Source organism: Heterodontus francisci, chromosome 9 (genome assembly GCF_036365525.1).
Source record: "Heterodontus francisci isolate sHetFra1 chromosome 9, sHetFra1.hap1, whole genome shotgun sequence".
NCBI classification, from domain to species: Eukaryota; Metazoa; Chordata; class Chondrichthyes; order Heterodontiformes; family Heterodontidae; genus Heterodontus; species Heterodontus francisci.
This window is the reverse complement of record NC_090379.1, coordinates 121,739,641-121,811,729: the sequence shown is the minus strand read 5'-3', so window position 1 is coordinate 121,811,729 and position 72,089 is coordinate 121,739,641. Positions and strand designations below refer to the sequence as shown.

The window sequence follows — 72,089 nt, the reverse complement described above, 5'->3', positions numbered from 1 at the left end:
ATCTCCTCTGCACCCTCTCCAGTGCAATCACATCCTTCCTATAGTGCAGTGACCAGAACTGTACACAGTACTCAGGGCGGCACAGTGGTGCAGTGGTTAGCACCGCAGCCTCACAGCTCCAGCGACCCGGGTTCGATTCCGGGTACTGCCTGTGTAGAGTTTGCAAGTTCTCCCTGTGTCTGCGTGGATTTCCTCCGGGTGCTCCGGTTACCTCCCACATGCCAAAGACTTGCAGGTTGATAGGTAAATTGGCCATTAGCAATTGCCCCTAGTATAGGTAGGTGGTAGGGAAATATGGAATTAGTGTAGGATTAGTATAAATGGGTGGTTGATGGTTGGCACAGACTCGGTGGGTCGAAGGGCCTGTTTCAGTGCTGTATCTCTAAAACTAAAAACAAAAAAACTAAAACTACTCCAGCTGTGGCCTAACTAGCACTTTATACAGCTCCACCAGAACCTCCCTGCTCCTATATTCTATGACAAAACAAAAACAAGAAATGCTGGAGTCACTCAGCAGGTCTGGCAGCATCTGTGGAAAGAGAAGCAGAGTTAACGTTTCGGGTCAGTGACCCTTCTTCGGAACTGACAAATATTAGAAAAGTCACAGATTATAAACAAGTGAGGTGGGGGTGGGGCAAGAGATAACAAAGGAGACGGTGCAGATTGGACCAGGCCACATAGCTGACCAAAAGGTCACGGAGCAAAGGCAAACAATATGTTAATGGTGTGTTGAAAGACAAAGCATTAGTAAAGATTAGGTGTGAATACACTGAATATTGAACAGCAGCAAGTGCCAACCTGAAAAAAACAGTGGGTAAGCAAACTGAACAAACTAAGATGAAATGAAATAAATGCAAAAAAGATTGTAAAAAATGTAAAAAGGAATGTAAAAAAAAAGGAAGAAAAAATAACTAAAAATGAAAGTAAAATGAAGGGCTGTCATGCTCTGAAATTATTGAACTCAATGTTCAGTCCGGCAGGCTGTAGTGTGCCTAATCGGTAGATGAGATGCTGTTCCTCGAGCTTGCGTTGATGTTCACTGGAACACTGCAGCAATCCCAGGACAGAGATGTGAGCATGAGAGCAGGGGGGAGTGTTGAAATGGCAAGCAACCGGAAGCTAAGGGTCCTGCTTGCGGACTGAGCGGAGATGTTCCGCAAAGCGGTCACCCAGTCTGCGCTTGGTCTCCCCAATGTAGAGGAGACCACACTGTGAGCAGCGAATACAGTATACTACATTGAAAGAAGTACAAGTAAATCGCTGCTTCACCTGAAAGGAGTGTTTGGGGCCTGGGATAGTGAGGAGAGAGGAGGTAAATGGGCAGGTATTACACCTCCTGCGATTGCAGGGGAAGGTGCCCTGGGACGGGGACGAGGTGGTGAGGGTAACGGAGGAGTGGACCAGGGTGTCGCAGAGGGAACGATCCCTTCGGAATGCTGACAGGGGAAGGGAGGGGAAGATGCGACTGGTAGTGGCATCACGCTGGAGGTGGCGAAAATGGCGGAGGATGATCCTTTGGATATGGAGGCTGGTGGGATGGAAAGTGAGGACAAGGGGAACCCTGTCACGGTTCTGGGAGGGAGGGGAAGGGATGAGGGTAGAGGTGCGGGGAATGGGTCGGACACGGTTGAGGGCCCTGTCAACCACATTGGGGGGAAATCCTCGGTTGAGGAAAAAGGAGGTCATATCAGAAGCACCGTCATGGAAGGTAGCATCATCAGAGCAGATGCGTCGGAGACGGAGAAACTGGGAGAATGGAATGGAGTCCTTACAGGAGGTAGGGTGTGAAGAAGTGTAGTCGAGGTAGCTGTGGGAGTCGGTGGGCTTATAATGGATATTGGTAGACAACCTATCCCCAGAGATGGAGACAGAGAAGTCGAGGAATGGAAGGGAAGTGTCAGAGATGGACCATGTAAAGGTGAGAGAAGGGTGGAAATTGGAAGCAAAGTTGATAAAGTTTTCTAGTTCGGGGCGGGAGCAGGAAACGGCACCGATACAGTCATCAATGTACCAGAAAAAGAGTTGGGGGTGGGGGCCTGGGTAGGACTGGAACAAAGAATGCTCGACATATCCCACAAAAAGACAGGCATAACTAGGACCCATGCGGGTACCCATAGCGACACCTTTTACTTGAAGGAACTGCATGGAGTTGAAGGAGAAGTTGTTCAATGTGAGAACAAGTTCAGCCAGGCGGAGGAGGGTGGTGGTGGATGGGGACTGGTTGGGCCTCCGTTCCAGGAGGAAGCGGAGAGCCCTCAAACCATCCTGGTGGGGGATGGAGGTGTAGAGCGATTGGACGTCCATAGTGAAGAGGAGGCGGTTGGGACCAGGAAACTGGAAATTGTCAAAATGACGTAGGGCGTCAGAAGAGTCACGGATGTAGGTGGGAAGAGACTGGACCAGCGGAGAAAAGATAGAGTCCAGATAGGAAGAAATAAGTTCAGTGGGGCAGGAGCAGGCTGACACAATGGGTCTGCCGGGACAGTCCCGTTTGTGGATTTTGGGAAGGAGGTAGAAGCGGGCTGTCCGGGGATGTGGGACTATGAGGTTGGAAGCCGTAGAGGGAAGATCTCCAGAGGAGATGAGGTCAGTGACAGTCCTATATTCTATGCCTTGGCTAATAAAGGCAAGTATCCCATATGCCTTCCTAACCACCTTATCTACCTGTGCTGCTGCCTTCAGTGATCTATGGACAAGTACACCAAGGTCCCTCTGTACTTCCTAGGGTCCTACCATCCATTGTATATTCCCTTGCCTTGTTAGTCCTCCCAAAATGCATCACCTCATACTTCTCAGGATTAAATTCCATTTGCCACTGCTCCGCCCATCTGACCAGCCCATCTATATCGTCCTGTAATCTAAGGCTTTCCTCCTCAATATTTATGACACCACCAATTTTCGTGTCATCTGTGAACTTACTGATCATGGTCTGTATTCACATCTAAATCATTAATATACACTACAAACAGCAAGGGTCCCAGCACTGATCCCTGCAGTACACCAATGGTCACTTGCAAAAACAACCCTCGACCATCACCCTCTGCCTCCTGCCACTAAGCCAATTTTGGATCCAATTTGCCAAATTGCCCTGGATCCCATGGCTCTTACTTTCTTAACCAATCTCCCATGCAGGACCTTAACAAAGCCTTACTGAAGTCCAGGTAGACTATTTCAACTGCCTTACCTTCAACTACACATCTTGTCACCTCCTCAAAAAATTCAATCAAGTTAGTTAGACACGATCTCCCCCTGACAAAGCCATGCTGACTATCTCTGATTAATCCCTGCCTCTCCAAGTGGAGATTAATCCTGTCCCTCAGAATTTGTTCCAATATTTTCCCTACCACTGATGTTAGACTCACTGGCCTGTAATTACCTTGTTTATCCCCACTACCCTTCTTGAATAATGGTACCACATTCACTGTCCTCCAGTCCTCTGGCACTTCTCCTGTGGCCAGAGAGGATTTGAAAATTTGTGTCAGAGCCCCTGCTATCTCCTCCCTTGCCTCACACAACAGCCTGGGATAAATCGCGTCTGGGCCTGGGAATTTATCCACTTTTAAGCCTGCTAAAACCGCTAATACCTCCTCCCTTTCAATGCTAATTTTGTTCAAGTATATCACAATCCCTCTCCCTGATCTCTACACCTACATCGTCCTTCTCCATAGTGAACACAGATGAAAAGTAATCATTTAAAACCTCACCTATGTCCTCCAGCTCCACACACACATTGCTACTTTGGCCCCTAATGGGCCCTACTCTTTCCCTGGCTATCCTCTTGCCCTTAATATACTTACTAAATGCTTTGGGATTTTCCATTATCTTGCCCGCCAGTGTTTTTCATGTCCCCTCTTCGCTCTCCTAATTACTTTTTTAAGTACTCCCTACACTTTCTATACTCCTCTCAGGCCTCCGCTGTTTTCAGCACTTTGAATCTGCCATAAGCATTTTTTTCCCTGATCCAATCCTTTATATTCCTTGACATCCAGGGTTCCCTGGACTTGTTAGTCCTACCCTTCACCTTTACGGGAACATATTGGCTCTGAACTCTCACTATTTCCTCTTTAAATGACTCCCACTGGTCTGATGTACACTTTCCTACAAGTAACTGCTCCCAGTTCACTTTGGCCAGATCCTGTTTTATCATATTGAAATCGGCCTTCCCCCAATTCAGTACCTTTATTTCTGGTCCATCTTTCTCCTTTTCCATAACTACCTTAAATCTTACAGAGTTATGGTCACTATCCCCGAAATGGTCTCCCACTGACACTTCTACCCCTTGTCTGGCTACATTCCCTAGGATTAGGTCCAATACCGTCCCTTCTCTTGTAGGACTTTCTACGTGCTGGCTCAAAAGCTCTTTAAGAATTCCGCCCCTTTAAGCCTTTTGCACTAAGACTATCCCAGTTGCGATTGGAGAAGTTGAAATCCCCTACTATTATTACCCTATTATTTTTACACCTCTCTGAGATTTGCCTACATATCTTCTCCTCTATCTCTCCCTGACTGTTTGGAGGTCTGTAGTACACTCCCAACAAAGTGATTGCCCCCTTTTTCTTTTTACATTCTACCCATATGGCCTCATTTAAGGAATCTTCTGAGATATCATCCCTCCTTACTGCAGTAATTGACTCCTTGATCAACAGTGCAATACCACCTCCTCTTTTACACCGTCCCGTCATGCCTGAAGATACTATACCCTGAGCTGCCAGTCCTGCCCCTCCCTCAACCATGTCTCTGTGATAGCAATAATATCATATTCCCATGTGTTAATCAATGCCCTCAATTCATCTGCCTTACACGTAAGACTCCTTGTGTTAAAATAGATGCAATCCAGCCTTGAATTGTTCACTTGTGTCTTACCAGGTCTATATTTGCTCTGCCTTCTAGACTGGCTCAGTTTCTCTTCTATATTTGACTGTGCATCACCCCCTACTGTACCTCCACTCTCCCATCCCCCTGCCAAATTAGTTTAAACCCCACCCCCGCAACAGCACTAGCAAAGCTCCCAGCAAGGATGTTGGTCCTGTTCCGGTTCAGGTGCAACCCGTCCAACTTGTACAGGTCCCACGTTCGTCGGAAACAAACCTAGAGATCCAGGAAACTAAAGCCCTTCCTCCTGCACCATCTCTTCAGCCACGCATTCATCTGCTCTATCCTCCTATTTCTAAACTCACTAAACACGTGGCATCGGGAGTAATCCAGAGATTGCAACCTTTGAGGTCTTGCTTTTTAATCTGCTACCCAGCTCCCTAAATTCTTGTTGCAGGACCTCATCCCTCTTTCTACCTATGTCTTTGGTACCAATGCGTACCATGACCTTTGACTGTTCACCCTCCCCCTTCAGAATGTCCTGCAGCCGCTCCATGACATCCTTGACACTCGCACCAGGGAGGCAACATACAATCCTGGAGTCACGTTTGCAGCCACAGAAATTCCTATCTGTACCCCTTACAATAGAATCCTCTATCACTATAGCCCTGCCAATCTTCTTTCTCCCCTCTTGTGCAGCTGAGCCACCCATGGTGTCATGAACTTGGCTCTTGCTGCTTTCCCCTGAGCCATCTCCCCTAACAATATCCAAAGCGGTATATCTGTGAGAGAGGGGGATGGCCACAGGGGACTCCTGCACTACCTGCCTTCCTCTACTCTGCCTGGTGGTCACCCATTCCCTTTCTGCCTTTGCAGCATTTGCCTGCAGTGCGACCACCTCGCTAAATGTGCTATCCACAACGATCGCAGCATCGCAGATGCTCCACAGTGAAACCACTCGCAGCTCCAGCTCCATAATGCAGGTAGCCAGTAGCTGCAGATGGATACACTTCCTGCACACATGGTCGTCTGGGACACTGGAAGCGTTCTTGGTTTCCCACATAGCACAGGAGGATCATATCACACGTGCGAGCTCTCCTGCCATGACTTACCTTTAGATTGCTTAGATACTCCCTTTAATTAAAAAATACTAATTATGTTTGGGGCGGCACAGTGGCGCAGTGGTTAGCACCGCAGCCTAACAGCTCCAGCGACGCGGGTTCAATTCTGGGTACTGCCTGTGTGGAGTTTGCAAGTTCTCCCTGTGTCTGCGTGGGTTTTCTCCGGGTGCTCCGGTTTACTCCCACATGCCAAAGACTTGCAGGTTGATCGGTAAATTGGCCATTATAAACTGCCCCTAGTATAGGTAGGTGGTAGGGGAATATAGGGACAGGTGAGGATGTGGTAGGAATATGGAATTATTGTAGGATTAGTATAAAAATGGGTGCTGGATGGTCGGCACAGACTCGATGGGCCGAAGGGCCTGTTTCAGTGCTGTATCTTTAAATATATAAAAAATATGTTCGGGGCCTTGTTCTACTCCCAAATACTACTCACTACAATTTAAAGTCTTTAATAAATTACGCTAATTTAAAAATAAACACACTTTAGTAGTAGTACTAACCTTTTCACCTGTAAGGTAGGTTTCGAGAGTTTTTTTCAAAAAATAACTTTCCCCTTATTTTTTTAAGCTATTTACAGGCACTAACAGCTGTTACTTACCCAGCCAATCACCTTGCAGCTTTCCTGTGATGTCACTGTTGACTTTTTTCCCAAAATTCCGGGCGCCTGGACTGCTCTCACACAGGTCCGCTCCTCTCCAGGAAGGTAAGTGTCTGGTCCATGATCCTCGGACTCTATTTATCCACTCCACTCTCGGCATTCTCCCCTCAGGTCCATTCCACTCCAGGAAGGTAAGTGTCTCGGCCACGATCCTTGGGCTCTATTTATCCACTCCTCTCTCGGCATTCTCCCCTCAGGTCCACTCCTCTCCAGGAAGGTAAGTGTCTAGGTCGCTATCCTCGGACTCTATTTATCCACTCCTCTCTCGGCATTCTCCCCTCAGGTCCACCCCTCTCCAGGAAGGTAAGTGTCTAGGCCGCTATCCTTGGATTCTATTTATCCACTCCTCTCTCGGCATTCTCCCCTCAGGTCCATTCCTCTCCAGGAAGTTAAGTGTCTAGGCCACGATCCTCGGGCTCTGTTTATCCACTCCTCTCTCGGCATTCTCCCCTCAGGTCCGCTCATCTCCAGGAAGGAATGTGTCTAGGCCACGATCCTCGGGCTCTATTTATCCACACGTCTCTCGGCATTCTCCCCTCAGGTCCGCTCCTCTCCAGGAAGGTAAGTGTCTAGAGCTCGAATCTCGGGCTCTATTTATCCACTCCTCTCTCGGCATTCTCCCCTCAGGTCCGCTCCTCTCCAGGAAGGTAAGTGGCTAGGCCTCAATCCTTGGACTCTATTTATCCGCTCCTCTCTCGGCATTCTCCCCTCAGGTCCATTCCACTCCAGGAAGGTGTGTCTAGGCCTCGATCCTCGGACTCTATTTATCCACTCCTCTCTCGGCATTCTCCCCTCAGGTCCATTCCACTCCAGGAAGGTAAGTATCTAGGCCGTGATCCTTGGACTCTATTTATCCACTCCTCTCTCGGCATTCTCCCCTCAGGTCCATTCCACTCCAGGAAGGTAAGTATCTAGGCCGTGATCCTTGGACTCTATTTATCCGCTCCTCTCTCGGCATTCTCCCCTCAGGTCCATTCCACTCCAGGAAGGTCAGTGTCTAGGCCGTGATCCTTGGACTCTATTTATCCACTCCTCTCTCGGCATTCTCCCCTCAGGTCCATTCCACTCCAGGAAGGTCAGTGTCTAGGCCGTGATCCTTGGACTCTATTTATCCACTCCTCTCTCGGCATTCTCCCCTCAGGTCCACTCCTCTCCAAGAAGGTAAGTGTCTAGGCCACGATCCTCGGACTCTATTTATCCACTCCTCTCTCAGCATTCTCCCCTCAGGTCCATTCCTCTCCAGGAAGGTAAGCATCTCGGCCACGATCCTCGGACTCTATTTATCCACTCCTCTCTCGGCATTCTCCCCTCAGGTCCATTCCTCTCCTGGAAGGTAAGCATCTCGGCCACGATCCTCGGACTCTATTTATCCACTCCTCTCTCGGCATTCTCCCCTCAGGTCCACTCAACTCCAAGAAGGTAAGTGTCTAGGCCACGATCCTCGGACTCTATTTATCCACTCCTCTCTCAGCATTCTCCCCTCAGGTCCATTCCTCTCCAGGAAGGTAAGTGTCTAGGCCACTATCCTCAGGCTCTATTTATCCACTCCTCTCTCAGCATTCTCCCCTCAGGTCCATTCCTCTCCAGGAAGGTAAGTGTCTAGGCCTCGATCCTCGGACTCTATTTATCTACTCCTCTCTCAGCATTCTCCCCTCACGTCCATTCCTCTACAGGAAGGTAAGTGTCTAGGCCACGATCCTCGGGCTCTATTTATCCGCTCCTCTCTCAGCATTCTCCCCTCAGGTCCATTCCTCTACAGGAAGGTAAGTGTCTAGGCCACGATCCTCAGGCTCTATTTATCCGCTCCTCTCTCGGCATTCTCCCTTCAGGTCCATTCCTCTACAGGAAGGTAAGTGTCTAGGCCACTATCCTCAGGCTCTATTTATCCACTCCTCTCTCAGCATTCTCCCCTCAGGTCCACTCCTCTCCAGGAAGGTAAGTGTCTAGGCCGCTATCCTCGGACTCTATTTATCCACTCCTCTCTCGGCATTCTCCCCTCAGGTCCACTCCACTCCAGGAAGGTAAGTGTCTAGGCCGCGATCCTCGGGCTCTATTTATCCACTCCTCTCTCGGCATTCTCCCCTCAGGTACATTCCACTCCAGGAAGGTAAGTATCTAGGCCGTGATCCTCGGGCTCTATTTATCCACTCCTCTCTCGGCATTCTCCCCTCAGGTCCACTCCACGCCAGGAAGGTAGGTGTCTAGGCCTCAATCCTTGGACTCTATTTATCCGCTCCTCTTTTGGCATTCTCCCCTCAGGTCCACTCCACTCCAGGAAGGTAAGTGTCTCGGCCGTGATCCTCAGGCTCTATTTATCCACTCGTCTCTCGGCATTCTCCCCTCAGGTCCACTCCTCCCCAGGAAGGTAAGTGTCTAGGCCTCAATCCTTGGACTCTATTTATCCACTCCTCTCTCGACATTCTCCCCTCAGGTCCACTCCACTCCAGGAAGGTAAGTGTCTGGGCTGCGATCCTCAGACTCTATTAATCCACTCCTCTCTCGGCATTCTCCCCTCAGGTCCGCTTCTCTCCAGGAAGGTAAGAGTCTAGGCCGCGAACCTCGGACTATTTATCTTCTCCTCTCCCGGAAGGTAAATGTCTAGGCTGTGATCCTCGGCCTCTATTTCACTGCTCCTCTCACGGTGTTCTTCCCTCAGGTCCGCTCCTCTGCGCTGCGCTCCCGGAAGGTCAGTCAGATTTTAGTCCCTCAAGTTTCTCCAATAATTTTCCTCGACTGATGTCAATATCCTTAATTTCTTCTCTCTTTTTAGCCCCTAGGTTCCTACCTATTAAGGTATGGAACTTGTGTCTTCTACTGTGAAGACAGACACATAATATTTGTTCAATGCCTCTGCCAGTTCCTCCTTCCCCATGGTGATTTCTCCTGTCTCTGCCTCTAAGGGACCAATAACTTTAGCTACTCTCTTCCTTTTTATGTACTTTTAAAAGCTCTTTACAATCTGTTTTTATATTGCTGGCTAGTTTACTGGCATATTTGTTTTCCTTTTTATCAACTTTCTGGTGGCCCTTTGCTGGTTTCTAAAACACTCCCAATCCTCAGACTTGCTACTATTTTTTGCAACATTGTAAGCCTCTTTTTTTAGTCTAGTCCTCTCGTTAACTTCCTGAGTGAGCGACGGATAAACAGGTTAGGCAGATCAACACTATCTGGACGTGTTTTTGTTTTTGAACGGAATGAACTTTTGTTGAACCCTTTGAATTGTTTCTTTAAATGCTCCCCACTGTTCATTTACCGCCATACCTTCCAGTCTATTTACCCAATTAATATTACCATTGAAGTAATGTCATCTTTGATCACTAAGGCTAGTCTTTCTCCTCTGCCATTCTCCCTGTCTTTCCTGTGAACCTTATATAATTCTGGTCCTGATTGTCTTGCAGCTTGCCTCAGTAATTGTTACTATGGCATAACCCCAAGATGAATTTGCATCTGCAATTTATTCAATGGTTTGCTTGTGCATTTATTTAAAGAACATTTATTTGGGCCACATATCCTAACCTGTCCTTCAGCTTGAACGTTTTACCCATTTGTTTCCTATTTTTAGTTTAGTTTAGTTTAGAGATACAGCACTGAAACAGGCCCTTCGGCCCACCGAGTCTGTGCCGACCATCAACCACCTATTTATACTAATCCTACACTAATCCCATATTCCTACCACATCCCCACCTGTCCCTATATTTCCCTACCACCTACCTATACTAGGGGCAATTTATAATGGCCAATTAACCAAGCAACCTGCAAGTCTTTTGGCTTGTGGGAGGAAACCGGAGCACCCGGAGGAAACCCACGCAGACACAGGGAGAACTTGCAAACTCCACACAGGCAGTACCCAGAATTGAACCCGGGTTGCTGGAGCTGTGAGGCTGCGGTGCTAACCACTGCGCCACTGTGCCTCCTGTCTTAATTACTTTACGTCTTTCAGTTTTTCCTTCACCTGTAGTACCTGGAGCACAATTTCTGACTGTTACCCTACTCATTTGCCTTTTAATCTTTCTGAACTATACTACCTTCTCCACCTGAGCAACCATTTACTGGTTTAAATTCCTTGCGAATGACCTATTTATCCTTTCCACTGGGATTCTGGTCCCAGCATAATTTAGGAGGGGGCCTGTTCCAATGGTACAGTTCTTTTCTGTCCCAGTACAATACTAGTGTCCTTTGAAAAGAAAACATTCTTTCCCACACCACTCCTTCAGCCAAGTGTTGATCTGCCTAACCTGTTTATCCCAATGTCAATTTGTACGTGGCTGATCTATAATCCAGAGATTATAACCCTTGAGGTCTTGTTTTTCAATTGAAAAACTAGCTCCTAGGACTCTACAAACAGGCCCTCTTGATACTCTTCCATCTGTGCTGGTCCCAAACTGGATCACAACGACTGGATCCTCCCCTCCCTTTCCAGCATCCTTTCAAGTCAGTTCAAGATAACCATCACCCTGACACCAGGAAGACAACAAAGCCTGTGGGACCCTCGATCCTGCTAACAAAGGATGTTATCTGTCCCTCTAATTATTTAATCCCCTATAACTATCTTTCAACTCCTCCTCCTCCATTCTTTGGAGAGCGCACTGGTCCAAGGTCCCCAGTCTGGGTGTCTCTCCGACACTTTTTATCGTTATTCTCACAGCTAACCAGTGCATTATAATTGTGAAATAGGATCAGTTTCTGCAGATCCTCGCTGTCTATTTCATCCAGTTTCCCCTTAACATGTACACTATCAGTCACACCAGCCCCATTCTGAACCTGAACCGCTCTACAAGGTGTGACTGAAGTCAGGGGTAAACATTCCAGAAGCTGCTCCCCTCCCTTATGTGTCTTAGTGTCTCCGACTCATGCTTCAGCTCAATGACTCTGTGCCAGAGAGATTCGAGACAGAGACGTCTGCTGCAGACGTGTTCACACTGGAACTGTGGCGCTCTCCACAAGCACTGATGGCCAGACACACAATTTGCTCTGCCATATCTTAGTTTCGACTCTTTATACCTTTGTTGAATTTTTTGTAAGTTTCTTTTTTTTTTCTTTTTTACAAATACCAACATGCAACGAGCACTAAAATTCTGGACCAAAATTTTAAATACTTACAGCGTCACGTCTACACAGACTGTTACGATAATTGAGTGTGGAAAGCAACAGCTCCTTCCGCCTCGACACCGAATTCTCACCAAATTTTGATTCCGGTGCACTCTGTTTTGCAATCACCTTGTGCATCATCAGTTACTGTCTGCTTTAGAGAATCAGGTAGGCAGATACTGAGAGAAACTGAGAGGTCAAGACAGAGAAACAATGACAGTGAGCGTCAGAGAAAAGGACATAGAAAAAGAGAGGGAAAGAGAAAGCAATGAAAAGAGAAAGAGAGGGGGAGAGAGGAGATGGAAAAATAGAAGTGGTGGAATATGTATCCTCGTGTGGTGTGAATAATCCTTGCCAGTCTTAAACTGCTCAATTCGCACACCAATACTTTCCAGTTGAAAAAAAAACAAATGAATTCCCAGCAACTGGTTCACACTCAAACCCCTAAGGGCTGCAGGAACTTGCTCTGCAGCTGCCTATTTTAATGTTACTGTGTTTAAAAAGGCGGTGACACCCACTGACAATCCGAGAATAATACAGCACAGAAGGAGTTCCTTCGGCCCATCGTGCCTGTGCTGCTGATTGAAAGAGCTGTCCAATTAGCTCTCGCTTCCACCCTGTGCTTTTTCCATAGCTCTTTATTTTCTTTTCCTTTTCATGTATTTACCCAGTTCCCTTCTGAAAGTTGCTATTAAATTAAGTAATTATTGAGCTGAATAGTACATATGTATTTAAGAGAGAGCTAGATAAATACATGAGGGCGAAAGGAGTAGAAGGTGAGGTGAAGAGGCCTGGGAGGAGTTTTGTGTGTAGGATAAACACCAATATGGACCTGTTGGGCCGAATGGTCGTTTTCTGTGCAATTCTATTTCAAATGCGTCCTTCTCCCTTTCAGGCAGCGCATTCCAGATCACAACAGTGTGCTGTTTAAAAAAAAAACTTCCTTTCTGCACACAGTTCTTATGCCTATTATCTGTAATCTGTGTCCTCTGGTTACTGAGGAGGGGGTGAAAGAAGGAGGGGACGAGTAGGACGAGAGGGGTGAGAGAGGGAAGGGGAAAGACGAGAGGGAAAGGAGGAGAGAGGGAGAAAGGAGAGAGGGGAGGGAGAGAGAAAAAGAAGTAAGTGGGAGGGAAGGGGAGAGAGGAAGGGAGGGAGGGGAGGGAAAGAGGGGTTCCATTTCATGGGGCATTGGCATCAGTTTTGGAACCGATGTGACGGTCTCCACCTGAACCGATCTGGAACCAGTGTTCTAGCAAAACGGATAAATAGGGTGGTCTCTAGGACTTTAAATTAGTGACTCAGGGGGAAGGGAAAGGGAAAACGACAGGGAGTATGATGATAAATAAAAAGGTAAGCAGCAGGCTAACATGTGTGCAGGAGGGTTTAGGTTCAAGGCAGACGATGAAAGAAGCAGAAAGGAAGGATAACTCAGGAGTTATTATTAGAGATGTTGGGAATCATGAGGGTAAGAAAGCTAGCATAAAGGGCACTTTACATAAATGCTCGTAGCATTCGTATCAAGGTTGATGAGTTAACGGCACAAATCATCGCGAATAAATATGATTTGGTAGCCATTACGGAGACATGGTTACAGGTTGGTCACGACTGGGAGTTAAATATCCAGGGGTACCAGACTATTCGGAAGGACAGACAAGAAGGTAAGGGACAAAAACAAGAAATGCTGGAATCACTCAGCAGGTCTGGCAGCATCTGTGGAAAGAGAAGCAGAGTTAACGTTTCGGGTCAGTGACCCTTCTCTTTCCACAGATGCTGCCAGACCTGCTGAGTGATTCCAGCATTTCTTGTTTTTGTTTCAGATTTCCAGCATCCGCAGTATTTTGCTTTTATATAAGAAGGTAAGGGAGGTGGTGTAGCTCTGATACTCAAGGACGACATCAGGGCGGTGCTGAGAGATGATGTAGGTTCTATGAAGAATGAGGTTGAATCCATTTGGGTGGAAATTAGAAACTCTAAGAAGAAAAAGTCATTGATAGGCGTAGTCTATAGGCCACCAAATAATAACATCACATTGGGGCAGGCAATAAACAAAGAAATAACTAATGCCTGTAAAAATGGTACGGCAATTATCATGGGGGATTTTAATCTACATGTAGATTGGTCGAACCAGCTCAGTCAGGGTAGCCTTGAGGAGGAATTTGTTGAGTGTATCCGTGATAGTTTTCTTGAACAGTATGTAATGGAACCGACGAGGGAGCAAGCTATCCTAGATCTAGTACTGTGTAATGAGACAGGAATAATTAATGACCTCATGGTTAGGGATCCTCTTGGAGGGAGTGATCACATTATGGTTGAATTTAGAATACAGATGGAAAGTGTGAAGATAAAATCCAATACCAGGGTCCTGTGCTTGAACAAGGGGGACTACAATAGAATGAGGGAGGACTTGGCTAGAGTAGACTGGAAACAAAGATTTTATGGTGGGACAGTTGACGAGCAGTGGAGGACTTTCAAAGCATTTTTTCAAAGTGTTCAGCAAAAGTATATTCCAGTGAAAAGGAAGGACTGGAAGAAAAGGGGTAATCTGCCATGGGTGTCTAAGGAAATAAGGGAGGCTATCAAATTGAAAAAGAAGGCATACAAAGTGGCCAAAAGCAGCATGAAACTAGAAGATTGGGAAAACTTTATAGGTCAACAGAAAGCTACAAAAAGAGCTATAAAGAAAAGTACACTATCAGTCACACCAGCCCCATTCTGAACCTGAACCGCTCTACAAGGTGTGACTGAAGTCAGGGGTAAACATTCCAGAAGCTGCTCCCCTCCCTTATGTGTCTTAGTGTCTCCGACTCATGCTTCAGCTCAATGACTCTGTGCCAGAGAGATTCGAGACAGAGACGTCTGCTGCAGACGTGTTCACACTGGAACTGTGGCGCTCTCCACAAGCACTGATGGCCAGACACACAATTTGCTCTGCCATATCTTAGTTTCGACTCTTTATACCTTTGTTGAATTTTTTGTAAGTTTCTTTTTTTTTTCTTTTTTACAAATACCAACATGCAACGAGCACTAAAATTCTGGACCAAAATTTTAAATACTTACAGCGTCACGTCTACACAGACTGTTACGATAATTGAGTGTGGAAAGCAACAGCTCCTTCCGCCTCGACACCGAATTCTCACCAAATTTTGATTCCGGTGCACTCTGTTTTGCAATCACCTTGTGCATCATCAGTTACTGTCTGCTTTAGAGAATCAGGTAGGCAGATACTGAGAGAAACTGAGAGGTCAAGACAGAGAAACAATGACAGTGAGCGTCAGAGAAAAGGACATAGAAAAAGAGAGGGAAAGAGAAAGCAATGAAAAGAGAAAGAGAGGGGGAGAGAGGAGATGGAAAAATAGAAGTGGTGGAATATGTATCCTCGTGTGGTGTGAATAATCCTTGCCAGTCTTAAACTGCTCAATTCGCACACCAATACTTTCCAGTTGAAAAAAAAACAAATGAATTCCCAGCAACTGGTTCACACTCAAACCCCTAAGGGCTGCAGGAACTTGCTCTGCAGCTGCCTATTTTAATGTTACTGTGTTTAAAAAGGCGGTGACACCCACTGACAATCCGAGAATAATACAGCACAGAAGGAGTTCCTTCGGCCCATCGTGCCTGTGCTGCTGATTGAAAGAGCTGTCCAATTAGCTCTCGCTTCCACCCTGTGCTTTTTCCATAGCTCTTTATTTTCTTTTCCTTTTCATGTATTTACCCAGTTCCCTTCTGAAAGTTGCTATTAAATTAAGTAATTATTGAGCTGAATAGTACATATGTATTTAAGAGAGAGCTAGATAAATACATGAGGGCGAAAGGAGTAGAAGGTGAGGTGAAGAGGCCTGGGAGGAGTTTTGTGTGTAGGATAAACACCAATATGGACCTGTTGGGCCGAATGGTCGTTTTCTGTGCAATTCTATTTCAAATGCGTCCTTCTCCCTTTCAGGCAGCGCATTCCAGATCACAACAGTGTGCTGTTTAAAAAAAAAACTTCCTTTCTGCACACAGTTCTTATGCCTATTATCTGTAATCTGTGTCCTCTGGTTACTGAGGAGGGGGTGAAAGAAGGAGGGGACGAGTAGGACGAGAGGGGTGAGAGAGGGAAGGGGAAAGACGAGAGGGAAAGGAGGAGAGAGGGAGAAAGGAGAGAGGGGAGGGAGAGAGAAAAAGAAGTAAGTGGGAGGGAAGGGGAGAGAGGAAGGGAGGGAGGGGAGGGAAAGAGGGGTTCCATTTCATGGGGCATTGGCATCAGTTTTGGAACCGATGTGACGGTCTCCACCTGAACCGATCTGGAACCAGTGTTCTAGCAAAACGGATAAATAGGGTGGTCTCTAGGACTTTAAATTAGTGACTCAGGGGGAAGGGAAAGGGAAAACGACAGGGAGTATGATGATAAATAAAAAGGTAAGCAGCAGGCTAACATGTGTGCAGGAGGGTTTAGGTTCAAGGCAGACGATGAAAGAAGCAGAAAGGAAGGATAACTCAGGAGTTATTATTAGAGATGTTGGGAATCATGAGGGTAAGAAAGCTAGCATAAAGGGCACTTTACATAAATGCTCGTAGCATTCGTATCAAGGTTGATGAGTTAACGGCACAAATCATCGCGAATAAATATGATTTGGTAGCCATTACGGAGACATGGTTACAGGTTGGTCACGACTGGGAGTTAAATATCCAGGGGTACCAGACTATTCGGAAGGACAGACAAGAAGGTAAGGGACAAAAACAAGAAATGCTGGAATCACTCAGCAGGTCTGGCAGCATCTGTGGAAAGAGAAGCAGAGTTAACGTTTCGGGTCAGTGACCCTTCTCTTTCCACAGATGCTGCCAGACCTGCTGAGTGATTCCAGCATTTCTTGTTTTTGTTTCAGATTTCCAGCATCCGCAGTATTTTGCTTTTATATAAGAAGGTAAGGGAGGTGGTGTAGCTCTGATACTCAAGGACGACATCAGGGCGGTGCTGAGAGATGATGTAGGTTCTATGAAGAATGAGGTTGAATCCATTTGGGTGGAAATTAGAAACTCTAAGAAGAAAAAGTCATTGATAGGCGTAGTCTATAGGCCACCAAATAATAACATCACATTGGGGCAGGCAATAAACAAAGAAATAACTAATGCCTGTAAAAATGGTACGGCAATTATCATGGGGGATTTTAATCTACATGTAGATTGGTCGAACCAGCTCAGTCAGGGTAGCCTTGAGGAGGAATTTGTTGAGTGTATCCGTGATAGTTTTCTTGAACAGTATGTAATGGAACCGACGAGGGAGCAAGCTATCCTAGATCTAGTACTGTGTAATGAGACAGGAATAATTAATGACCTCATGGTTAGGGATCCTCTTGGAGGGAGTGATCACATTATGGTTGAATTTAGAATACAGATGGAAAGTGTGAAGATAAAATCCAATACCAGGGTCCTGTGCTTGAACAAGGGGGACTACAATAGAATGAGGGAGGACTTGGCTAGAGTAGACTGGAAACAAAGATTTTATGGTGGGACAGTTGACGAGCAGTGGAGGACTTTCAAAGCATTTTTTCAAAGTGTTCAGCAAAAGTATATTCCAGTGAAAAGGAAGGACTGGAAGAAAAGGGGTAATCTGCCATGGGTGTCTAAGGAAATAAGGGAGGCTATCAAATTGAAAAAGAAGGCATACAAAGTGGCCAAAAGCAGCATGAAACTAGAAGATTGGGAAAACTTTATAGGTCAACAGAAAGCTACAAAAAGAGCTATAAAGAAAAGTATGATGGAACATGAGAAAAAACTAGCACAGAATATAAAGACAGATAGCAAAAGTTTCTATAAATATATAAAACGAAAAAGAGTGGCTAAAGTAAACGTTGGTCCTTTAGAGGATGAGAAGGGGAATTTACTTATGGGATATGATGAAATGGCCGAGGCATTGAACAGGTATTTTATATCGGTCTTCACAGTGGAGGACATTAATAACATGCCAGTAATTGACAAAGAGACGAACGTAGGTGAGGACCTGGGAACAATCATTATTACGGAAGAGGTAGTGTTGGGCAAGCTAATGGAGCTAAGGATTGATGTGTCTCCTGGCCCTGATGGAATGCATCCCAGAGCACCGGTGCTTCTGATATGACCTCTTTTTTCCTCAACCGAGGATTTCCCCCCACTGTGGTTGACAGGGCCCTCAACCGTGTCCGACCCATTCCCCGCACCTCTACCCTCACCCCTTCCCCTCCCTCCCAGAACCGTGACAGGGTTCCCCTTGTCCTCACTTTTCATCCCACCAGCCTCCATATCCAAAGGATCATCCTCCGCCATTTTCGCCACCTCCAGCGTGATGCCACTACCAGTCGCATCTTCCCCTCCCTTCCCCTGTCAGCATTCCGAAGGGATCGTTCCCTCTGCGACACCCTGGTCCACTCCTCCATTACCCTCACCACCTCGTCCCCGTCCCAGGGCACCTTCCCCTGCAATCGCAGGAGGTGTAATACCTGCCCATTTACCTCCTCTCTCCTCACTATCCCAGGCCCCAAACACTCCTTTCAGGTGAAGCAGCGATTTACTTGTACTTCTTTCAATATAGTATACTGTATTCGCTGCTCACAGTGTGGTCTCCTCTACATTGGGGAGACCAAGCGCAGACTGGGTGACCGCTTTGCGGAACATCTCCGCTCAGTCCGCAAGCAGGACCCTGAGCTTCCGGTTGCTTGCCATTTCAACACTCCCCCCTGCTCTCATGCTCACATCTCTGTCCTGGGATTGCTGCAGTGTTCCAGTGAACATCAACGCAAGCTCGAGGAACAGCATCTCATCTACCGATTAGGCACACTACAGCCTGCCGGACTGAACATTGAGTTCAATAATTTCAGAGCATGACAGCCCCCCATTTTACTTTCATTTTTAGTTATTTTTTCTTCCTTTTTACATTTTTTACAATCTTTTTTTGCATTTATTTCATTTCATCTTAGTTTGTTCAGTTTGCTTACCCATTCTTTTTTTCAGGTTGTTTTTCATCAGGATTGCACTTGCTGCTGTTCAATATTCAGTATATTCACACCTAATCTGTACTAATGCTTTGTCTTTCAACACACCATTAACATATTGTTTGCCTTTGCTCCGTGACCTTTTGGTCAGCTATGTGGCCTGGTCCAATCTGCACCTTCTCCTTTGTTATCTCTTGCCCCACCCCCACCTCACTTGTCTATAATCTGTGACTTTTCTAATATTTGTCAGTTCCGAAGAAGGGTCACTGACCCGAAACGTTAACTCTGCTTCTCTTTCCACAGATGCTGCCAGACCTGCTGAGTGATTCCAGCATTTCTTGTCTCTACACTAAATGTTTGGATATGTCACAATTAATGCTGTGTATCTGAAGAATAAGGTGGTATTCACTTAAATACTCCCATTATGACTCATCACCCAGCCACCTCCCTCAGTCTCTTTAATGTTCACTTCTCAACAACAGTATATAGAAAGGAAGACTGCATTTACATAGCACATTGAACAACCACAGAATGTCCCATGGGACCATAGAAAAGTTACGGCACAGAAGGAAGCCATCTAATCCATTGTGTCTGCACCAGCTAGAACAAACTAGCCGCCCAATCTAGTCCCACCTCCCAGCATCTGGCTTGTAGCCTTGCAGGTTACAGCACTTCATGTAAAGTGAATTTCCCAAAGCAGTTCACAGCCAATGAGGCACATTTGAAGTTTATTCTCCGTTGTAACGTTGGTGGTCAATTTGGACACAGCAAGATACCACAAACAAAAGTATGATAAATGGCCCAGACAATCTGTTTTCATGATGCTCGTTGAGGAATAAATATTCAACAGGACACCATGGAGAAGTCCTATGCTCTTCTTCGAAATAGTGACAGGGATCTTTTACGTCACCTGAAAGGACAGATGGGGCCTCTGTTAACGCCTCATCCAAAAGATAGCACCTATGCTAATGCATAACACCCTCAGTAATGAGCCTCTGACAATGCAGCATTCTGCTAGTACTGACCCTCCGACTGTGCGGTGCTACTGAAATACTCAGCCTCTGACAATGCAGCATTCTGCAAGTACTGACCCTCCGACTGTGCGGTGCTACTGAAATACACAGCCTCTGACAGTGCAGCATTCTGCAAGTACTGACCCTCCGACTGTGCGGTGCTACTGAAATACACAGCCTCTGACAGTGTAGCATTCTGCTAGTACTGACCCTCCGACTGTGCGGTGCTACTGAAATACACAGCCTCTGACAATGCAGCATTCTGCTAGTACTGACCCTCCGACTGTGCGGTGCTACTGAAATACTCAGCCTCTGACAGTGCAGCATTCTGCTAGTACTGACCCTCCGACTGTGCGGTGCTACTGAAATACTCAGCCTCTGACAGTGCAGCATTCTGCTAGTACTGACCCTCCGACTGTGCGGTGCTACTGAAATACACAGCCTCTGACAGTGTAGCATTCTGCTAGTAATGACCTTCCGACTGTGCGGTGCTACTGAAATACTCAGCCTCTGACAGTGCAGCATTCTGCTAGTAATGACCTTCCGACTGTGCGGTGCTACTGAAATACTCAGCCTCTGACAGTGCAGCATTCTGCTAGTACTGACCCTCCGACTGTGCGGTGCTACTGAAATACTCAGCCTCTGACAGTGCAGCATTCCCTCAGTACTGGCCCCATGGCTTATTGGCTCAGAGTGTGCCACAGCAACATGGCTACAGGACTCACATGGTGAATGGTGCAGTGTGTGTGTGATACCCCCATGGCTGATGTTCTCCATGTGCATGATACCCCAATTTCCAATGGGCTCAGCATGTGTGATGACCCCGTGGCCGACAGGCTCACTGTGTGTGATAACCACAGGGCCAATGGCACTGGTGTATGTGATACCACCATGGTTGATGCCCTCTTAAAGTGTAATACCCCAATGTCCAATGGACACAGTGTATGTGATGCCACCATGAACAATGGGCTCAGTCTGTGTGATCCGCCATGGCTGATTGGCTCTCTGTGTGAGACCCACATGGCGGATGGGCTTAGTGTGTGATAACTGCATGGCTGATGGCATCTTTATGTGCGATACCCCCATCATCGGAGGGCTGAGTATGTGTGACACCACCATGGTGGATGGGCACACTATGTATGATATACTATGGCCAATGAGCTCAGAATATTTGATTCTTTCACAGCAAATAGTCTCAGTGAATGTGATACCCCTATGGCCCATGGGCTCAGTGTATGTAGCATTCCCACGGCCAATGGGATCTGTCTGTCTGATAGCACCATGGCTGATGACCCCTTTATGTGTGATACACCCATGGCCGATGGGCTCAAGTGTGTGTGATACCCACATGGCGGATTACCTCTTTATGTGTGATAAACCATTCCTGATGGGTTCAGTGTGTGTGATACCCCCATGCTGGATAGGCTCAGTATGTGTAATACCACTATGGCCACTGGGCTTTGTGTGTGATTGCCCATTGGCTCATGGGTTCGGTGTGTGTCATAGCCCCATGGCCGATGGCCTCTTTATGTGTGATACCCCATTCCCGATGGGCTCAATGTGTGTGATACCCCCATGGTGGATAGGCTCAGTAAGTGTGATGCCATTATGGCCACTGGGCTTAGTATGTGTGATCCACCCATGGCGGCTGGGCTCATTACGCCATGACCAATAGTCTCTGTATGTCTGTGATTCCACCATGGCCACTGGGCAAAGGATGTGTTCTGCACCCCATGGCCACTTGGCACAGTGTGTGTTATACCCCTATAGCCAATGGGCTCAGTATGTGTGATACCCAATGGCAGATTGGCCTAGTAAGTGTGCTACCCCCATGGCTGATGGCTCAGGGCATGTAAAATCCCAATGGCTGCTAGGCTTAGGGTGTGTGATACCCCATGGTCAATGGGCTCATTATATGTGATACCCCTATGACTGGCTCACTGTGTGTGATATCTCCATGGCCGATTGTATCAGTGTGTGTCATGCACCCATGGCTGATGGGCTTAATGTGTGTGCAAAACAGCTTGGCCAATGGCACTCTGTGTGTGCTACCACCAGGTCCAATGGGCTCAGTGCTTGTGACACCCACATGGCTGATAGGCTCAATTAAGTGAAACCCTGTGGCCAATGGGTTCAGTATGTGTGGTGCCCCATTGATGATGGGCTCACTGTCTGTGGTACCCCCATGTCCACTGAATTCAGTATGTGTGATAACCTCATGGCCGAGTGGCTCCTAATGCGTGATACCCCCAAGGCTGATGGGCTCAGTGTGTTTGATACCACCGTGGCTGTTGGGCTCAGTATGTGTTGTGACCTCATTGTCGATGAGAACACTGTGTGTAACACCTGCATGGCTGATAGCCTCTTTATGTGTGATACTCTCACACCTGAAGGGCTGAGTATGTGTGATATCCCCATGGAGGATGGGCTCAGTATGTGTAATACCCACATGGCCAATTGGCTCAGTGTGCAGGCAGAACAGCATGGCCAATCGTGCTGTGTGTGTGACACCCCCATAGCCAATGCATTCATTGTGTGTGATATCCCCATGAGCCAATGGGCTCACTGTGTGTCATACACCCATGACCGTTGGTGCATTTTGTGTGACACCCCCATGGCCCATGAGCTCAGTCCGTGTGATATCTCCATCGCTGATGGGCTCAGTGTGTGGATAAGATACCCCCATGGCGAATGGTCCCTTTTTTTGTGATACCAGCATGTCCGATGGGCTCCCTCTGTGTAAAACCCCCGTGTTGGATGGGTTCATTATATGCGATACCTCCCATGGCTGATGGGCTGTGTCCGTGCGTGATACCTCCATGGCCATCGGACCCATTGAGTGTGACACCCCCATGCCAGATGTCGCAGTATGTGCTACCCCGATAGCCAATGGCTTGGTATGTGTGATACCCTATGGCTGATGGGCTCAGGGCATGTGAAATACCAATGGCCATTTGTCTCTCCATGTGTGATACCCCCATGACCAATGGGCTCAGGGTGTGTGATGACCCCCTGTTGATGGGCTCAGTGTGTTTGATGCACCCATTGCTGATTGGATCAGTGTTTGTGATATCGACCAGGCTGAAGGGCTGTGCATATGCTTGATAGCCGCATGGCAGATAGCGCAGAATGTGTGACACCATCATGGCCAGTGAGCTCAGGGTGTGTGATGACCCCCTGTTGATGGGTTCAGTGTGTGTGATACAACCATGGGCGATGTGCTCTATATGTATGAAACCCACATGGCCGATGGGCTCAGATTGTTAGAGACCTCCATGGCAGATGAGCTTTGAGTGCATGATACTCCCATGGCTGATGGGCTCAGTGTGGGTATGGAATGTCCTGGCCAATGGTGCAGTGTTTCTGATACAAATATGGCCGATTGGCTTAGTGTGTGTGCAGAGTGTGTGATGGCCTCGTGGCCAATTTGCTCACTGTGTTTGTGTTTATATGAAAAGAAAGAATGTGCAGTGTTATGGGGAGAAGGCAGGGGAATGGAACTGAGAGGATTTCTCTTTTAGAGAGCCAGTGTGGGTACGATGGGCTGAATGGCCTCCTTCTGCACTGTAATGATTCCTTGATACCCCCAAGGTCGATGGGCTCAGTCTGTGTATACCGCCATGGCTGATGGGCAGTGTGAGTGCGTGCTACCCACATGGTTGATGGCTCAGTATGTATGTTACCCCAATGGCCCATGGGCTCAGCATGTATGATACCTCTATCGCTGATGGGCTCAGTATGTGTGATACCCCACAGCTGATGTGTTGTGTGGGTGGATGATACCCACATAGCTGATGTGTGTGAAAACTACATGGCTGATGGACTCAGTATGTGAGATACCCTTATAGCCCAGGGTCATTGTGTGTGATAACCACGTAGCCGCTGGGTTCAGTGTGTGTGTGATACCCCCATGGACCATGAGCTCTGTGTGTGTGAGAACCCTATGTCTGATTGGTTCACTGAGTGTGATACCCATATAAATACCATGGCTACAAGAGCAGGTCAGAGGCGAGGAATCCTGTGGCGAGTAACTCACCTCCTGACTCCCCAAAGCCTGTCCACCATCTACAAGGCACAAGTCAGGAGTGTGATGGAATACTCTCCACTTGCCTGGATGGGTGCAGCTCCAACAACACTCGAGAAGCTCGACACCATCCAGAACAAAGCAGCCCACTTGATTGGCATCCCATCTACAAGCATTCACTTCCTCCACCACTGATGCACAGTGGCAGCAGTGTGTACCATCTACAAGATGCACTGCAGCAATGTACCAAGGCTCCTCAGACAGCACCTTCCAAACCCGCAACCTCTACCAATTAGAAGGACAAGGGCAGCAAATGCATGGGAACACCACCACCTGCAAGTTCCCCTCCAAGTCACACACCATCCTGACTTGGAACGCTATTCCTTCACTGTCGCTGGGTCAAAATCCTGGAACTCCCTTCCTATCAGCACTGTGGGTGTACCTACCTCACATGGACTGCAGCAGTTCAAGAAGGCAGCTCACCACCACCTTCTCAAGGGCAATTAGGGATGGACAATAAATGCTGGCCGAGCCAGCGATGCCCACATCCCTTGGATGAATAATAAAAAAAAAAATGTAAATCCCCATGTCCAATTGGTCCAGTATGTTTCATAGTCCATAGCTAATGGTCTTAGTGTGTGTGATGCCCCCATGGCTAATTGGCTCAGTGCGTGATACCCACATGAGCAATGGACTCAGTGTGTGTGATACCTCCATGGCCGATGGGCTCAGTAAATGTGATAGGCCCTTGGCCAATCAGCTCGCTGTGTGTGACACCCCTATGGCCTATGAGCTCAGTGTTTGCAATACCACCACAGCTGATCGGCTCAGTATGTATGTGAGATACCCCCATGCCCAATGGGCTCAGTCTTTGTGATAATCAAATGGCGGATTGGTTTACTATATGATACCCCCATGGATGATGGGCTGTATGCATGCATGATACCCCATGGCCATTTGGCCCATTGAGTATGATGCCCCCATTCTGGATGGCGCAGTATGTGTGATACCCCCTTGGACAATAGGCTCAGTATGTGTGAAACCCTATGACCAATTGTCCGCATATGTGTGATACCCCCTTGGCTGATGGGCTCAGGGCGTGAGATACCCCAATGACCGATGAGCTCATTATGTGTCCTACCGCCATGGCTGATGATCTCAGTATGTGTGATAAGCTGATCGCTGATTGGCTCAGTGTGTGTGACGTCATGGTTGATGGCCTCAGTATTTGTGATATAAACCCGTGGCCAATGGGCTTAGTGTGTGTGATGCCCACATGGCTAATGGTCTTAGAATGTGCGTTAACCACATGGATGATGGCTTTAGTGTGTGTGTAATACCAACATGGCTGATGGCCTCTTTATGTGTGATAACCACATGCCCGATGGTCTCAGTATATGTGATACTCCCATGTTCGATGGGCTCTGTTTGTGTTCATTAGAATTAGAACATTACAGCGCAGTACAGGCCCTTCGGCCCTCGATGTTGCGCTGACCTGTGAAACCATCTGACCTACACTATTCCATTTTCATCCATATGTCTATCCAATGACCACTTAAATGCCCTTAAAGTTGGCGAGTCTACTACTGTTGCAGGCAGGGCGTTCCACGCCCCTACTACTCTCTGAGTAAAGAAACTACCTCTAACATCTGTCCTATATCTATCACCCCTCAACTTAAAGCTATGTCCCCTCGTGTTTGCCATCACCATCCGAGGAAAAAGACTCTCACTATCCACCCTATCTAACCCTCTGATTATCTTATATGTCTCTATTAAGTCACCTCTCCTCCTCCTTCTCTCCAACGAAAACAACCTCAAGTCCCTCAGCCTTTCCTCGTAAGACCTTCCCTCCATACCAGGCAACATCCTAGTAAATCTCCTCTGCACCCTTTCCAAAGCTTCCACATCCTTCCTATAATGCGGTGACCAGAACTGCACGCAATACTCCAGGTGCGGTCTCACCAGAGTTTTGTACAGCTGCAGCATGACCTCGTGGCTCCGAAACTCGATCCCCCTACTAATAAAAGCTAACACACCATATGCCTTCTTAACAGCCCTATTAACCTGGGTAGCAACTTTCAGGGATTTATGTACCTGGACACCAAGATCTCTCTGTTCATCTACACTACTAAGAATCTTCCCATTAGCCCAGTACTCTGCATTCCTGTTACTCCTTCCAAAGTGAATCACCTCACACTTTTCCGCATTAAACTCCATTTGCCATCTCTCAGCCCAGCTCTGCAGCCTATCTGTGTCCCTCTGTACCCTACAACATCCTTCGGCACTATCCACAACTCCACCGACCTTCGTGTCATCCGCAAATTTACTAACCCACCCTTCTACACCCTCTTCCAGGTCATTTATAGTACCATTATGATACCATAATGGCCAGTGGGCAAAAGTGAAAGACTACATGGATAGCAGTTTAGGGCGGTGGTCACACTGCAGGTTGGGAGCATGCAGGCAGATAGGGAATGGGTGTCTGCCAGACAGTCATAGAGAACCAGGCAGTTAGTGCAGGAGTCCCCTGATCTGATCTCACTTGCTGATCAATTTTTCACTTTGGATACTGGTGAGGGTAATAATTCCTCAGGCGGGTGCAGTCAGAGCCATATTTGTAGCACCACAGGTGGCTCAGCTGCACAGGAGGGACGGAAGAAGAGTGGAAGAGCAGTAGTGATAGAGGATTCATTAGTTGGGGAACAGACAGGCGTTTCTGCAGCAGTAAACGTGACTCCAGGATGGTGTGTTGCCTCCCTGGTGCCAGGGTAAAGGATGTCATGGAGTGGCTGCAGGACATTCTTCTGGGGGAGGGCAAACAGTCAGAGGTCATGGTCCACATTGGTACAAATGGCATAGGTAAGAAGGGGGATGAAGTCCTGAACCAAATTTTAGGGAGCTAGGAAGGAAATTGAAAAGCAGGACCTCAAAAGCAGTAAAGATTACTCCCAGTCCCACGTGCAAGTGAGCATAGAAATAGAATTGAGCAATTGAACTGGTGTAGGAGGGAGGGCATCAGATTTCTGAGACCAGTTCTGGGGCAGGTGGGACCTGTACAAGATGGACGGGTTGCATCTTAGCAGGGACAAATAGCTTCACAGGGAGATTAACTAGTGCTATTGGGGAGGGTTTAAACTAAATTGTCAGGGGGCTGGGAACCTGAGAGGGAGCTCAGATTGGAGGGAAGCAAAACTCGTAAGTTGTCAGGGGTGTGGGAACCAGGAGCAAGTATCAGACATGCCCATCAAGGAGCACAGAATACTGGGGGAGATGTATAGCACAAGAGTAGGGAATAGTACATTATTAGGTGGGGTCAGAGTAAGGGAGAAAGTAATGAAGTCTTTTTCGGGGTTAATGTGCATGTATGTGAATGCATGGAGTATGGTCAATAAGACTGGTGAGATACAGGCACAGATTGCCATGTGGAAATATGATGTCGTGACTATAACAGAAACCTGGCTCAAAGAAAGGCAGTGTTAAATATTCCTGGATACAAGGTGTTTGGGAAAGATAGGAAAGGGAAAAAAGATGGGAGGGGTGATGGTATTAAGGAGAGCATTGAAGTGCTGGAGAAAAAGGATGTCCCAGAGGGGTTGAGGACAGAATCAATTTGGCCAGAGTTGAGAAACAAAAAAGGTGCAGTTACATTGCTCGGTGTTGTCTCTAGGCCACCAGCTAGTGGGAAGTACGTGAAAAACAAACTTGCAAGGAAATTACTGAGAGGTGCATAAAGTATAGGGTAGTTATAATGGGGGACTTTAATTATCCAAACATAGACTGGGATAGTAGTAGTGAAAAGGGCAGTGAGGGGCAAGAGTTCCTCGAGTGTGTTCAGGAAAATTTTCTACTGAAGTATGAAAAAGGAGGCACTGCTAGACCTAGTTCTTGGGAATGAGGTGGGCCAAGTGGATCAAGTATCAGTAGGAGAACATGTAGGGGATAGTGATCATTGTATCATCAGGTTTAGGCTGACTATGGAAAAGGACAAAGAGCAATCCAGGGTAAGAATAATTAACTGGGGGATGGCCAACTTCAATGGGGTAAGAATGGAGCTAGGGCTCCTATGAGGAGAGATTGAGTAGACTAAGTCTATATTCCCTGGAGTTTAGAAGAATGAGAGGTGTTTTAACTGAAGACATCATAAATTTTTAAGGAACTTGACAGGGTAGATGCTGAGAAAATGTTTCCCCCTGGCTGGGGAATCTCGAACACTGGGTCACAGTCTCAGGATAAGAGATCGGCCATTCAGGGCTGAGATGAGGAGAAATTTCTTCACTGAAAGGGTTGTGAATCTTTGGAATTGTCCACCCCAGGGAGCTGTGGATGCTCAGTTATTGAGTATATTTAACAGAGATTGATAGATTTTTGGGTACTAAGGGAATTAAGGGAAATGGGGATAGTGCAGGAAGGTGGAGTTGAGGTAGAAAATCAGCCATGATCTTGGTGAATGGCAGAGCAGACTTGAAGGGCCAAATGGCCTCCTTCAGCTCCTATTTCTTATGTTCATTAAACCTCAGTCTGATTCCTCTCCAGCTGCTGAGTGAGTGAATTAAATCTTTCTTGACAAATCACCAAGATATCAGGCTACAAGGCATGCCCAAAAAATCATTTATTGGTTACAAATCATAACTTAGTTAAATCTGGGCAGACACTTTATAGACATGTATAAACAGGTATAAATGTAATCAGAGTCATCCAGCAGTTGAGCACTAATAGGGAGAGTATTTCACAAAACAAGTAACAAATGCAGGGGCGAGAGTGGCCAAAGACCAAAAGGTCTGAAAATTAGTGGCTGAGAACAAAAAAAGTCTGATTTTTTTTTTTTTTTACAAGGAATCATGTAATTATAGCACTGATATTGAAGCAAACTGGTTGAGTAATGGTAATGTCATGTAATTCTGCATGTGTAATGAATAAAATTGCACTGTTCTCAGAGTGACCTGTTCATGAGACTGACCTGACAGCTGATAATTGGTTTTACAGAGCTTCACATTCTCAATGTCCTGCTTCTGCCTATTTATAACTTGCTCGTGTAAAAGATGTTCTGTGAAGATGTGTCAACTTTAATAGAAAACAATATTTATAAGCAAAGCACGTTCTGGTACCTTGATAAGTGATGTGCACAAATCAGTACTTATATAAAGTAATAAAAAGTAAACATTTGAGAGACATTGACAATCCAGAAACTTGAACAGAAGTGGGGTCATTTTTCTGATTTTGTGCTATGACCTACACAATCACCTGAAAGAAGCTGAAAGCAAAACCAGGTACGGAGGATTGTATGTCAGTTATGCAGCCTGACTAATTCGCTGTCCATTAACTTCAATGGACAGGAATATCACATACATTCTGTTAGGAGCATGTGATACTCCCGACTCAATTGTCTTTTAGATAATTATTTACCTCCAAGCACAAAAGAGGAAAATAACCTGATTAACTTTAGCAAATGTGGTGCCTCTATAGATAGAATACTTGTTTTTAAATATCATGACTCATGGTAGATTTTATAATTTAAAATAAAAAATCACATCATAAAGATTCTAAACGAAGATAATCTTGATTGCTGTTGTTACGGCATAACCGCTCAAGTCAAAGCCCCCAATCAAAATATATGATTGATTGCGGTGGGAGCAACGCACTATCAATTCAGTCCCGTCACTCCACAGATCGCCTAACATATCACTTTTAACTTTCCAAATTAAAGAAATCCACAGCTGAATTGAACCATCTATTAACACCCAAATGAGGCAAACCAAACCAGGTGCCTTTAGATCAACAAATCAACTGTTTATTAGAAAAAAACTAAAATCTTAAATAGTACTAAGATAAAAACAGCATTTGAAATAGAACAAATAGTGTCCTTTCAGATTTACACTTCCCGATGAACAATCCTCTGATTGAAGCGCACTCACAATCTTCCAGGGTCCAATGAGGAAAGAAAAAAAAATAGACCAACATCCGAAGCTTCAACTCCTCTTCCAGCAATGACCACTGCAGATCAACAACTCGCAAACACTTTTCAATGAATGAATTTGGCTTTAGAATTTTGAGGGATAAAAAATTGTCACAGTCTAACCTTCCTTCCTTCTGTTTAAATTAACAGAGATCTCTGTTCAGTTCATGCTGTCCCAGCTGTCTGTCTGTGAGAACAGTCTGTCTCAACAAAAATACAGTTTAAAAGTTAATCGCAACATGTATCTTGATCCTTAGTCTCTGAAGGACTGTATCCAAGGCAACCACGATGCACATTTGAAGCTGGCTGGTTGTTCCACTCTGTATGGTTGTACCCAATGGTGACCAGAATGCACCTTCTTGGTAACTCCTGAATCTTGCTTTTTCTTCAATCAGTACTGATCCTTTGTTTTCTTAAAGACACACTGCATACTTCCCAAAACAAAACACCAGAATCATAACACCTCCGCTCCTGGGAGAATGAAACGGTATTCCCGAAATGTGTTTCATTATAATGGGAAAAAAAGTAATTGAAAAAACAGACATTTTTTCCCGCAATAACGCAATACAGCATTCTTCTATACCATCGCCATCTACATATGTTAACATGGTTAAATTTGCGACAAAGCATCGACAATAACATTTTTACCCGAAATACAGATATACAATTTTGTAGAATGGTAATACTACAGCAACAAGTTCCACCAGAACATTTTCGGCTTTCAATTTTCAAAAGTTTGTCCCAATTAACCCATTTCAAATTTCCAAGCATAGTCTTCCAGTTGTTTCGTGTTTACCTTCGAAGTGTCCCTATTGTCCATCACCTCAGCCAGGTGAACTGCAGAGATAGTAGCAGTGACTACTACAGTGTTCACTATTCTCTGAAAAGTTTCTTCAGTACCCCTTAACCTGTGTGGCGTCACTTGATACTGGAAAACCCTGTCCAGTGTAACAGATGCTGACTTTTTTCTTATCTTGGGATGTCGAAGGAATTTGACAGGATCCCTCCAACCCATCTATTAAGACACATGGCATTGCTTAATCTTTTCGTACAGTCCTTTAAATGAGAATTTGGGCAGGAATCTGCCGTCTTTACCACAGTGACTTTTCCAGAGTCTATGCAAGTTCGAGCCGACTCACCAGCTTTAGGTATCAAGACCATCTGCGAATTCCAGCTGTCCTGGCTAGGTTCAACTAAGCTGCCCTTCAGCATGCATTGGACCTCTGCTTCCACATGGGCCTGTCTGTTTGGATCTAAGCAGCAAGGATGTTGTTTTAAAGGAATGGCTCCCCCTGTACCCACATCATGTGTGACTAAGGTTGTACATCCCGGCTTATCCCTACAAACTCTTTGAAACATTGTGAAAAGCCTGGTTAGGTCTTCACGCTGTTTTGCTTCTAAGTGCAAAAGCATATTGTCCGATTTTCCTAGTCATTCTGTATTCACTAATCTGATAGTTGGAGGTTCAATCTGAGAATTTCCTAGGCCTGTTTCTGCCTCATCCTCACTATCCTTTTCCTTCTCAACAGTCCCGATTACTTGACATATCTGTACTGGCTTATCCTCCTCCCTGCGGCAATATTGCTTGAGCAGGGCTGTCAATCAAGTAATCTACCTGACCCACTCTTTTAATCACTCAATATGGGCCACTGAACTGTGCTTTTAATGGTTCTTCCTGTAACGGTAACACCACCAAACATTTCATCCCCTGGTTGAAAATCACGGGTCTTTGCATTCTTGTCTGCCCATTTTTTCATACTGGCTTGGGATATTTTAAGCATTCCTGAGCCACACTGCAAGCTTTTGTGAGTCTTTCCCAGAGCACAGATACATAGTCCAGTATTGAAGATTCATTATATTGTTTCAAGAATCTGTCCTTTATAAGTTTTAGAGGACCTCTCACTTCTTGTCTGTTAACCAATTCGAAATGACTGAAGCCTGTAGACTCATTCGGTGAGTCTCTGGTGGCAAATAAAAGAAAGTCTATTCCTTTATCCCAGTCATGTGGATATTTGTGACAGTATGTTTTAACTAATGTTTTGAGAGTCTGGTGAAATCTCTCTAAAGCTCCCTGTGACTGTGGGTGAGATGCTGAAGATTTCAACTGTCTAATCCCCAAATTGACCATGACTTCTTGTAATATCCTAGACATGAAATTAGAACCTTGATCTGATCGAATTCCTAGTGGTAACACATATCTCGTAAAGAATTGGGTTAACCTTTGTACTACTATTCTAGCAGTAACTGTCCTCAAAGGAATGGCCTCTGGAAATCGAGTAGCCATATCCATGATAGTAAGTATGTATTAATGTCCCCGCTTTTGTTTTTGGCAAGAGTCCTACACAGTCTGCTAATACCTGCTAAATGGTTCCTCAATCACTGGTATGGGAATCAGTGGTGCTGGTTTTATGCTAGGTTGCGGTTTTCCTACCATTTGACATGTATGGCATGTCCTACAAAATTGTCTCACATCGGAAAGCAGACAATGACCTCTACAATAACAAGTTTCAGGTTCTGTTGCATCATCCCCATCAGGCTCAAAGGTTTGGTAATGACCCTGCGACAATGCAGCAGGTCCAACTGACAGCTGTACATCCCAGCAGTGATGAACACTCTGGCTCCTGTTCTACTGCACCAGCTGATGCAGTGGCAGCTGTACTTAACAGCAAGGTGACTGAAAATCATAACTATTGTGTGGGCTTGGAGAAAGTCAGCACTCTGTATATACATATTCATAAATGTACAGAGTATTGTGCCATCAGTCCCAGAAACTCAGTGACCACCAATAATGACTGCAGAGAACTCACAGGATAGTTCCACTGTAGCCGATGCACAGCACTTGTGGTGCAGGACAGCCTTTTCCAGATAATCTTAAGCAATGCCAAACCACACATTGAAGAAAGATGGCCAGAGTTATACTCCTTGCCTTGCATCACTATGGTGTAAAAGACAGCTTCACACTGACTCAAGGTTTAGTGTGACTGGGCCAGTAGACAGTGAAAGTGGAGATGAAAAATGAATGGAATTCAGCCATACACCTGAGTAAACTGATAAGTGGAAATTCCAGATCACTTCAGTTGCTGCAAAGCACAGGACATATTCAGTTTATACAGCTCATGCTCACTGCAGGATATTCACATGCAGTAACCAGTGTGTGCAGGGCTTTCAGAAATTACTTCAGACACACACTGCTGTGTAAATGGAAGCAAGTTTCAAATTCCTATTGACAGACCAATGTTTTTGCTGCAGACCAGTGACTTGCCAGCTATTGATCCTGCACCATTAATTTTAAGCCATGTCAAATGAGCTGTGTCAGTTCTCAGGTGGTATCTGCTAAGATATCCCATGAAGGCAAAAAGAAACATTGGGAATTGGTCTATGTATATGCACACCTCCTTTTTGGCCATTTACAGAAGACTAACACACTGAAGTTGTGAAGGAGGATGCAGTTCCACCCACTTGCTTTCCTGGTTGAAGTTCATTTCCACCGAGGTGGAAGGCTATAAAAGTATAGACAACTTAAAAACAGGTAAAAAGACCTCCGGGGCAGCTTTGTGGTTGGCCAGCTTTAAAAATTAACAAACTGACAGTGTCAGTCTTTTGGTTAAAGTCGGAAAGGGAGAAGCCAATGGTGAATTTCCGAAATCCGCTATGTGGCGGAAATTTCTCCTCCCCAAGTTACTTGTGAACTTGCTGGTGTATCAGCAGGTGTGATGAAGTAGTGAATCCCCTCCCACACTCTGAGCAGGGGAATGGTCTCTCCCCAGTGTGAACTCGCTGGTGTGTCAGAAGGTGGGATACTTGAATGAATCTCTTCCCACACTCGGAACAGTTAAACGGTCTCTCCCCAGTATGAACTCGCTGGTGTGTCTGAAGGTTGGAGGACTGAGTGAAACCCTTACCGCACTCTGAGCAGGTGAATGGCCTCTCCCCGGTGTGAATACGCTGGTGTTCAGTGAGATCAGATGATCGCTTGAACCCAGTCCCACAATGAGTGCACCTGAACGGTCTCTCGTCAGTGTGAACTCGCAGGTGTGTCAGCAGGACAGATGACCGAGTGAATCCCTTCCCACACTCGGAGCAGGTGAACGGTCTCTCCCCAGTGTGAGTGCGCTTGTGTACAATGAGTTCAGATGATCGCTTGAACCCAGTTCCACAATGCGTGCACCTGAACGGCCTCTCCCCAGTGTGCACTCGCTGATGTCTCAGTAGGTCGGACGAAGTAGTGAATCCCTTCCCACACTCTGAGCAGGTGAATGGCCTCTCCCCGGTGTGAACTCGCTGGTGTGTCAGCAGGGTGGATGATTTCGTGAATCCTTTCCCACACTCGGAACAAGTGAACGGCGTCTCCAGGCTGTGACTGCTTGGATGAGTTTCAAGCTCGACTGGATAATTCAATCCCTTTCCGCAATCCCCATATTTACATGGTTTCTTTCCAGTGTGACTGCGCTTGTGTCTCGACAGGCCAGATGATTGGCTGAAACCTCGTCCACACACAGAACACGTGTACGGTTTCTCTCCATTGTGATCGGTGTTTTTTCCTTTCATGTTCAAAGTCTGGTGATATTCGGGTTCTGATAATTTGGGCGGCTCCTTCAGATCCTGATCTGACTTTTGCTTTGCATTTCACGGCTGCAATCCCTCTTCTTCAAAAACCTTGCGAAATTGATTTAAAACAGAATAACAGTGTATGAGAGAACCCACAAAAAGACAAAGGCAGGTTGTGAAATGGAGCTGAATGAATCTGGTACATCATGGGGACGGCACGAGGAAAAAGAGACCATGGATTGACGTACAACCCCAACTGGTTCACTAATGTCCATCAGGTAAGGGAACCTGCAACCAGTCTGGACCTACACAAGACTCTGCCCTCGATGGGAAGAGAGAGCGAGAGAGAAGGGCAGGGAGAGGAGAGGAATTTTAAATATGTACAACTCGACCAGAACTTCGCCAGAACCTCCCAAACCCTCAACTTCCATAATCTAGAAGGACCAGGGTAACAGGTGTATGTGAACACCATCACCTCCAAGTCCCCCTCCAAGTCACACACCATCCTGACTTGTCTGACATCCGGTAGTGGATGAACAGAATTTTCCTCCAATTAAATGTTGGGAAGTCTGAAGCCATTGTCTTCAGTTCCTGCTACAAACTCCACTCCCTAGCCACCAACTTCATCTCTCTCGCTGGCAACTGTCTGAGGCTAAACCAGACCCTTCATAACCTTGGTGTGATATTTGACCCTGAGATGAGCTTCCAACTGCATATCGGTGCCATCACTCAGACCACCTATTTCCACCTCAGTAACATCGCCCGACATCGCCACTGCCTCAGCTCATCTGCCTCTGAAACTTACATCCATGCATTTGTTACATCTCAACTTGACTATTCTAACACACTCCTGGCTGGTCTCCCACATTCTACCCTCTGTAAACTTGAGATCATCCAAAACTCTGCTGCCTGTGTCCTTACTCAAACCAAGTCCTGTTCACCCATCAATACTGTGCTCGCTGACCTACACAGACTCCCAGTTAAGAAGAACCTCGATTTGAAAATTCTCATCCTTGTTTTCAAATCCCTCCATGCCCTCACCCCTCACTATCTCGATAATCTCTCGGAGGGTTGTAGGGCTGGAGGAGATCAGGACTCATCTAATTCTGGTATCTTGAGCATTCCCGATTTTCATTGCACCACCACTGGTGGCCAGGCCTTCAGCTGCCAAGACCATAAGCTTTGGAAATCCCTCCCTAATTCTCTCCCCCTCTCTACCTCACCTTCCGTGCTTCAGACACTTCTTAAAAACCACCTCTTTGATCAAACTTTTGGTCAATTGCCCTAATATTTCCTTACATAGCTCAGTGTCAAATGTTATAAAGTAACACTCCTGTGAAAAGGTTTGTAACATTACATTGAAGGAGCTACATAAATACAAGTTGATGTTAACTTGGACATATATCACCGTTCCTTAATCAGCGCTGGGTGAAAATGCTGTAACTCCTTCCCACATGGCAGACTGTTCACAAAAGTAAAAGCCCATGGGATCCAAACAAAGTGGCAAGTTGGAGCCAAAACTGGCTCAGAGGCAGGAAGCAAAGGGTAATGGGTGATGGGTGTTTTGTGACTGGAAGGCTGTTTCCAGTGGGGTTCCGCAGGGCTCAGTATTAGGTCCCTTGCTTTTTGTGGTATATATCAATGATTTGAACTCTAATATAGGGGGGTATGATTAAGAAGGTTGCAAACGATACAAAATTTGACGGTGTGGTTGATAGTGAAGAAGAAAGCTGTGGACTGCAGGATGAAATGAATTGACTAGTCGGGCGTGCAGAATAGAGGCAAATGGAATTCAAAATAAATGGTGGGACACTGATGTAGAGAGGAATCTTGGTGTACATGTTCATAGATCCCGGAAGGTGGTTGGGCAGATTGATAAGGTGATTAAGGACTATTATGAGCCGAGACAGAATATAAGAGCAGGGACTAGGATATAAGATGCTGGAACTGTATAAAACTCTGGTTAGGCCACTGCTCGAGTACTGTGTGCAGTTCTGGTCACCACAATATATTAAAGATGTGACTGCATTAGAGAGGGTACAAAGGAGAGTTACAAGGATGTTGCCTGGATGGAGAATTTTAGTTATGAGGAAAGATTGGATAGGTGATGGCTGTTTTCTTTACAATGGAGGAATCTGAATGGAGACCTAACTGAAGTGTAGACAATTATGAGAGATCTAGATAGAGTGGATAGGAAAGCCCAATTCCTATTGGTTGAGGGATCAATAACCAGGGAGCATATTTTTAGGGCAAGAGGTAGGTGGTTGAGAGGGGATTTGAGGGGAAATGTTTTTACTCAGCGCCTGAGGATCTGGAACTCACTGCCTGGGAGGGTGGTAGAGACAGAAACCCTCATAACATTTAAAAAGTACTTGGACATGCACTTGAAGTGCCCGAACCTACAAGGCTATGGACCAAGAGATGGAAAGTGGGATGATGCTGGATGGCTCCTTGTCGGCCAGCATGGACACAATGGGCTGAATGGCCTCCTTCCATGCTGTAAATTTCTATGATTCTAAGTTGAGGAGCTTCCCCTTCAGGTAACTATACAGGAACTGTAACATCTCACACTGAATATATACATGTCCCATGGACTCCTCGAGGCTGAAAACATCACATGCAGCCTGGGAGTGGGTGAAGCTGCTGAGAACCCTGTTGTCCAGGAAGCTCCATCTCCCAGGCACGAGGAACTGGTTGGGAAGAGACCCTGAAGCCTCGTCCACTCTGCCCTCACCAAGACAGCAGCGCATGCAGCCTGACCAAGGTGGCAGCCAGTGCACCCGCTCCCCCCGGCCTGTCACGACAGGGTAAACACAGGGCCTGTGGGCTCTTATTCGAGGCCTCAGGCCGCTCCCAGGTGTTTATGAAGTTTCCCAGCCCACCCACAGCTCCAATTCCTCCCCTGTGCCCACAATCTCCGCCTGCCTCCTGAACCACCTGGTCGGCCTCAGTCCGTCTCCACCACCCACACTGCAGTCAGGGCACAGTCCGATCCCGCACAGGCCCACTGAGCTCCTGTAGTTATTGATAGGGGACTTTCTTACCCATGGGAAGTCGTGGGTAATTAATCTGCCATCGAATGGTCCAATTGTCAAATGAATGATTATTTTCGTGTCCATCATGGAGATTGGGGCCAGAGAGACAATGAACAAAATTGTTAAATAAATTATACAGAAACCCGAGTGCCCGGTCATCAACTATGGTGTGAAGTACAATGGGACTTCTGTTCTTTACCCACATTTGGACTCAGGAATTAGAGGGATAATTTCACAATTTGCAGATGACACCAAATTGGACGGTAGAACTAATAATGTGGAGGACTGCACTGAAGATTAGAGATTAGAGAGATACAGCACTGAAACAGGCCCTTCGACCCACCGAGTCTGTGCCGACCATTAACCACCCATTTATACCAATCCGACACTAATCCCATATTCCTACCAAACATCCCCACCTGTCCCTATATTTCCCTCCCACCTACCTATACTAGTGACAATTTATAATGGCCAATTTACCTACCAACCTGCAAGTCTTTTGGCTTGTGGGAGGAAACCGGAGCACCCGGAGAAAACCCACGCAGACACAGGGAGAACTTGCAAACCCCACACAGGCAGTACCCGGAATTGAACCCGGGTCGCTGGAGCTAGGAGTCTGCGGTGCTTACCACTACGCCACTGTGCCGCCCTGTCGTGAAATCCAGGAAGACAGAAACAGGCTGTCAGATGGACAGATAAATGGGAAATGAAATTCAACATAGTGAAATGTGAGCTGGTTCATTTTGGGAGGAGGAATAAGGAGGCCAGTTATTGGTTAGAATGTAAGAAATTAAATGGAGCAGAGGAGCAAAGAGATCTGGGAACAGAGCCACATAAATCACTAAAAGGAGCAACACAAGTCGATAAGAGAGCAAAGAAAGAGCTGATGTTCTTTTCTAGAGGAATACAATGTAACAGCAGGGAGAGAATGTTAAATTTATAGAGAACCTCACTGAGAAGGACTGTGAGCAGTTCTGGTCTCCGTATTAAAAAAGGATATTGAAGCATTGAAGAAAGTGCAGAATCGATTTACAAAGATGTCACCAGAGAGGATGTTACTATCCAGCAAGACTGAGCAGACTGGGGCTCCTTTCTCTGGAAAAGAGAAGACTCAGAGACCAGAGAGAGGTATTTAAAATTATCAGTGAGTCAGAACAAGGGGACAGCAATATAAGACAGACATTAACAGGTCAAATAGAGAATTTAGGAGGAATTTCTCTACTCAGAGTAGTGAGAATGTGGAACACACTGCCATGTGGAGTAGTTAAAGCTGATAGCAATGATGTGTTTAAGAGGAGGCTCAAAACATTTAAAAGGGAGAAAGGAATAGAGGGATATGGGGGCAGGGTGGGAAGAGGCAATTAGATTGGGAGGAGGTTTGTGTTGATTATAATCATGAGCACAGACGAGTGGGGCCGAACAGCCTGTTTCTGAGCTGCACTTCAGTGTATGTGCAGCAGAGATGCATTAATGTTTAAGCCGATAGGGCCCAGGGGTGGATTAATGCTCAGGTTTACAGGGCCCAGGGGTGGATTAATGCTCGGGTTTACAGGGCCCAGGGGTGGATTAATGCTCGGGTTTACAGGGCCCAGGGTGGATTAATGCTCGGGTTTACAGGGCCCAGGGTGGATTAATGCTCAGGTTTACAGGGCCCAGGGTGGATTAATGCTCAGGTTTACAGGGCCCAGGGTGGATTAATGCTCAGGTTTACAGGGCCCAGGGTGGATTAATGCTCAGGTTTACAGGGCCCAGGGTGGATTAATGCTCAGGTTTACAGGGCCCAGGGTGGATTAATGCTCAGGTTTACAGGGCCCAGGGTGGATTAATGCTCAGGTTTACAGGGCCCAGGGTGGATTAATGCTCAGGTTTACAGGGCCCAGGGTGGAATAATGCTCGGGTTTACAGGGCCCAGGGGTGGATTAACGCTCGGGTTTACAGGGCCCAGGGGTGGATTAATGCTCGGGTTTACAGGGCCCAGGGGTGGATTAACACTCAGGTTTACGGGTTCCAGGGGTGGATTAATGCTCAGGTTTACAGGGCCCAGGGTGGATTAATGCTCAGGTTTACAGGGCCCAGGGTGGATTAATGCTCAGGTTTACAGGGCCCAGGGTGGAATAATGCTCGGGTTTACAGGGCCCAGGGGTGGATTAACGCTCGGGTTTACAGGGCCCAGGGGTGGATTAATGCTCGGGTTTACAGGGCCCAGGGGTGGATTAACACTCAGGTTTACGGGTTCCAGGGGTGGATTAATGCTCGGGTTTACAGGTTCCAGGGGTGGATTAACACTCGGGTTTACAGGGCTCAGAGGTGGATTAATACTCGGGTTAACTGTGCCCAGGGGTGGATTAATACTCGGGTTTACAGGGCCCAGGGGTGGATTAATGCTCGGGTTTACAGGGCCCAGGGGTGGATTGATTTATTTGATTTAGATTTAGAGATACAGCACTGAAACAGGCCCTTCGACCCACCGAGTCTGTGCCAACCATTAACCACCCATTTATACTAATCCGACACTAATCCCATATTCCTACCACATCCCCACCTGTCCCTATATTCCCCTACCACCTCCCTATCCGAGGGGCAATTTATAATGGCCAATTTCCCTATCAACCTGCAAGTCTTTTGGCTGTGGGAGGAAACCGGAGCACCCGAAGGCAACCCACGCAGACACAGAAATAACTTGCAAACTCCACACAGGCAGTACCTAGAATTGAACCCGGGTCGCTGGAACTGTGAGGCTGCGGTACTAACCACTGCGCCGCCCCATTAATGCTCGGGTTTATAGGGCCTAGCAGTGGATTAATGCTCAGGTTGCAGGCAGAGGGGTGGATTAATGCTCAGATTTACAGGGCCCAGGGGTGGATTCATGCTCGGGTTTACAGGGCCCAGGGGTGGATTAATGCTCGGGTTTACAGGGCCCAGGGGTGGATTAATGCTCGGGTTTACAGGGCCCAGGGGTGGATTAATGCTCGGGTTTACAGGGCCCAGGAGTGGATCAATGCTCAGGTTTACAGGGCCCAGGAGTGGATCAATGCTCAGGTTTACAGGGCCCAGGAGTGGATCAATGCTCAGGTTTACAGGGCCCAGGGGTGGATTAATGCTCGGGTTTACAGGGCCCAGTGGTGGATTAATGCTCGGGATCACTGGGACCAGGGGTGGATTAGTGCTCGGGTTTACAGGGCCCAGGGGTGGATTAATGCTCGGGTTTACAGGGCCCAGGGGTGGATTAATGCTCGGGTTTACAGGGCCCAGTGGTGGATTAATGCTCGGGATCACTGGGACCAGGGGTGGATTAATGCTCGGGATCACTGGGACCAGGGGTGGATTAATGTTCGGGTTTACAGGGCCCAGGGGTGGATTAATGCTCGGGATCACTGGGACCAGGGGTGGATTAATGTTCGGGTTTAAAGGGCCCAGTGGTGGATTAACGTTCGGGATCTCTGGGACCAGGGGTGGATTAATGAAAGATCCAGCTCTAAGGGGTGACCTGATTGAGGTGTACAAAATTATAGGGTAGATAGTCTGTGCCCCTAGTGCTGCGTTCTCCAGTGAATGGAAAAGCACCTCTCTTCCAATTGATCAAATCTCTCAATCTAAATTAAAGGGAATACATCCCTCAGAGTGAGGTGATGCAATCTGACAGAAAGGGTAGGGCAAGGCAATACACACTTAATGGTACAATTCTAAAGAGTGTGCAGAGACAGGGAAACCTGGGGGTTCATGTGCATAGGTCATTGAAAGTGGCAGGACATATTGAGAGAGTAGTTGGCAACGCATTTGGGATCTTGGGTTTCATAAATTGAGGTATTGAGTACAAAAGCAGCGAGGTTATGCTGAACCTTTAGCAAGCTCTGATTAGGCCCCAACAAGAGTATTGTGTCCAGTTCTGATCACCACACTTTAGGAAGGATGTGAAGCTCCGAGAGGGTGCAGAGGAGATTTACCAGAATGGTTCCAGGGATGAGAGATTTTAGCCACAAGGTTATACAAAGAGAACAAAGAACAAAGAAAATTACAGCACAGGAACAGGCCCTTCGGCCCTCCAAGCCTACGCCGATCCAAATCCTCTATCTAAACCTGTCGCCTATTTTCTAAGGGTCTGTATCTCTTTACTTCCTGCCCATTCATGTATCTGTCTAGATATATCTTAAAAGACGCTATCGTGCCCGCGTCTACCACCTCCGCTGGCAAAGCGTTCCATGCACCCACCACCCTCTGCGTAAAGAAATTTCCACGCATACCCCCCCTAAACTTTTCCCCTTTCACTTTGAACTCGTGTCCCCTAGTAATTGAATCCCCCACTCTGGGGAAAAAGCTTCTTGCTATCCACCCTGTCTATACCTCTCATGATTTTGTACACCTCAATCAGGTCCCCCCTCAACCTCCGTCTTTCTAATGAAAATAATCCTAATCTACTCAACCTCTCTTCATAGCTAGCGCCCTCCATACCAGGCAACATCCTGGTGAATCTCCTCTGTACCCTCTCCAAAGCATCCACATCCTTTTGGTAATGTGGCGACCAGAACTGCACGCAGTATTCCAAATGTGGCCGAACCAAAGTCTTATACAACTGTAACATGACCTGCCAACTCTTGTACTCAATACCCCGTCCGATGAAGGAAAGCATGCCGTATGCCTTCTTGACCACTCTATTGACCTGCGTTGCCACCTTCAGGGAACAATGGACCTGAACACCCAAATCTCTCTTACATCAATTTTCCCCAGGACTTTTCCATTTACTGTATAGTTCACTCTTGAATTGGATCTTCCAAAATGCATCACCTCGCATTTGCCCTGATTGAACTCCATCTGCCATTTCTCTGCCCAACTCTCCAATCTATCTATATTCTGCGGTATTCTCTGACAGTCCCCTTCAGTATCTGCTACTCCACTAATCTTAGTGTCGTCTGCAAACTTGCTAATCAGACCACCTATACTTTCCTCCAAATCATTTATGTATATTATGTTGGAGAAGCTGGGGTTGTTTTTATTGGAGTAAAGGAGATTGAGGGGAGATCTGATCGAGGTGTGCAAAATCATAACAGGTTTTAGATAAGGTAGAGAAAGAAAAGCAATTTTCATTAGCTAATTGGCTCGGGGATAAAGATTCAGGTTTTGGGCAAAAGATACGCAGTGTGTGGTAATGACCTGGAACTCACTGCCTAAGAGGGTGGTGGAAGCAGAGACTATCAATGATTTCAAAAGGAAATTGGACAGGCACTTGAGGGAAACAAACCTGCAGGACTATCGCAGTGCTTTCCCAGCCACACTGACACCTGAAGTCTTTTCCCACAGACAGAACAGACAAACCTGTTCTTCCACATTCCAAGGCTGATAATATTCAGGCCATTATGAATCGAGTGATTCTGTCAGATCTGGATCTCATGCTTGGTTTGAGTTTTGCCGCCTGCAAATTGCTGTCTAAGCCCCTGTAAAAGGAGTTTACAAAAACTATCACTGTCAGTTCAACATTCTATCCCCCTGCTTCCTGGCCCAAAATGGCCACTTATGTGTGCCCTGATGGCAACACACCATCCTGGATTCAGGTCTGTGGCTGCATAAATGCCTATCTTTCCCTTAACTATTGAGTCTCCTATCACTATTGCGCTTCCAGTCTGCTTTGTGGCCCCCTATGCAGCTGAGCCAGTTGTGGTGCCATGGCCTTGACTGCACTCCCCCAGATGAACCATCACTTTTATCAGCATTCAGAAATGAATACTGGTTGGAGAGTGAGATGCACTCAGAGATCTCGTACTACCTGCCCATTTCTTCTTGCTGCCCACGTAGCTCTCAAGCTCATGGATGTGCTGCAGTGACAGACCTTGAGCTGCTGCAACTGACAACACTTCCTGCACAAATGGTTATCTATATCTTCCTGTCACGAATAAAGCTCTGTGTGGTCTACATGGATTTTAGTAAGTCATTTAGAATCAGAGTTATACAGCACAGAAACAGGCCCTTTGACCCATCGTGTCCGTGCCGGCCATCAAGCACCTGCCTATTCGAATCCCATTTTCCAGCACTTGGCCCGTAGCCTTGTATTCTATGGCTTTTCAAGTGCTCATCTAAGTAGTTAAATGTTGTGAGGGTTCCTGCCTCTACCACCCCTTCAGGCAGTGTGTTCCAGATTCCAATCACCCTCTGGGTGAAAAAATGCTTCCTCAAATTCCCATCTAAACCTATAATTTTGTATACCTCAATCAGGTCACCCCTCAGCCTTCTCTGCTCTAAGGAAAACAACATGGCCTATCCAGTCTCTCTTCATAGCTGAAATGCTCCAACCCAGACATCCTGGTGAATCTCCTCTGCACCCTCTCCAGTGCAATCACATCCTTCCTATAGTGTTTAGCCCAGAACTGTACACAGTACTCCAGCTGTGGCCTAACTTGCATTTTATACAGCTCCATCATAACCTCCCTGCTCTTATGTTCGATGCCTCGGCTAATAAAGGCAAGTATCCCATATGCCTTCCTAACCACCTTATCTACCTGTGATGCTGCCTTCAGTGATCTATGGACAAGTACACCAAGGTCCCTCTGACCCTCTGTACTTCCTAGGGTCCTACCATTCATTGTATATTCCCTTGCCTTGTTAGTCCTCCCAAAATGTATCACCTCACACTTCTCAGGATCAAATTCCATTTGCCACAGCTCTGCCCACCTTACCAGCCCATCTATATTGTCCTGTAATCTAAGGCTTTCCTCCTCACTATTTACGACACCACCAATTTTCGTGTCATCTGCAAACTCACTGATCATACCTCCTATATTCACATCTAAATCATTAATGTACACTACAAACAGCAAGGGTCCCAGCACCGATCCCTGCAGTACACCACTGGTCACAGGTTTTCAATTGCAAAAACAACCCTCGACCATCACCCTCTGTCTCCTGCCACGAAGCCAATTTTGGATCCAATTTGCCAAATTGCCCTGGATCCAATGGACTCTTACCTTCTTAACCAATCTCCCATGCGGGACCTTATCAAAAGTCTTACTGAAGTCCGTGGAAACTACATCAACTGCTTTACCCTCATCTACACATCTAGTTACCTCCTCGAAAAACTCAATCAAGTTTGTTAGACACGATCTCCCCCTGACAAAGCTATGCTGACTATCCCTGATTAATCCCTGCCTCTCCAAGTGGAGATTAATCCTGCCCTTCAGAATTTTTTCCAATATTTTCCATACCACTGATGTTAGACTCACTGGCCTGTAATTAATTGGTTTATCCTTGCTTCCCTTCTTGAACAATGGTACCACATTCGCTGTCCTCCAGTCGCCTGGCACCTCTCCTGTGGCTAGAATGGATTTGAAAATTTGTGTCAGACTCCCTGCCATCTCCTCCCTTGCCTCACATTGCAGCCTGGGATACATCTCATCTGGGCCTGGGGATTTTAAGCCTGCTAAAATCTCCTCCCTTTCAATGCTAATTTGTTCAAGTATATCACAATCCCCCTCCCTGATCTCTACACCTACATTGCCCTTCTCCATAGTGAACACAGATGAAAAGTAATCATTTAAAACCTCACCTACGTCTTCCAGTTCCACACACAGATTGTCACTTTTTCCCTTAATGGACCCTCCTCCTTCCCTGCTTATCCTGTTACCCTTAATATACTTATAAAATGCTTTGGGATTTTCCTTTACCTTGCCTACCCGTGTTTTTTCATGCTCCCTCTTCGTTCTCCTATTTACTTTTCTTAAGTACCCCCTACACTTTCTATACTCCTGTAGGGCCTCCGCTGTTTTCAGCACTCTGAATCTGCCATAAGCCTCCTTTTTTTTCCTGATGCGATCCTCTCTATCCCTTGACGTCCAGGGTTCCCTGTCCTACCTTTCACCTTTACAGGAACGTGTTGGCCCTGAACTCTCACTATTTCATTTTTGAATAACTCCCACTGGTCTGATGTTGACTTTCCTACAAGTAGCTTCTCCAAGTCCACTTTGCCCAGATCCTGTTTTATCAGATTGAAATCGGCCTTCCCCCAATTCAGTACCTTTATTTCTGATCCACCTTTGTCCTTATCCATAACTAACTTAAATCTTACAGAGCTTTGGTCACTATCCCCGAAATACTCCCCCACTGACACTTCTACCACTTGTCCAGCTTCATTCCCTAGGATTAGGTTGAGTACTACCCCTTCTTTTGTAGTACTTTCTACATACTAACTCAAAAAGCTCTCCTGGGTGGACTTTAAGAATTTCGCCCCCTTTAAACCTTTTGCACGAAGACTATCCCAGTTAATATTTGGAAAGTTGGAATCCACTATTATTACCCTACTAAGGCAACAGACCAGGTTCTGTAAAGTGGGATTAGAATGGGCATCTAGTTTTATCAACCGGTGCAGACACGATGGGCTGAATGGCCTCTTTCTGTGCTGTATTTTTTCTGTGGTTCGCACTAATACCAATAATAAACCTTACTATTTCAAAATAAAAGAGAAGACTCACCAACTACTCACTTCCCTTCTGTTGGTGTCATTTCAATCTCGAGAAGCTGCCCCCTGTTCTGAAGAAAACTGGAATGTTTAACTTCCAGCTCCTTGGACTAACTTCCTAACTTTGGAGAAAGGGAAACAATGATACAATACTCAGGCTTCCTGACTCGGTGGAAACGGGAGAAAAAACCGGAAAGCTGCAGGTCGGATAAAAGAGACGCTGCGCCATCGCTTTTATGGTGCTCCCTCCCCCCGGGGCTCTCGCCGCACCCAGCAGCTTTGATTCGGTGTCTGAGAGCCGCTGAGACTCGGTGTTGCTGAGGCTGCACTCGCCCCCGCTCCGCTTCCTGGAGCCGTAATGCGCATGCTCCGCGTACTGGCGACCACCGAGGCGTTGCTGCCCTTCGGATGGAGATAGGCCGTAATCACGATCATCTTGCACTCTGGGTAAGATAATCTGCCATTTATTAGTCATTGCATGGAGGGTAAGTTCAAGTTCCGTATTCATAGGAATATCCAATGGTATAAAACAGTGAACATTATCCACTCCGACATCAGTATCGTGCAAAATGAATATATTAATTATAATAATTGCATCAAACACACTATGTCCGAGTCCTTGATTTCTCGAAGAGAAGACTGATTTTTGGACCTTTTCTCCTTTGTTATTGGAAGACTTGTATTGGTATACTGCCTTTCATGACGTCAGGGTATCCCATATCCTGAGTAATGAAGGGCTTTTGATGTGTACTCCGTGCTGTTGGTAGCTGTGGCTCAGTGGGTAGCGTTCCTGTCTCTGTGAGAAGGTTGTGATTCAAGTTTTCTGCAGGATTTGAACACAAAAATCAAGGCCGACACTCCAGTACAGTGCTGAGGGAGTGCTGCACTGCCAAAGGTGCTGTATTTTAGAAGAAACATTAAACTAACACCCTGCCTTCCCACGCAGGTGGATGAAAAAGATCCCGTGGCACTATTCCAAAGAAGAGCAGGGGAGTTATCCCCGTGGCTTGGCCAATATTTATCCCTTCATCAACATCAGTAAAACAGATGATCTGGTTATTATGAGATTTAATTATTTTTAATTTGTCAGCCTTTTAAACCCTCAATGTGATTTTGCAACAACACCCTCCCCCAAGAGTGCTTAATAAATCATGTAGCAAATATTATTAAATATATAATTCTATATAAAATCGGTGTTTGTGCAGGGTGTGTGTTCACTGAGTTGTTACAAACAGATGTAGAATCTTGTGAATGAGAGCCAAATTTAAATGACGAGTATTTGTGAACAGCTTAACAGAAAGGCTGCATTTGCTGACAACATAATTTCTCACTGTATATCACGCAAACTTTTGAATGGGCCAAAGACCATCATTTCCGGCCCTGAAAATGCCCATTCTACCTCAAATTACCCTGGAAGGGTCATTCACCCCAAAAATTTGAGCAACAGATGAAGCTAGCTGCTTCATGCTGCTACTATGCAGTAGCAACACGTGTGGTGTTTGCCACTAACAGGATGCTGCCGTCAAGCCAAAAAGACATCGTGCCTATCACACAAATGAGTAACATGATATATGAATTTCAATACCAGTGTGATGCTAGGTATATAGGCTGTATGTCCCAAAGACTGACGGATCGTATCAAACAACATTTCTCTTCAGCTGTTCATAATGGGCAAGGTACGGGCCATACCCAACAAGCCCGCGCTTGCAAAACTCAAAACACAGTGTCCAACATTAGATGTGATTCCGCGATTGGACAACATTTGTGAAATAATCCTCAATGTGCTAAGAATTATACTGGCAACCATTTTAAGATTGTCAGCAGGACTCACAGTATCCATTTGCACATACTGGAAGTTACATATATTAATACACAGGGCCCAGTTCTTTGCAGACAGAAAGAATGTGTACACACATGGCGCCTGTTTCAGCTAACAAAATAACTGAGTCATTCACTGGCTCATTCCTCAGGGCAATGGCTTGACCAATCAGAGTCAAGCTGCCTGGTTTAAATTTCAAACAAAACTTGGCAGTGAACTTTCAGTCACGATAAAATGATGCATTCTCCTCTACCAATCAGAGTTCACTTGCCAATCAATCAGCACTCTCTTCTCATACGGTATGAAGTTGTTGCTTTCCCTTACAATGATATTCTTGTGGATTGTCCTGATGAGTGCAAGCTGAAAAGCTTCGACAACATGTCTCTATTTTCAGCAATACTCATTTCACTGAGTTTCTGATTGTAGATTTCTGTCTGTGGTTCTCCCTTTCTCTCTCACTCTATCTTTCTCTCCGAATGAGAGAAATGGGAGAGAGAGAGAGGGAGCGACAGAGACAGAGAGACACAGAGAGAGTGAGGGAAACTATGGGAAAGACTGCAAAACAGAGGACCAGGGGGATGAAGGGACACAGGATCTGAGGATCTCCAGTGTGTTGTCACTGCCCAGCTCCCAGCCTCTGAAGTAAATCCCCCCAGTCACACCGTTCCAGGAGGTCGGATGTGCAAAAATAAATCCTGGCACGGTGATTTTAAAAGGTCTCCTGAAGGAATCAGCAGCTTCTTCCTACTGTAATTTGAATGTACAAAACACGGATCCTGGGCTGAGTGGGGACAGGGGCAGTGAACATGAGAGGTATGGGGGATCACTAGTATTTGGGTTTTTACAATGAGACATAAACAGATGGTGAGACAGAGAGAGCAATAGAGGGAGAATAAGAGATTGAAATGACAGGATAAACACAGAAGCAGAGACAGGTTCAAGGGTCTCCAGTATTTAGAGACTGCCCAGCTCCCAGCCTGTGTAGAAATCCATCCTTCCCTGCTTCTTGCACCCTTCACAAAGACCCGAATTATCCCCTCCCTGTGAACAGACCCTATATCATATCTAACTCACTGTGAACAGACGCTGTCTAATTTTATTTAGAGATACAGCACTGAAACAGGCCCTTCGGCCCACCGAGTCTGTGCTGACCATCAACCACCCATTTATACTAATCCTACACAAATCCCATATTCCTACCACATCCCAAACTGTCCCTATATTCCCCTACTACATACCGAGACTAAGGGCAAGTTGTAATGGCCAATTTACCTATCAACCTGCAAGTCTTTGGTGGTGGGAGGAAACCGGAGCACCCACTGAAAACCCACGCAGACGCAGGGAGAACTTGCAAACTCCACATAGGCAGTACCCAGATTTGAACCCGGGTCGCTGGAGCGGTGAGGCTGCAGTGCTAACCACTGCGTCACTGTGCCCCACTCCCTGTAAACAGACCCTGTCTAATTCCCCCTCCCTGTGAACAGACCCTGTCTAATACCCACTCCCTGTGAAAAGATCCTGTCTAATTCCCCCTCCCTGTGAAGAGAACCTGTCTAATTCCCCCTCTCTTGGAACAGACCCTGTCGAATTCCCCCTCCCTGAAAACAGATGCTTTCTAATTCACCATCCCTGTGAACGGTCACTGTCGAATTCCCCCTCGCTGTAAACAGACCCTGTCTAATTCCCCCTCGCTGTAAACAGACCCTGTCTAATTCCCCCTCCATGTGAACAAACGATGTCGAATTCCCCCTCCCTGTGAACAGATCCTGCTTAATTCCCTCTCGCTGTGAACAGACCCTGTCTAATTCCCCCTCCCTGAAAACAGACCTTGTCTAATTCCCCCTCCCTGTGAACAGACCCTGTCGAATTCCCCCTCGCGGTGAACAGACACTGTCGAATTCCCCCTCCCTGTGAACAGACCCTGTCTAATTCCCCCTAACCTGTGAACAGACCCTGACTCATTCCCCCCTCCCTGTGAACAGACCCTGTCGAATTCCTCCTCTGAGAAACAGACCCTGTCTACAACCCCCCTCCTTGTGAACAGACCCTGTCTAATTCCCACTCGCTGTAAACAGACCCTGTCTAATTCCTCCTCCATGTGAACAAACGATGTCGAATTCCCCCTCCCTGTGAACAGATCCTGCTTAATTCCCCTCTTCCTGTGAACAGACCCTGTCTAATTCCCCCTCCCTGTAAACAGACCCTGTCTAATTCCCCCTCCCTGTGAACAGGCCCTGTCTAATTCCTCCTCCCTGTGAACAGGCCCTGTCTAATTCCCCCTCCCTGTGAACAGACCCTGTCGAATTCCCCCTCGTGGTGAACAGACACTGTTGAATTCCCCCTCCCTGTGAACAGACACTGTTGAATTCCCCCTCCCTGTGAACAGACCCTGTCTAATTCCCCCTCGCGGTGAACAGACCCTGACTAATTCCCCCCTCCCTGTGAACAGGCCCTGTCTAATTCCCCCTGCCTGTGAACAGACCCTGTCGAATTCCCCCTCGTGGTGAACAGACACTGTTGAATTCCCCCTCCCTGTGAACAGACCCTGTCTAATTCCCCCTCCCTGTGAACAGACCCTGTTGAATTCCCCCTCCCTGTGAACAGGCCCTGTCTAATTCCCCCTCCCTGTGAACAGGCCCTGTCTAATTCCCCCTCCCAGTGAACAGACCATGTCCAATTCCCCCTCCCAGTGAACAGACCATGTCCAATTACCCCTCCCTGTGAACAGGCCCTGTCTAATTACCCCTCCCTGTGAACAGACCCTGTCGAATTCCCCCTCGCGGTAAACAGACACTGTCGAATTCCCCCTCCCTGTGAACAGACCCTGTCTAATTCCCCCTAACCTGTGAACAGACCCTGACTCATTCCCCCCTCCCTGTGAACAGACCCTGTCTAATTCTTCTTCTTCTTCTTTGGGCCTCCTTATCTCGAGAGACAATGGATACGCGCCGGCGCATGCCTGGGCAAATTTATGGAGGTTGAGAGTTGCCCAGTCGTCAAAACCCCCCTCTCGGCCTTTCTGGTGGGGTCCAAAGGAGTGCAGGACACGACGTTTGGCACCAGTATGGCTGCAGGAACTGCCGGAAACATGCCAAAGGTGACACATGACCGCCTACGAGGTTCCGCTCCGGATTTTCTGTTAGGGTTTACTCCCTTAGCCTTGGTCTCTCCCGAGACGCCCACAAGGCAGTGGGGTTGTTGGGGCCCCTACACAGGTGTAGGATGGTGCCGGTGGGAGGAGGGGATGCAAGGGGGAGGGGTAGAGGGAGGAGGGGGGGGTGCAGGGGAAGGGGGTGCGGGGTGAAGATGGTAGCTTGTATATAATACTGACACTATTTACATTTCTTACAAAATTATTTTGTCTAGCTCACGTCAATCACATTATACTTTGCAGCAGATGCAAAACATTCTTAAATAGAGCAACACTGGTAGTGATCTGGAACCTGAAACTTTTAAATTATTTGTTGACCTCGAATTGAGCAATTTAGAAATAGTTATTAACTGAAATCACTCAGAGTATTCTAGTATTAGCCTTAAAGTGATACATTAGGTTAGCAGCTAAACATTATATTCCCTAGAGTTTAGAAACATATAAAACTCTTCAATGCCTTGACAGGGTAAATGCTGGAAGGATGTTTCCCCAGCCTGTCTAATTCCTCCTCTGAGAAACAGACCCTGTCTACATCCCCCCTCCATGTGAACAAACCCTGTCTAACACCCCCTCCCTGTGAACAGACCCTGTCTAATTCCCCCCCTCTTGTGAACAGACCCTGTCTAACTCCCCGTTCCCTGTGAACAGACCCTGTCTAATTCCCCCCTCCCTGTGAACAGAGCCTGTCGAATTCCCCTTCGCGGTGAACAGATCCTGTCGAATTCCCACTCCCTGTGAACAGACCCTGTCGAATTCCTCCTCGCGGTGAACAGACCCTGTCAAATTCCTCCTCTGAGAAACAGACCCTGTCTAATTCTCCCCTCCCTGTGAACAGACCCTGTCTAACTCCCCTCCCTGTGAACAGACCCTGTCTAATTCCCTCCTCCCTGTGAACAGACCCTGTCTAACTCCCCTCCCTGTGAACAGACCCTGTCTAATTCCCCCTCCCTGTGAACAGGCCCTGTCTAATTCCCCCTCCCTGTGAACAGGCCCTGTCGAATTCCCCCTCCCTGTGAACAGACCCTGTCGAATTCCCCCTTGTGGTGAACAGACACTGTTGAATTCCCCCTCCCTGTGAACAGACCCTGTCTAATTCCCCCTCGCGGTGAACAGACCCTGTCTAATTCCCCCTCCCTGTGAACAGACCCTGTCTAATTCCCCCTCCCTGTGAACAGGCCCTGTCTAATTCCCCCTACCTGTGAACAGGCCCTGTCTAATTCCCCCTCCCTGTGAACAGACCATGTCTAATTCCCCCTCCCTGTGAACAGGCCCTGTCTAATTCCCCCTCCCTGTGAACAGACCCTGTCTAATTCCCCCTCGCGGTGAACAGACCCTGTCTAATTCCCCCTCCCTGTGAACAGACCCTGTCTAATTCCCCCTCCCTGTGAACAGGCCCTGTCTAATTCCCCCTACCTGTGAACAGGCCCTGTCTAATTCCCCCTCCCTGTGAACAGACACTGTCGAATTCCCCCTCCCTGTGAACAGACCCTGTCTAATTCCCCCTAACCTGTGAACAGACCCTGACTCATTCCCCCCTCCCTGTGAACAGACCCTGTCTAATTCCTCCTCTGAGAAACAGACCCTGTCTACATCCCCCCTCCCTGTGAACAGACCCTGTCGAATTCCCCCTTCCCTGTGAACAGACCCTGTCTAATTCCCCCCTCCCTGTGAACAGATCCTGTCGAATTCCCCCTCCCTGTGAACAGACCCTGTCTAATTCCCCCCTCCCTCTGAACAGGCCCTGTCTAATTACTCCTCCCTGTGAACAAGCCCTGTCTAATTCCCCCTCCCTGTGAACAGACCGTCTAATTCCCCCTCCCTGTGAACAGACCCTGTCGAATTCCCCCTCGTGGTGAACAGACACTGTTGAATTCCCCCTCCCTGTGAACAGACCCTGTCTAATTCCCCCTCCCTGTGAACAGGCCCTGTCTAATTCCCCCTCCCTGTGAACAGACCATGTCCAATTCCCCCTTCCCTGTGAACAGACCCTGTCTAATTCCCCCCTCCCTGTGAACAGACCCTGTCGAATTCCCCTTCACGGTGAACAGATCCTGTCGAATTCCCCCTCCCTGTGAACAGACCCTGTCTAATTCCCCCTCCCTGTGAACAGGCCCTGTCTAATTCCCCCTCCCTGTGAACAGACCATGTCCAATTCCCCCTTCCCTGTGAACAGACCCTGTCTAATTCCCCCCTCCTTGTGAACAGACCCTGTCTAATTCCCCCTGGCGGTGAACAGACCCTGTCTAATTCCCCCCTCCCTCTGAACAGGCCCTGTCTAATTCCTCCTCCCTGTGAACAGGCCCTGTCTAATTCCCCCTCCCTGTGAACAGACCCTGTCGAATTCCCCCTCGTGGTGAACAGACACTGTTGAATTCCCCCTCCCTGTGAACAGACCCTGTCTAATTCCCCCTCCCTGTGAACAGACCATGTCCAATTCCCCCTCCCTGTGAACAGACCCTGTCTAATTCCCCCCTCCCTGTGAACAGACCCTGTCGAATTCCCCTTCGCGGTGAACAGATCCTGTCGAATTCCCACTCCCTGTGAACAGACCCTGTCGAATTCCTCATTGCGGTGAACAGACCCTGTCAAATTCCCCCTCCCTGTGAACAGGCCCTGTCTAATTCCCCCTCCCTGTGAACAGACCATGTCCAATTCCCCCTTCCCTGTGAACAGACCCTGTCTAATTCCCCCCTCCCTGTGAACAGACCCTGTCGAATTCCCCTTCACGGTGAACAGATCCTGTCGAATTCCCCCTCCCTGTGAACAGACCCTGTCTAATTCCCCCTCCCTGTGAACAGGCCCTGTCTAATTCCCCCTCCCTGTGAACAGACCATGTCCAATTCCCCCTTCCCTGTGAACAGACCCTGTCTAATTCCCCCCTCCTTGTGAACAGACCCTGTCTAATTCCCCCTGGCGGTGAACAGACCCTGTCTAATTCCCCCCTCCCTGTGAACAGGCCCTGTCTAATTCCCCCTCCCTGTGAACAGGCCCTGTCGAATTCCCCCTCGCGGTGAACAGACACTGTCGAATTCACCCTCCCTGTGAACAGACCCTGTCTAATTGCCCCTAACCTGTGAACAGACCCTGACTCATTCCCCCCTCCCTGTGAACAGACCCTGTCTAATTCCTCCTCTGAGAAACAGACCCTGTCTACATCCCCCCTCCTTGTGAACAGACCCTGTCTAACTCCCCCTCCCTGTGAACAGACCCTGTCTAATTCCCCCCCCCTTGTAAACAGACCCTGTCTAACTCCCCCTCCCTGTGAACAGACCCTGTCGAATTCCCCCTTCCCTGTGAACAGACCCTGTCTAATTCCCCCCTCCCTGTGAACAGACCCTGTCTAATTCCCCCCTCCCTGTGAACAGACCCTGTCTAACTCCCCCTCCCTGTGAACAGACCCTGTCTAACTCCCCCTTCCCTGTGAACAGACCCTGTCTAATTCCCCCCTCCCTGTGAACAGACCCTGTCTAACTCCCCCTTCCCTGTGAACAGACCCTGTCTAACTCCCCCTCCCTGTGAACAGACCCTGTCTAATTCCCCCCCCCTTGTAAACAGACCCTGTCTAACTCCCCCTCCCTGTGAACAGACCCTGTCTAACTCCCCCTCCCTGTGAACAGACCCTGTCTAATTCCCCCTCCCTGTGAACAGGCCCTGTCTAATTCCCCCCCCTGTGAACAGACCCTGTCTAACTCCCCTCCCTGTGAACAGACCCTGTCTAATTCCCCCTCCCTGTGAACAGGCCCTGTCTAATTCCCCCCCCCTTGTAAACAGACCCTGTCTAACTCCCCCTCCCTGTGAACAGACCCTGTCTAACTCCCCCTCCCTGTGAACAGACCCTGTCTAACTCCCCCTTCCCTGTGAACAGACCCTGTCTAATTCCCCCCTCCCTGTGAACAGACCCTGTCGAAATCCCCTTCGCGGTGAACAGATCCTGTTGAATTCCTCCTCGCGGTGAACAGACCCTGTCTAATTCCCCCCTCCCTGTGAACAGACCCTGTCTAACTCCCCTCCCTGTGAACAGACCCTGTCTAATTCCCCCTCCCTGTGAACAGGCCCTGTCTAATTCCCCCTCCCTGTGAACAGGCCCTGTCGAATTCCCCCTCCCTGTGAACAGACCCTGTCTAATTCCCCCTCCCTGTGAACAGGCCCTGTCTAATTCCCCCTCCCTGTGAACAGGCCCTGTCGAATTCCCCCTCCCTGTGAACAGACCCTGTCGAATTCCCCCTCCCTGTGAACAGACCCTGTCTAATTCCCCCTCCCTGTGAACAGACCCTGTCTAATTGCCCCCTCCCTGTGAACAGACCCTGTCTAATTCCCCCTCCCTGTGAACAGGCCCTGTCTAATTCCCCCTCCCTGTGAACAGGCCCTGTCTAATTCCCCCCTCCCTGTGAACAGGCCCTGTCTAATTCCTCCTCCCTGTGAATAGGCCCTGTCTAATTCCCCCTCCCTGTGAACAGACCCTGTCGAATTCCCCCTCGTGGTGAACAGACACTGTTGAATTCCCCCTCCCTGTGAACAGACCCTGTCTAATTCCCCCTCCCTGTGAACAGACCCTGTCGAATTCCCCCTCCCTGTGAACAGGCCCTGTCTAATTCCCCCTCCCTGTGAACAGACCATGTCTAATTCCCCCTCCCTGTGAACAGGCCCTGTCTAATTCCCCCTCCCTGTGAACAGACCCTGTCGAATTCCCCCTTGCGGTGAACAGACACTGTCGAATTCCCCCTCCTTGTGAACAGACCCTGTCTAATTCCCCCTAACCTGTGAACAGACCCTGACTCATTCCCCCCTCCTCTGAGAAACAGACCCTGTCTAATTCCCCCCTCCCTGTGAACAGACCCTGTCTAATTGCCCCCTCCCTTGTGAACAGACCATGACTAATTCCCCCCTCCCTGTGAACAGACCCTTTCGAATTTCCACTCTGTGAACAAACCCTGTCGAATTCCTCCTCTGAGAAACAGACCCTGTCTAATTTCCCCCTCCTTGTGAACAGACCCTGTCTAACTGCCCCTCCCTGTGAACAGACTCTGTCTAATTCCCCCTTCCCTGTGAACAGACCCTGTCTAATTCCCCCCTCCCTGTGAACCGACCCTGTCGAATTCCCCCTCGCGGTGAACAGACCCTGTCGAATTCCCACTCCCTGTGAACAGACCCTGTCTAATTCCCCCCTCCCTGCGAACAGACCCTTTCTAATTCCCCCTTACGTGTGAACAGAACCTGTGTAATTCCCCCTCCCTGTGAACAGACCCTGTCTAATCGCCCCTCCCTGTGAACAGACCCTGTCTAATCGCCCCTCCCTGTGAACAGACCCTGTCTAATCGCCCCCTCCTTGTGAACAGACCCTGTCTAATTCCCCCCTCCCTGTGAACAGACCCTGTCGAATTCCCCCCTCCCTGCAAACAGACCCGGTCTGATTCCTCCTCTGAGAAACAGACCCTGTCTAATTCCCCCCTCCCTGTGAACAGACCCTGTCTAATTCCCCCGTCCTTGTGAACAGACCCTGTCCAGCTCCCTCTGCCTGTGAACAGACCCTGTCTAATTCCCCCCTCCCTGTGAACAGACCCTGACAAATTCCCCCTCCCTGTGAACAGACACTGTCGACTTCCCCCCTCCCTGTGAACAGACCCTGTCTAATTCCCCCTCTCTGTGAACAGACCCTGTCTAATTCCCCCTCCCTTTGAACAGACCCTGTCGAATTCCCCCTCGCGGTGAACAGACCCTGTCTAATTCCCCCCTCTCTGTGAACAGACCCTGTCTAATTCCCCCTCCCTGTAAACAGACACTGCCGAAGTCCCCCTCCCTGTGAACAGACCCTGTCTAATTCCCCCCTCCCTGTGAACAGACCCTGTCTAATTGCCCCCTCCCTGTGAACAGACCCTGTCGAATTCCCCCTCGCGGTGAACAGACACTGTCTAATTCCTCCTCTGAGAAACAGACCCTGTCGAATTCCCCCTCGCGGTGAACAGACACTGTCGAATTCCCCCTCCCTGTGAACAGACCCTGTCGAATTCCCCCTCGCGGTGAACAGACCCTGTCTAATTCCCCCGTCCCTGTGAACAGGCCCTGTCTAATTCCCCCCTCCCTGTGAACAGACCCTGTCTAATTCCCCCTCCCTGTGAACAGACCCTGTCGAATTCCCCCCTCCCTGTGAACAGACCCTGTCGAATTCCCCCTCGCGGTGAACAGACCCTGTCTAATTCCCCCGTCCCTGTGAACAGGCCCTGTCTAATTCCCCCCTCCCTGTGAACAGACCCTGTCTAATTCCCCCTCCCTGTGAACAGACCCTGTCTAATTCCCCCCTCCCTGTGAACAGACCCTGACGAATTCCCCCTCGCGGTGAACAGACCCTGTCTAATTCCCCCCTCCCTGTGAACAGACCCTGCCTAACTCCCCCTCCCTGTGAACAGACCCTGTCTAATTCCCCCTCCCTGTGAACAGACCCTGTCTAATTCCCCCTCCCTGTGAACAGACCCTGTCGAATTCCCCCTCGCGGTGAACAGACACTGTCGAATTCCCCCTCCCTGTGAACAGACCCTGTCTAATTCCCCCTTACCTGTGAACAGACCCTGAATCATTCCCCCCTCCCTGTGAACAGGCCCTGTCGAATTCCCCCTCCCTGTGAACAGGCCCTGTCTAATTCCCCCTCCCTGTGAACAGACACTGTCTAATTCCCACTCCCTGTAAACAGACCCTGTCGAATTCCCCCTCCCTGTGAACAGACCCTGTCTAATTCCCCCTCCCTGTGAACAGACCCTGTCGAATTCCCCCTTGTGGTGAACAGACACTGTTGAATTCCCCCTCCCTGTGAACAGACCCTGTCTAATTCCCCCTCCCTGTGAACAGACCCTGTTGAATTCCCCCTCCCTGTGAACAGGCCCTGTCTAATTCCCCCTCCCTGTGAACAGGCCCTGTCTAATTCCCCCTCCCTGTGAACAGGCCCTGTCTAATTCCCCCTCCCTGTGAACAGACCATGTCCAATTCCCCCTCCCTGTGAACAGGCCCTGTCTAATTCCCCCTCCCTGTGAACAGACCCTGTCGAATTCCCCCTCGCGGTGAACAGACACTGTCGAATTCACCCTCCCTGTGAACAGACCCTGTCTAATTCCCCCCTCCCTGTGAACAGACCCTGACTCATTCCCCCCTCCTTGTGAACAGACCCTGTCTAACTCCCCCTCCCTGTGAACAGACCCTGTCTAATTCCCCCCCCCTTGTGAACAGACCCTGTCTAACTCCCCCTCCCTGTGAACAGACCCTGTCGAATTCCCCCTTCCCTGTGAACAGACCCTGTCTAATTCCCCCCTCCCTGTGAACAGACCCTGTCGAATTCCCCTTCACGGTGAACAGATCCTGTCGAATTCCCACTCCCTGTGAACAGACCCTGTCGAATTCCTCCTTGCGGTGAACAGACCCGGTCAAATTCCTCCTCTGAGAAACAGACCCTGTCTAGCTCCCCCTTCCCTGTGAACAGACCCTGTCTAATTCCCCTCCCTGTGAACAGACCCTGTCTAATTCCCCCCTCCCTGTGAACAGACCCTGTCGAATTCCTCCTTGCGGTGAACAGACCCGGTCAAATTCCTCCTCTGAGAAACAGACCCTGTCTAGCTCCCCCTTCCCTGTGAACAGACCCTGTCGAAATCCCCTTCGCGGTGAACAGATCCTGTCAAATTCCCACTCCCTGTGAACAGACCCTGTCGAATTCCTCCTCGCGGTGAACAGACCCTGTCAAATTCCTCCTCTGAGAAACAGACCCTGTCTAATTCCCCCCTCCCTGTGAACAGACCCTGTCGAAATCCCCTTCGCGGTGAACAGATCCTGTCAAATTCCCACTCCCTGTGAACAGACCCTGTCGAATTCCTCCTCGCGGTGAACAGACCCTGTCAAATTCCTCCTCTGAGAAACAGACCCTGTCTAATTCTCCCCTCCCTGTGAACAGACCCTGTCTAACTCCCCTCCCTGTGAACAGGCCCTGTCTAATTCCCCCTCCCTGTGAACAGGCCCTGTCTAATTCCCCCTCCCTGTGAACAGACCCTGTCGAATTCCCCCTCGTGGTGAACAGACACTGTTGAATTCCCCCTCCCTGTGAACAGACCCTGTCTAATTCCCCCTCGCGGTGAACAGACCCTGTCTAATTCCCCCCTCCCTGTGAACAGGCCCTGTCTAATTCCTCCTCCCTGTGAACAGGCCCTGTCTAATTCCCCCTCCCTGTGAACAGACCCTGTCGAATTCCCCCTCCCTGTGAACAGACACTGTCGAATTCCCCCTCCCTGTGAACAGACCCTGTCTAATTCCCCCTCCCTGTGAACAGACCCAGTCTAATTCCCCCTCCCTGTGAACAGACCCTGTTGAATTCCCCCTCCCTGTGAACAGGCCCTGTCTAATTCCCCCTCCCTGTAAAAAGACCATGTCTAATTCCCCCTCCCTGTGAACAGGCCCTGTCTAATTCCCCCTCCCTGTGAACAGACCCTGTCGAATTCCCCCTTGCGGTGAACAGACACTGTCGAATTCCCCCTCCCTGTGAACAGACCCTGTCTAATTCCCCCTAACCTGTGAACAGACCCTGACTCATTCCCCCCTCCCTGTGAACAGACCCTGTCTAATTCCTCCTCTGAGAAACAGACCCTGTCTAATTCCCCCCTCCCTGTGAACAGACCCTGTCTAATTGCCCCCTCCCTTGTGAACAGACCCTGTCCAGCTCCCCCTTCCTGTGAACAGACCCTGTCTAATTCCCCCTCCCTGTGAACAGACCCTGTCGAATTCCCTCTCTCTGTGAACAAACCCTGTCGAATTCCCCCTCGCGGTGAACAGACCCTGATTCATTCCCCCCTCCCTGTGAACAGACCCTGTCGAATTCCCCCTCGCGGTGAACAGACCCTGTCCAATTCCTCCTCTGCGAAACAGACCCTGTCTATTTCCCCCTCCCTGTGAACAGACCCTGTCTAATTCCCCCTCCCTGTGAACAGGCCCTGTCTAATTCCCCCTCCCTGTGAACAGGCCCTGTCTAATTCCCCCTCCCTGTGAACAGACCATGTCTAATTCCCCCTCCCTGTGAACAGGCCCTGTCTAATTCCACCTCCCTGTGAACAGACCCTGTCGAATTCCCCCTCGCGGTGAACAGACACTGTCGAATTCCCCCTCCCTGTGAACAGACCCTGTCTAATTCCCCCTAACCTGTGAACAGACCCTGACTCATTTCCCCCCTCCCTGTGAACAGACCCTGTCTAATTCCTCCTCTGAGAAACAGACCCTGTCTAATTCCCCCCTCCTTGTGAACAGACCCTGTCTAACTCCCCCTCCCTGTGAACAGACCCTGTCTAATTCCCTTCCCTTGTGAACAGACCCTGTCTAACTCCCCCTCCCTGTGAACAGACCCTGTCTAATTCCCCCCTCCCTGTGGACAGACCCTGTCGAATTCCCCTTCGCGGTGAACAGATCCTGTCGAATTCCCCCTCCCTGTGAACAGACCCTGTCTAATTCCCCCTAACCTGTGAACAGACCCTGACTCATTTCCCCCCTCCCTGTGAACAGACCCTGTCTAATTCCTCCTCTGAGAAACAGACCCTGTCTAATTCCCCCCTCCTTGTGAACAGACCCTGTCTAACTCCCCCTCCCTGTGAACAGACCCTGTCTAATTCCCTTCCCTTGTGAACAGACCCTGTCTAACTCCCCCTCCCTGTGAACAGACCCTGTCTAATTCCCCCCTCCCTGTGGACAGACCCTGTCGAATTCCCCTTCGCGGTGAACAGATCCTGTCGAATTCCCCCTCCCTGTGAACAGACCCTGTCGAATTCCCCCTCCCTGTGAACAGACCCTGTCTAATTCCCCCTCCCTGTGAACAGGCCCTGTCTAATTCCCCCTCCCTGTGAACAGACCATGTCTAATTCCCCCTCCCTGTGAACAGACCCTGTCTAATTCCCACTCCCTGTAAACAGACCCTGTCTAATTCCCCCCTCCCTGTGAACAGACCCTGTCTAATTCCCCCTCCCTGTGAACAGACCCTGTCTAATTCCCCCTCCCTTTGAACAGACCCTGTCGAATTCCCCCTCGCGGTGAACAGACCCTGTCTAATTCCCCCCTCTCTGTGAACAGACCCTGTCTAATTCCCCCTCCCTTTGAACAGACCCTGTCGAATTCCCCCTCCCTTTGAACAGACCCTGTCGAATTCCCCCTCGCGGTGAACAGACCCTGTCTAATTCCCCCTCCCTGTAAACAGACACTGTCGAAGTCCCCCTCCCTGTGAACAGACCCTGTCTAATTGCCCCCTCCCTGTGAACAGACCCTGTCTAATTGCCCCCTCCCTGTGAACAGACCCTGTCGAATTCCCCCTCGCGGTGAACAGACCCTGTCTAATTCCTCCTCTGAGAAACAGACCCTGTCGAATTCCCCCTCGCGGTGAACAGACCCTGTCTAATTCCCCCGTCCCTGTGAACAGGCCCTGTCTAATTCCCCCTCCCTGTGAACAGACCCTGACGAATTCCCCCTCGCGGTGAACAGACCCTGTCTAACTCCCCCTCCCTGTGAACAGACCCTGTCTAATTCCCCCTCCCTGTGAACAGACCCTGTCTAATTCCCACTCCCTGTAAACAGACCCTGTCTAATTCCCCCTCCCTGTGAACAGACCCTGTCGAATTCCCCCTCGCGGTGAACAGACCCTGTCTAACTCCCCCTCCCTGTGAACAGACCCTGTCTAATTCCCCCTCCCTGTGAACAGACCCTGTCTAATTCCCACTCCCTGTAAACAGACCCTGTCGAATTCCCCCTCGCGGTGAACAGACACTGTCGAATTCCCCCTCCCTGTGAACAGACCCTGTCGAATTCCCCCTCGCGGTGAACAGACACTGTCGAATTCCCCCTCCCTGTGAACAGACCCTGTCTAATTCCCCCTCCCTGTGAACAGACCCTGTCTAATTCCCCCTCCCTGTGAACAGACCCTGTCGAATTCCCCCTCGCGGTGAACAGACCCTGTCTAATTCCCCCTCCCTGTGAACAGACCCTGTCTAATTCCCCCTCCCTGTGAACAGACCCTGTCTAATTCCCACTCCCTGTAAACAGACCCTGTCTAATTCCCCCTCCCTGTGAACAGACCCTGTCGAATTCCCCCTCGCGGTGAACAGACACTGTCGAATTCCCCCTCCCTGTGAACAGACCCTGTCTAATTCCCCCTTACCTGTGAACAGACCCTGTCTAATTCCCCCTTACCTGTGAACAGACCCTGTCTAATTCCCCCTCCCTGTGAACAGACACTGTCTAATTCCCACTCCCTGTAAACAGACCCTGTCGAATTCCCCCTCGTGGTGAACAGACACTGTTGAATTCCCCCTCCCTGTGAACAGACCCTGTCTAATTCCCCCTCCCTGTGAACAGACCCTGTTGAATTCCCCCTCCCTGTGAACAGGCCCTGTCTAATTCCCCCTCCCTGTGAACAGGCCCTGTCTAATTCCCCCTCCCTGTGAACAGACCATGTCCAATTCCCCCTCCCTGTGAACAGGCCCTGTCTAATTCCCCCTCCCTGTGAACAGACCCTGTCGAATTCCCCCTCGCGGTGAACAGACACTGTCGAATTCACCCTCCCTGTGAACAGACCCTGTCTAATTCCCCCCTCCCTGTGAACAGACCCTGACTCATTCCCCCCTCCCTGTGAACAGACCCGGTCAAATTCCTCCTCTGAGAAACAGACCCTGTCTAGCTCCCCCTTCCCTGTGAACAGACCCTGTCTAATTCCCCCCTCCCTGTGAACAGACCCGGTCAAATTCCTCCTCTGAGAAACAGACCCTGTCTAATTCCCCCCTCCCTGTGAACAGACCCTGTCTAACTCCCCTCCCTGTGAACAGACCCTGTCTAATTCCCCCTCCCTGTGAACAGGCCCTGTCTAATTCCCCCTCCCTGTGAACAGGCCCTGTCGAATTCCCCCTCCCTGTGAACAGACCCTGTCGAATTCCCCCTCGTGGTGAACAGACACTGTTGAATTCCCCCTCCCTGTGAACAGACCCTGTCTAATTCCCCCTCGCGGTGAACAGACCCTGTTGAATTCCCCCTCCCTGTGAACAGGCCCTGTCTAATTCCCCCTCCCTGTAAAAAGACCATGTCTAATTCCCCCTCCCTGTGAACAGGCCCTGTCTAATTCCCCCTCCCTGTGAACAGACCCTGTCGAATTCCCCCTTGCGGTGAACAGACACTGTCGAATTCCCCCTCCCTGTGAACAGACCCTGTCTAATTCCCCCTAACCTGTGAACAGACCCTGACTCATTCCCCCCTCCCTGTGAACAGGCCCTGTCTAATTCCCCCTCCCTGTGAACAGACCATGTCTAATTCCCCCTCCCTGTGAACAGACCCTGTCTAATTCCCACTCCCTGTAAACAGACCCTGTCTAATTCCCCCCTCCCTGTGAACAGACCCTGTCTAATTCCCCCTCCCTGTGAACAGACCCTGTCTAATTCCCCCTCCCTGTGAACAGACCCTGTCTAATTCCCCCTCCCTTTGAACAGACCCTGTCGAATTCCCCCTCGCGGTGAACAGACCCTGTCTAATTCCCCCCTCTCTGTGAACAGACCCTGTCTAATTCCCCCTCCCTTTGAACAGACCCTGTCGAATTCCCCCTCCCTTTGAACAGACCCTGTCGAATTCCCCCTCGCGGTGAACAGACCCTGTCTAATTCCCCCTCCCTGTAAACAGACACTGTCGAAGTCCCCCTCCCTGTGAACAGACCCTGTCTAATTGCCCCCTCCCTGTGAACAGACCCTGTCTAATTGCCCCCTCCCTGTGAACAGACCCTGTCGAATTCCCCCTCGCGGTGAACAGACCCTGTCTAATTCCTCCTCTGAGAAACAGACCCTGTCGAATTCCCCCTCGCGGTGAACAGACCCTGTCTAATTCCCCCGTCCCTGTGAACAGGCCCTGTCTAATTCCCCCTCCCTGTGAACAGACCCTGACGAATTCCCCCTCGCGGTGAACAGACCCTGTCTAACTCCCCCTCCCTGTGAACAGACCCTGTCTAATTCCCCCTCCCTGTGAACAGACCCTGTCTAATTCCCACTCCCTGTAAACAGACCCTGTCTAATTCCCCCTCCCTGTGAACAGACCCTGTCGAATTCCCCCTCGCGGTGAACAGACCCTGTCTAACTCCCCCTCCCTGTGAACAGACCCTGTCTAATTCCCCCTCCCTGTGAACAGACCCTGTCTAATTCCCACTCCCTGTAAACAGACCCTGTCGAATTCCCCCTCGCGGTGAACAGACACTGTCGAATTCCCCCTCCCTGTGAACAGACCCTGTCGAATTCCCCCTCGCGGTGAACAGACACTGTCGAATTCCCCCTCCCTGTGAACAGACCCTGTCTAATTCCCCCTCCCTGTGAACAGACCCTGTCTAATTCCCCCTCCCTGTGAACAGACCCTGTCGAATTCCCCCTCGCGGTGAACAGACCCTGTCTAATTCCCCCTCCCTGTGAACAGACCCTGTCTAATTCCCCCTCCCTGTGAACAGACCCTGTCTAATTCCCACTCCCTGTAAACAGACCCTGTCTAATTCCCCCTCCCTGTGAACAGACCCTGTCGAATTCCCCCTCGCGGTGAACAGCCACTGTCGAATTCCCCCTCCCTGTGAACAGACCCTGTCTAATTCCCCCTTACCTGTGAACAGACCCTGTCTAATTCCCCCTTACCTGTGAACAGACCCTGTCTAATTCCCCCTCCCTGTGAACAGACACTGTCTAATTCCCACTCCCTGTAAACAGACCCTGTCGAATTCCCCCTCGTGGTGAACAGACACTGTTGAATTCCCCCTCCCTGTGAACAGACCCTGTCTAATTCCCCCTCCCTGTGAACAGACCCTGTTGAATTCCCCCTCCCTGTGAACAGGCCCTGTCTAATTCCCCCTCCCTGTGAACAGGCCCTGTCTAATTCCCCCTCCCTGTGAACAGACCATGTCCAATTCCCCCTCCCTGTGAACAGGCCCTGTCTAATTCCCCCTCCCTGTGAACAGACCCTGTCGAATTCCCCCTCGCGGTGAACAGACACTGTCGAATTCACCCTCCCTGTGAACAGACCCTGTCTAATTCCCCCCTCCCTGTGAACAGACCCTGACTCATTCCCCCCTCCCTGTGAACAGACCCGGTCAAATTCCTCCTCTGAGAAACAGACCCTGTCTAGCTCCCCCTTCCCTGTGAACAGACCCTGTCTAATTCCCCCCTCCCTGTGAACAGACCCGGTCAAATTCCTCCTCTGAGAAACAGACCCTGTCTAATTCCCCCCTCCCTGTGAACAGACCCTGTCTAACTCCCCTCCCTGTGAACAGACCCTGTCTAATTCCCCCTCCCTGTGAACAGGCCCTGTCTAATTCCCCCTCCCTGTGAACAGGCCCTGTCGAATTCCCCCTCCCTGTGAACAGACCCTGTCGAATTCCCCCTCGTGGTGAACAGACACTGTTGAATTCCCCCTCCCTGTGAACAGACCCTGTCTAATTCCCCCTCGCGGTGAACAGACCCTGTTGAATTCCCCCTCCCTGTGAACAGGCCCTGTCTAATTCCCCCTCCCTGTAAAAAGACCATGTCTAATTCCCCCTCCCTGTGAACAGGCCCTGTCTAATTCCCCCTCCCTGTGAACAGACCCTGTCGAATTCCCCCTTGCGGTGAACAGACACTGTCGAATTCCCCCTCCCTGTGAACAGACCCTGTCTAATTCCCCCTAACCTGTGAACAGACCCTGACTCATTCCCCCCTCCCTGTGAACAGACCCTGTCTAATTCCTCCTCTGAGAAACAGACCCTGTCCAGCTCCCCCTTCCTGTGAACTGACCCTGTCTAATTCCCCCTCCCTGTGAACAGACCCTGTCGAATTCCCTCTCTCTGTGAACAAACCCTGTCGCATTCCCCCTCGCGGTGAACAGACCCTGTCGAATTCCCCCTCGCGGTGAACAGACCCTGATTCATTCCCCCCTCCCTGTGAACAGACCCTGTCGAATTCCCCCTCGCGGTGAACAGACCCTGTCCAATTCCTCCTCTGCGAAACAGACCCTGTCTATTTCCCCCTCCCTGTGAACAGACCCTGTCTAATTCCCCCTCCCTGTGAACAGGCCCTGTCTAATTCCCCCTCCCTGTGAACAGACCATGTCTAATTCCCCCTCCCTGTGAACAGGCCCTGTCTAATTCCACCTCCCTGTGAACAGACCCTGTCGAATTCCCCCTCGCGGTGAACAGACCCTGTCTAATTCCCCCTAACCTGTGAACAGACCCTGACTCATTTCCCCCCTCCCTGTGAACAGACCCTGTCTAATTCCTCCTCTGAGAAACAGACCCTGTCTAATTCCCCCCTCCTTGTGAACAGACCCTGTATAACTCCCCCTCCCTGTGAACAGACCCTGTCTAATTCCCTTCCCTTGTGAACAGACCCTGTCTAACTCCCCCTCCCTGTGAACAGACCCTGTCTAATTCCCCCTTCCCTGTGAACAGACCCTGTCTAATTCCCTTCCCTTGTGAACAGACCCTGTCTAACTCCCCCTCCCTGTGAACAGACCCTGTATAACTCCCCCTCCCTGTGAACAGACCCTGTCTAATTCCCTTCCCTTGTGAACAGACCCTGTCTAACTCCCCCTCCCTGTGAACAGACCCTGTCTAATTCCCCCTTCCCTGTGAACAGACCCTGTCTAATTCCCCCTTCCCTGTGAACAGACCCTGTCTAATTCCCCCCTCCCTGTGAACAGACGCTGTCTAATTCCCACCTCCCTGTGAACAGACCCTGTCTAATTCCCACCTCCCTGTGAACAGACCCTGTCTAATTCCCCCCTCCCTGTGAACAGACCCTGTCTAATTCCCACCTCCCTGTGAACAGACCCTGTCTAATTCCCACCTCCCTGTGAACAGACCCTGTCTAATTCCCCCCTCCCTGTGAACAGACCCTGTCTAATTCCCACCTCCCTGTGAACAGACCCTGTCTAATTCCCCCCTCCCTGTGAACAGACCCTGTCGAATTCCCCTTCGCGGTGAACAGATCCTGTCGAATTCCCACTCCCTGTGAACAGACCCTGTCGAATTCCCCCCTCCCTGTGAACAAACCCTGTCTAATTGCCCCCTCCCTGTGAACAGACCCTGTCGAATTCCCCCTCGCGGTGAACAGACCCTGTCTAATTCCTCCTCTGAGAAACAGACCCTGTCGAATTGCCCCTCCCTGTGAACAGATCCTGTCGAATTCCCCCTCCCTGTGAACAGGCCCTGTCTAATTCCCCCCTCCCTGTGAACAGACCCTGTCGAAATCCCCTTCGCGGTGAACAGACCCTGTCAAATTCCTCCTCTGAGAAACAGACCCTGTCTAATTCTCCCCTCCCTGTGAACAGACCCTGTCTAACTCCCCTCCCTGTGAACAGACGCTGTCTAATTCCCCCTCCCTGTGAACAGACCCTGTCTAACTCCCCTCCCTGTGAACAGACCCTGTCGAATTCCTCCTCCCTGTGAACAGGCCCTGTCTAACTCCCCTCCCTGTGAACAGACCCTGTCTAATTCCCCCTCCCTGTGAACAGACCCTGTCTAACTCCCCTCCCTGTGAACAGACCCTGTCTAATTCCCCCTCCCTGTGAACAGACCCTGTCTAACTCCCCTCCCTGTGAACAGACCCTGTCTAATTCCCCCTCCCTGTGAACAGGCCCTGTCGAATTCCCCCTCCCTGTGAACAGGCCCTGTCGAATTCCCCCTCCCTGTGAACAGACCCTGTCGAATTCCCCCTCGTGGTGAACAGACACTGTTGAATTCCCCCTCCCTGTGAACAGACCCTGTCTAATTCCCCCTCGCGGTGAACAGACCCTGTCTAATTCCCCCCTCCCTGTGAACAGGCCCTGTCTAATTCCTCCTCCCTGTGAACAGGCCCTGTCTAATTCCCCCTCCCTGTGAACAGACCCTGTCGAATTCCCCCTCCCTGTCAACAGACCCTGTCGAATTCCCCCTCCCTGTCAACAGACCCTGTCTAATTCCCCCTCCCTGTGAACAGACCCTGTCTAATTCCCCCTCCCTGTGAACAGACCCTGTTGAATTCCCCCTCCCTGTGAACAGGCCCTGTCTAATTCCCCCTCCCTGTAAAAAGACCATGTCTAATTCCCCCTCCCTGTGAACAGGCCCTGTCTAATTCCCCCTCCCTGTGAACAGACCCTGTCGAATTCCCCCTTGCGGTGAACAGACACTGTCGAATTCCCCCTCCCTGTGAACAGACCCTGTCTAATTCCCCCTAACCTGTGAACAGACCCTGACTCATTCCCCCCTCCCTGTGAACAGACCCTGTCTAATTCCTCCTCTGAGAAACAGACCCTGTCCAGCTCCCCCTTCCTGTGAACTGACCCTGTCTAATTCCCCCTCCCTGTGAACAGACCCTGTCGAATTCCCTCTCTCTGTGAACAAACCCTGTCGCATTCCCCCTCGCGGTGAACAGACCCTGTCGAATTCCCCCTCGCGGTGAACAGACCCTGATTCATTCCCCCCTCCCTGTGAACAGACCCTGTCGAATTCCCCCTCGCGGTGAACAGACCCTGTCCAATTCCTCCTCTGCGAAACAGACCCTGTCTATTTCCCCCTCCCTGTGAACAGACCCTGTCTAATTCCCCCTCCCTGTGAACAGGCCCTGTCTAATTCCCCCTCCCTGTGAACAGACCATGTCTAATTCCCCCTCCCTGTGAACAGGCCCTGTCTAATTCCACCTCCCTGTGAACAGACCCTGTCGAATTCCCCCTCGCGGTGAACAGACCCTGTCTAATTCCCCCTAACCTGTGAACAGACCCTGACTCATTTCCCCCCTCCCTGTGAACAGACCCTGTCTAATTCCTCCTCTGAGAAACAGACCCTGTCTAATTCCCCCCTCCTTGTGAACAGACCCTGTATAACTCCCCCTCCCTGTGAACAGACCCTGTCTAATTCCCTTCCCTTGTGAACAGACCCTGTCTAACTCCCCCTCCCTGTGAACAGACACTGTCTAATTCCCCCTTCCCTGTGAACAGACCCTGTCTAATTCCCCCCTCCCTGTGGACAGACCCTGTCGAATTCCCCTTCGCGGTGAACAGACCCTGTCGAATTCCTCCTCGCGGTGAACAGACCCTGTCAAATTCCTCCTCTGAGAAACAGACCCTGTCTAATTCCCCCCTCCCTGTGAACAGACCCTGTCTAACTCCCCTCCCTGTGAACAGACCCTGTCGAATTCCCCCTCCCTGTGAACAGGCCCTGTCTAATTCCCACTCCCTGTAAACAGACCCTGTCTAATTCCCCCTCCCTGTGAACAGGCCCTGTCTAATTCCCCCTCACTGTGAACAGACCCTGTCGAATTCCCACTCGCGGTGAACAGACCCTGTCGAATTCCCCCTCGCGGTGAACAGACCCTGTCTAATTCCCCCTCGCGGTGAACAGACACTGTCGAATTCCCCCTCCCTGTGAACAGACCCTGTCGAATTCCCCCTCGCGGTGAACAGACCCTGACTAATTCCCCACTCCCTGTGAACAGACCCTGTCTAATTCCCCCTCCCTGTGAACAGGCCCTGTCTAATTCCCCCTCACTGTGAACAGACCCTGTCGAATTCCCACTCGCGGTGAACAGACACTGTCGAATTCCCCCCTCCCTGTGAACAGACCCTGTCTAATTCCCCCTCGCGGTGAACAGACCCTGTCTAATTCCCCCTCACTGTGAACAGACCCTGTCGAATTCCCACTCGCGGTGAACAGACACTGTCGAATTCCCCCCTCCCTGTGAACAGACCCTGTCTAATTCCCCCTCCCTGTGAACAGACACTGTCGAATTCCCCCTCCCTGTGAACAGACCCTGTCGAATTCCCCCTCGCGGTGAACAGACCCTGACTAATTCCCCACTCCCTGTGAACAGACCCTTTCGAATTCCCTCTCTCTGAGAACAAACGCTGTTGAACTCCTCCTCTGAGAAACAGACCCTGTCTAATTCCCCCCTCCTTGCGAACAGACCTTGTCTAACTCCCCCTCCCTGTGAACAGACTCTGTCTAATTCCCCCCTCTCTGTGAACAGACCCTGTCTAATTCCCCCCTCCCTGTGAACCGACCCTGTCCAATTCCCCCTCGCGGTGAACAGACCCTGTCGAATTCCCACTCCCTGTGAACAGACCCTGCCTAATTACCCCCTCCCTGCGAACAGACCCTTTCTAATTCCCCCTTACCTGTGAACAGAACCTGTCTAATTGCCCCTCCCTGTGAACAGACCCTGTCTAATCCCCCCCTCCTTGTGAACAGACCCTGTCTAATTCCCCCCTCCCTGTGAACAGACCCTGTCGAATTCCCCCTCGCGGTCAACAGACCCTGTCGAATTCCCCCCTCCCTGTGAACAGACCCTGTCTAATTCCCCCGTCCTTGTGAACAGACCCTGTCTAACTCCCCCTGCCTGTGAACAGACCCTGTCTAATTCCCCCCTCCCTGTGAACAGACCCTGTCTAATTCCCCCGTCCTTGTGAACAGACCCTGTCTAACTCCCCCTGCCTGTGAACAGACCCTGTCTAATTCCCCCCTCCCTGTGAACAGACCCTGACAAATTCCCCCTCCCTGTGAACAGACACTGTCGACTTCCCCCCTCCCTGTGAACAGACCCTGTCTAATTCCCCTTTCCCTGTGAACAGACCCTGTCTAACTCCCCTCCCTGTGAACAGACCCTGTCGAATTCCCCCTCCCTGTGAACAGGCCCTGTCCAATTCCCCCTCGCGGTGAACAGACCCTGTCGAATTCCCACTCCCTGTGAACAGACCCTGTCTAACTCCCCCTCCCTGTGAACAGACCCTGCCTAATTACCCCCTCCCTGCGAACAGACCCTTTCTAATTCCCCCTTACCTGTGAACAGAACCTGTCTAATTGCCCCTCCCTGTGAACAGACCCTGTCTAATCCCCCCCTCCTTGTGAACAGACCCTGTCTAATTCCCCCCTCCCTGTGAACAGACCCTGTCGAATTCCCCCTCGCGGTCAACAGACCCTGTCGAATTCCCCCCTCCCTGTGAACAGACCCTGTCTAATTCCCCCGTCCTTGTGAACAGACCCTGTCTAACTCCCCCTGCCTGTGAACAGACCCTGTCTAATTCCCCCCTCCCTGTGAACAGACCCTGTCTAATTCCCCCGTCCTTGTGAACAGACCCTGTCTAACTCCCCCTGCCTGTGAACAGACCCTGTCTAATTCCCCCCTCCCTGTGAACAGACCCTGACAAATTCCCCCTCCCTGTGAACAGACACTGTCGACTTCCCCCCTCCCTGTGAACAGACCCTGTCTAATTCCCCTTTCCCTGTGAACAGACCCTGTCTAATTCCCCCTCTCTGTGAACAGACCCTGTCAAATACCCCCTCCCTGTGAACAGACCCTGTCTAATTCCCCCTCCCTGTGAACAGACCCTGTCTAATTCCCCCTCCCTTTGAACAGACCCTGTCGAATTCCCCCTCACGGTGAACAGACCCTGTCTAATTCCCCCCTCCCTGTGAACAGGCCCTGTCTAATTGCCCCCTCCCTGTGAACAGACCCTGTCGAATTCCCCCTCGCGGTGAACAGACCCTGTCTAATTCCTCCTCTGAGAAACAGACCCTGTCGAATTCCCCCTCGCGGTGAACAGACACTGTCGAATTGCCCCTCCCTGTGAACAGATCCTGTCGAATTCCCCCTCGCGGTGAACAGACCCTGTCTAATTCCTCCTCGCGGTGAACAGACCCTGTCTAATTTCCCCGTCCCTGTGAACAGGCCCTGTCTAATTCCCCCCTCCCTGTGAACAGACCCTGTCGAATTCCCCCTCGCGGTGAACAGACCCTGTCTAATTTCCCCGTCCCTGTGAACAGGCCCTGTCTAATTCCCCCCTCCCTGTGAACAGACCCTGTCTAATTCCCCCTCCCTGTGAACAGACCCTGTCTAATTCCCCCCTCCCTGTGAACAGACCCTGACGAATTCCCCCTCGCGGTGAACAGACCCTGTCTAATTCCCCCCTCCCTGTGAACAGACCCTGCCTAACTCCCCCTCCCTGTGAACAGACCCTGTCTAATTCCCCCCTCCCTGTGAACAGACCCTGACGAATTCCCCCTCGCGGTGAACAGACCCTGTCTAATTCCCCCCTCCCTGTGAACAGACCCTGCCTAACTCCCCCTCCCTGTGAACAGACCCTGTCTAATTCCCCCTCCCTGTGAACAGACCCTGTCTAATTCCCCCTCCCTGTGAACAGACCCTGTCTAATTCCCCCTCCCTGTGAACAGACCCTGTCTAATTCCCACTCCCTGTAAACAGACCCTGTCTAATTCCCCCTCCCTGTAAACAGACCCTGTCGAATTCCCCCTCGCGGTGAACAGACACTGTCGAATTCCCCCTCCCTGTGAACAGACCCTGTCTAATTCCCACTCCCTGTAAACAGACCCTGTCGAATTCCCCCTCGCGGTGAACAGACCCTGTCTAATTCCCCCTTACCTGTGAACAGACCCTGAATCATTCCCCCCTCCCTGTGAACAGGCCCTGTCGAATTCCCCCTCCCTGTGAACAGACC

The 72,089-nt window shown here is 49.1% G+C and overlaps 1 protein-coding gene across 1 annotated transcript; it reads right to left on the bottom strand.

Annotated features, from left to right (window-relative positions):
- Positions 1-28,318: 28,318 nt before the first annotated feature.
- LOC137374027 (zinc finger protein 774-like) lies at positions 28,319-46,043 on the bottom strand. Its single transcript, XM_068039807.1, has 2 exons — positions 45,659-46,043; positions 28,319-34,278 (listed from the first exon to the last, which is right to left on the bottom strand). Exon 2 carries the CDS (start codon positions 34,168-34,170, stop codon positions 33,301-33,303), a length of 870 nt encoding a protein of 289 aa, XP_067895908.1. The 5' UTR covers positions 34,171-34,278; positions 45,659-46,043; the 3' UTR covers positions 28,319-33,300.
- Positions 46,044-72,089: the final 26,046 nt, after the last annotated feature.

Excerpts from the sequence above, each read along its gene's own strand:
- LOC137374027 (XM_068039807.1), bottom strand. The coding sequence starts at position 34,170 with ATGAAAGGAAAAAACACCGATCACAATGGAGAGAAACCGTACACGTGT.